The sequence below is a fragment of the Jaculus jaculus genome, chromosome 6 (assembly GCF_020740685.1).
Source record: "Jaculus jaculus isolate mJacJac1 chromosome 6, mJacJac1.mat.Y.cur, whole genome shotgun sequence".
Taxonomy (NCBI): domain Eukaryota; kingdom Metazoa; phylum Chordata; class Mammalia; order Rodentia; family Dipodidae; genus Jaculus; species Jaculus jaculus.
In genome coordinates this window covers 10,993,458-11,065,546 of record NC_059107.1, presented here as the reverse complement: position 1 = coordinate 11,065,546, position 72,089 = coordinate 10,993,458, and the positions used below count along the sequence as shown (strand labels likewise).

Here is a 72,089-nt window from a genome sequence, read left to right as displayed (position 1 = left end):
TTGTTAAATCCCACACAGCACATTTTCTTTTCCTAATATTGTATTTAGTTATCTGCAAGAGAGAGAAAGGAAGAAGAGAGATATACAGAGCAAATGGATGGTCCAGGGCTTCCAGCCACTGCAAATGAATTCCAGATGCATGTGCCACTTTGTGGTGTGGCTCTATGTGGGTAGTAGGGAATTGAACCCTGGTCATTAGGCTTCACAGGCAAGAGCCTCAACCACCTAGCAATCTCCCCAGCCCATTATATGTTTTATTTAAGAGAAAAATATACACACAAACTTTCTTTCTTTTTTTTTTATTTTGTTTTTTGTTGACATATAATAGTGAAAGTTAATCTCATAGCATCTATGTCTATAGTAATGGTCATCAGGACTTGGGAAATTCTGGAAGAGATGGGGAAAGATTGGTCAGTAGTAAAATCTCATAGTGAGAGAGAAGAGGTAAATTCTAGCATTTGTGGTTCAGAAAGGTGATTATGGCCAATAATAATAAAATGTGTATTTCAACAAAAATTACTAGAAATGAGAATTTTGAATATCCATACAGCAAAGAATTGATGAATGTTTAAAGTCATGGATATGTTGATTAGCCTGATTTGGTCAATGAATGGTATTTACATGTTCCTCATGCTTCATTCTGAAACCCCACTAAACTGCAAGTACAGATTCTGCTCAGTGGTACCCACGCCATTCATTCTAGCCGTGAGCAAGCATTGAGGCCAGTGTGAGAACACCCAGAGTCAAGCAGTACCATCTGTTCTTTGAGCCCATTGGACCCCAGATACTTCATCACAAGTCACAGGAAAGGAGTTTAGGACAGTGGGGAAGTTCAGCCTGCTCACCCTGGCCATAGAAGTCAGACATAGCTCTGGGCCCAGGATAACTAGGTAGGGTCTGACTTGCATGGCTTTTGGATGTAAATGGGGGTATGTGAAGGTGGACATGCATGAAGGGGAACTCCAGAGAAAGAGGCAGTGCTGACTTCAAGATACCAAATCCTCTTGCATCTCTCTGGGCTCTAGCTCAGCGGTCTGATTTTAAGTCTCAGTGAGCCAGTAAGAACCTCGTGGCTTCAGCAACGTGATCAGATAATTAACTAAGCACAGGTTTCTTTTGTATGTTTTCCCCAGAGCACTAAGGGGTGCCAGCAGCATTTGTTGCATCAAAACAAAGTTTTTTCAGCCTGGGGAAATGGCTGAGAGGTTAAGACATTTCTTTCTATCTGCCTCTCTCTCTCTCTCTCTCAAATAAATAAATAAATAAAATATTTTTAAAGTGTTGTCAGAGTTCTATAGGTGGGTTGGATCATGATCTATGCTTTCCTAGAAGGTACAGGGTGTGCATGTCTGGGTGTGTGTGTGTGTGACCAGCTTCTGTGTCTACATATATCTCTTTTTTGGTAGATGTTGAGTGTCCTTGGTATCTATCCCATTCACCCTTGTGCTGATATCAGGTTCAATAAGAGAGCAGCACTCTTGTTCATTTCCCCAGTTCCTCTGTGGTTTCAGTTGGGGCCAGGGTGGAGTGTGATGGGTCGTTTATCTCCTCAAGTCTAGTTCCCATCTCAAAAAGGGAAGCAGATTCTCCAATGGAGAGTGACGTCAGCACCGGTTAAATGGGATAACCATTATTAACTTAGAATTTAAGTGGTGTAGACCCTCTTATAGCCCAAGATTATTGGGAACTTGACAATGGAAAGCAGAATCATTATCTGGATATGATTCTGCCTTGTTTCTCAGTTTCAGATATGGTTTCCCTTCCACTAAGTGGATCTGTTAGCCAATCCAAGAGCATTTAGTTGCCCACCATGGCTGTGTGCCACTATTGCACTTGTGTGAGCATCATGTCAGGTTGTTTGCTTCTGAATCACTTAGACTTTGAATTGCTTGGACAGATGTTGGCCACTTTTCCCCAGGAGATCATGTAGCACCTTCCAGCACTAGATGGGCTAATTGTCTAGGGTCTGGCTCTCTTCCAGACTCCAACCAGGTCTTCAGAAGTGGGGTAAAACCAATGGTATTTTATTAGCCATAAATAACAATAAAATTATGAAACTTGCAAGAAAACTGATGGAACTAAAAAATACCATATTAGGTGAGGTAACCCAGGTTCAGAAAGACAAACATCATATGTTCTCTCTCACATAGCTTTTAACTTATATGCCATATATATATATGGAAACGAGTGTGTTCAGAGGTCAGGAAACTAGAAACGGGCCATGAGAATGGGGAAAGATGCCTTAAGGAAGGAGGTTGGGGAGGGCAACAGAACACCATTGTGTGAACATGGAAGGAGGAATAGTGGGTGGAAGGGTGCAATGGGAGGGACAGGAAGGAGGATAAAAGGTGTAACCAAAACTAAATATGTATGAAAATGGGACACCCACTGCTCTCGATGCTCACCTTTTAAAATTTATTTTATTTATTTATTTGTTTGAGTCAGACATAAAAAGGAACAAAAAAGGAGAAAGAGAATAGGCTCACCACTGCTTCCAGCCACTGCAAATGAACCCCAGACACGTGCACCACCTTGTGCATCTGGCTCACGTAAATACTAGGGAATCAAACCTGGATCCTTCGGCTTCGCAAGCAAACCTCTTTAAATACTAAGCCATCTCTTCAGCCCAGCTCACTCTTTTTGTGATGAATGAGATGTCACAATCCTGCATGGTGGTATGGAGTGTGGTGAATGATACAGATTTTCCCACAGGCTCCAAGTAACTTTCTACAGATATGTCTACTTTTCCAGTGGATGAGATTTTTCCATCTAATATTTCCAGACTGCCACTGGCCTCTACTGCAACTGTATTTATCAAGACTGTGGATGAGGTCCACTCATTGGAGAATTTGTTTCCCCTTTTAGAGACTCAATTTAACAAGGCAGCTAAATGAGAACTAGCTCCTTAAAACTGGACTTTAAGGCAATAAAAGTCATGTCCTTTTCAGAGAAGGAAATCATATACACAAAGCAGCACTGTAGGGTCAGGACACAGTAAGGAGACTAGAATCTACAGGCAAGGAAAGAGGCCTCAGAAAGACCAGCCCAGCCAGCACCATCATCTTGAACTTTCAGTCCTTACTCTTTTGAGGAGATTGTCTGTGAGCTGTTCAGTCTTCAATATTCTGCTAAGTCACCTGTAGCAAAATAATTCACAATTTCTATCACAGCTTGCCACACCCAGACAAAGAATAGAAAATAAAATGTGCACCTGTAAAACCTGCAGAGAAGGGCAGGTTTGAACAGAAAGGACCTCCTGAGACCTGGCTGTGGCTTTGGGAATGATACTCAGGGCTCTCCTATGAGCCTGATGGTTGGTTCCAGCTGCATACAGTATACAAGGTAGAAGGGAGACAGTTAGCAATTAAGCTAGCCAAGGGTTATTCCACTACACAAAGCTAGGAGAGAATTAACCACTGTACACAGATGGTCACTTTCTAGAAGACTCTAATATACCATCCAGTGAAGTAGTCCTTCTACTACACATGAAAGTGTATTATAGTCAGAAAAAGATATCAAAGATAATTATAAGCGGATATGTTTTATAAACCTAGATGTAAAAATCCTCAGTGAAGTTCCACCCAGACAATCTGGCAGCAAACTCAAAAGGACGTGTGCAAAGTTCAAGCGGGGTTATCCCACAAAAGCAGAGGTGGTTCAACATATCAAATCAGATGATGCCATTTGAGAAGGGGAACTTCCTCGGCATGACAAAGGCCACACAAGATAAACCACAGCTAACGTTATTCTCAATTGTGAAAGACTCACTGCTCCCCCTAAGATCAAGAACAAGACAAGGGTGCCAGTCAGCACGCCTGTTCATCACCGCAAGAAGTTATAGTCAGCGCGATGAAGCAACCAAGACAAATGCGTGGTTCCTAAATGGAAAAGAAAAAGCAAAACTATCTAAATCCACAGATAACATGACTGACGTGTAAAAAAAAGTTCCTGAAGAAGTTAAAAAGAAACTTGTTACCATCAATCAACTAAACTTTCACCCCAAATGACCAAAATATTTTTTTAAGTTGGAGGGTTCATGCTTCCAAATTTCAAAACTTAATATAAAACTATGGTTTATGAAGTATGGTAGGAATGTAAAAGGATTAGGGTACAGAGATGAACCACACATCAGTGTTAATTGGTATGTAACAAGATATCAATGGAGAAAGTGCAGTGACTTTGACAATGCTAAAACAATTAAGTGGGTTAATTTGTCATATTGTATGCCTTTCACCACAATAAAAATAAATGTGTCATATTAAGAAAAATGTTAGCCCTTCACTGAAGTCTAAAAAATGATAATATAGGGCTGGAGAGATGGTTCAGAGTTTAAAGGCACTTGCTTGCAAAAGTCCAATGGCTTGAGTTTGCTTTCCCCAGTATACACATAAAGCCAGAAGCTTTAAGTGGCACATGCGTTTGGAGTTTATTTACAGTGGTAAGAGGAACTGGCATGCCTATTCTCATTCTCTCTCTGTCTCTCTGTCCCCTTGCAAATAAATAATAAATGAAATACATTTAAAAATAAAAACTGATATGATTGACAGAAAGATTCTATAACATTCTTGGCTAAAATTAGGAAACATTTCAAATAATCATTCTCATGAAATTATACATTCTTATAAAGAGAGACAATCTAATGCTCTTAACAATGCTTGATAATTTAGAAACCTAAAATACATTACAGTGAAGTTTCAATTATCCAACAGGGAAAACATCCCCACAGCATTTTACCCCTCCAGTTTCATTCCCCTGATATGCACCATCACCCTCTCTCCAAAATACTCTGGGGAATAAAGTCAATTTCTTATGAACATGGGCTTTGTGTAGCACACTGTTCATTGAGGGTCCGCCTATTTTTCCTGTTCTGTAAACTGGGAGTCATTCTCCCTCCTGTGACTAATTTTATCTGGAAAAAAAAATAAATGCTTTTTCTAGTGTGAGCATATTTTGATTCAAAGACCAAAGAATGTGTCCTTTAGACACATACTCAACAGAATATAATGTATCTGCCACTACTGGCTTTGGAATTTCCAATATCTGTAAGGCTTTAAAACCCATTGACTAATCATTGTTTTTAGTGCTACAAGTATTAAATTAATGATTGTTACTAATGCTTGAAATTAACTGTTGCACATCTGACATTTCCACCCAGAATAGAGGGAAATGATGCTACTGGGTCACCATCAGTAAGTGACATTCTTGAATGTGTTTCTTTGGTTCTCATAGTGTCTTGGTTCCGGTTTAAGTATCACTTTCTGATAGTTTAAAGATGATGACATTCTGATAATTCCAAATATGTCTGGTGCACATAACTGGTTTTATCTCACTGTAGCTGGTTTAACACGTGGCCTGCAATCTGGGTACTGTTTGGGGCTACATGACTAAGTCAAGTAAAATATGGATTCACAACATTCGTGTAACTGTCACCATGCCCTTTTCCTTCATTGTAATCTCACAACACTTGGGACAAGGTCCTATGCTGAACAGTGAGTTTTTATTGTGATACTTGTAGTGAATCTTTGTGGGTGAATAAACCCTTTCCTTACCTGGATGCTTTTGTTCTAAGAACCAGGATGTCTTGGGGTACCTTCAGCGTGACTAAGCACCTCTGGGGCTTCTGGCATGTCACTGCACGCTTCTAGAAGTAGATTAACTCTTCAGAAAGGTCACTTTCTCCTCTCATCTCATGAGTGACCTCAGGGCCCCCATCTTTGGTGGCATTTGTACATTATCACTATCAGTCAGCACAGTTGCTGTTTCTCCGAAAAGGGAACTCTTACACCATATAAATGCCAACTTGGCCACTATGGGCTTGGGGTGAGTGCATGCCCTACGTGGAACAATCACCTTGACCTTGATGTGACTCAGTGGTAGATAAGCATCCCAACTCACCTCTTCTCCTCCATGTCTTCATTATGGAACTGTGCATGCCCCCAGGCTTCAGCTGATTGGATACTTCTTCTGAATGCTCTCTCAGACAGCTAGTACTTCCCACCTATGGTAGGAAAACCGTTGCTGGTCTCAACATTCTGCAAAGTAAAATCCACCATGAGGTAGCTTCCACCGGTGAGTTTCAGCAAATGCCTAGTGTTCTCTGAACCCCATTTCTAAATTGCTTTTGGATTGGCACATAAGTTTTGTGCACAATTATGGGGTACTATGTGATGCTCTGATTCACTGATGTGTTGGGGAGATATCAGTTCAGGAAAATATTGGCATGTCTGTCACCTTAAACTTTCATCATTTTTTGTGATGAGGACATTCAAACACCTCTCTTCAATTATCCTAAGATATACAATACTATGGCTAGATATATTCCTCTTTGGGCCCAAGAGCACCAGAGCTTAGCATTGTACCTATTGCCTCTGGTAACCACTATTCTGCTCTCCACTTCTATGAGATATGTTCTTTTAGGTTCCACTTACAAATGAAATGAAATAGATTTTTAAACGTTGTGGGTGTACATGTGTGTTTGCATTTCTTTGGTTTGATCAACTTCTAGTTTCACTTTGAGATTCTAAAAGTGGTAACAGTTGAGCCAGTTCTGTTTCCCAAACCTAGGTGAGATCTCATTGTAATAAACTGACTTATTTTCAAAAACATTAGTGTTTTTGCAAAGAAAGAAACCCCATAAGTTTTCAAAATTATCTTAAGCTGACCAGGAACATCCTGTCTCCACTCTGTGACCCTCTGGACTATGAGGTCACTCAGCGGCTGAGCTAGCATGTGCAGTGCCCTGGGTTCCATCCACCACTGGAAAGAAATAACCCCCTGTATGGTCTTCTGTGTAAGAGCCAAGGCTGTCTGAGCCCTCCGGCCTGCCTCTGCCGGTTCCTAGAGATCTTTCCTGTGATCTCATGCTAGGTTCTTCATGCCCTTCACTTTCCTGTATCAGTCACTCCAGCTGTCTCTGTCATTGCCGCATACCATTGCAACAGCCTATTTCAGTGCGTGTTCATTACCACTCATCTGTGAATGCTAAGTATTAAGATATGTATATAAGACACTGGACTAGGCACTGTAGACCCAGGGATAAACAATACACAGAAGAAATTGTACCTTCATGGCATTTATAGTCCATAAAGTAAGATAGATAACAATACGGTAAGTAAAAGTATTGTGATATGTGTGTAAAAAAAAAGTCACAGTGAAATCATCATTTTGCACAGTAAATATGTGCTAATAAGAAGAGAGTGATGTGTTTGCTACAATGTGCTCTGTACTAGGAATGAAAATAAACCAAGGTAAGTAGAGAAGACAGACGAAGGACTTTGATATTATAGCGCATGATGAGGAAGGTGGCTTGAATGTGTCTGTCTCAGGGAAAGCGCTGTGTATATGGTCGCAGCGTCTATAAGTCTTGAGGCGAGACAAAGGGGGTTGTGAGCAGCAGAGAGATGCAGTTATAGTGTCGTAATGCAACGGTGACGGCTTTGTTGAGACCCTCTGGGAGGGGGTGCACGGGGAAAGCACAGAGGCACTACAAAGACAGTTAGAATTAAGGTGATGCCTGGTGGCAGAATGGGGCGAGGTGCCAGAGGCGGATGAAAAATTATGACAGCAACGATGTCTTTATTGACAAAGCAGAAATTTTTAAAGTATTTTATTTATTTGACAGAGAAATATAGGGGAGAGATAGACGGAGGGAGAGAATCCGCAAGCCAGAGCCTCCAGCCACTGCAAACGAACTCCAGACCCGTGTGCCCCCTTGTGCATCTGGCTAACGTGGGTCCTGGGGAATCGAACTTGGGTCCTTTGGCTTTGCAGGCAAATGCCTTAACTACTAAGCCATTCCTCCAGCCCAACAAAGCAGAAATTTGCTGATAATTATGTGATTTGAGGGGACATGATTTTAATGCTTGTACCCTCTGTCCAAATCATGCAACACCAACTAAACATTTAACCTAAATCCACACATTGCCATTAAAAATATTTCCCTAGAAGAATCAGTGCTAAGGATTATGCAGAAAAGCCCTTTTTTTCCCAAGCCATGCATGTCCCTAAATCCTTTAAATACTCATTCCAAAACAGGCCACCAGGAGGCAGTGCAAAGCTAATCCACAGAGCATCTGGGATCATAGAGAAACAGTTCACTTTCTAGGTTAACCATTTCCTGTCTTACGTCCTGGGTCCTCTCTCCACAGGAGGCCTTTTTGTCCCACCCTCCAGTACATGTGATAATGGACATCACCAATGCCAGTGCTCCAAGGGTGTTTGTGCTCCTGGGCTTCTCTTCACGGCCCCAGCTGGAGCCCGTCCTGTTCGTAGTGGTCTTGGGGTTTTACCTGGTGTCTATCTTGGGCAATGGCATCATTGTCTTGGTCTCCTGTAAGGATGTGCGTCTGCACACACCCATGTACTTCTTTCTTGGCAATCTGTCCATCCTGGATGTTAGCTTCACCACAAGTATTGTCCCACAGCTTCTGGTCAATCTCTGGGGACCACAGAAAACCATAAGCTACGGAGGCTGCGTGGTCCAGTTCTACATCTCCCACTGGCTGGGGGCAACGGAGTGCGTGCTCCTGGCTGCCATGTCCTACGACCGCTACGCTGCCATCTGCAGACCGCTCCACTACACGATCATCATGCACCCACAGCTTTGCCTGGGCCTGGCTTCCATCTCATGGCTCGGGGGTCTCACGACCAGCATGGTGGGCTCCACACTCACCATGCTCTTACCACTGTGCGGGCACAATCACATCGACCACTTCTTCTGTGAGATGCCCCTCATCATGCAGCTGGCTTGCGTGGACACCAGCCTCAATGAGCTGGAGATGTACCTGGCCAGTTTCATCTTCGTTGTCTTGCCGCTGGGTCTCATCCTAGTCTCCTACGGACACATTGCCTGGGCCGTGTCGAAGATCAAGTCTGCAGAAGGCCGGAGGAAGGCTTTGAACACCTGCTCTTCGCACGTGGCGGTCGTGGCCCTCTTCTATGGGAGTATCATCTTCATGTATCTCCAGCCAGCCAAAAGCAGCTCTCATGAGCAGGGCAAGTTCATCGCGCTCTTCTACACCGTGGTCACCCCCATGCTGAACCCGCTGATCTACACGCTGCGGAACAAGGATGTGAAGGAGGCTCTCAGACACGTCCTAGCTGACAACTGCTGTGGCTTGGCAAGGAAACAGGAACGAATCTAGAGACCCTTGTCATTTTTTTGAGGAGGAAGGATGACTTTACACATCTCAGAATTGATTCTGGGAATTTAGATTATTGGGAATGCCATTTCTAGTCTAGCACCAATGGAGCTCTGGTGGGTCAAAATATGAAAAGAATGTTCCTACATACTTTTGCAAAGAAGAAAAAAAATATTTTTCATCACCTATCAAAGTCTTGTTACACTGCTTTCATTGTGAATTATCACACATGTTATATATAATGCCATATTGTCTTGTTTATATTGTTTGTTATACATAGCTATTCATGTTACATCATTTTATTAACGGTTTATAGCATTTTGCTATTGAGGGTGTGTCATCTGTGTGAAGCATCTTTTCTATTTTCCCATACTTGTAATGAGTCAGTAAGGTAGGTACTGATAACCTTATAAAGTTTAAAAAAATATATCATGTATTTGCGTGTGTGTGTGTGTGTGTGTGTGTGTGTGTGTACAATGGTCTCTTGTCGCTGCAAACCATCCAGCTTTATGTGGGGGCCTAGAGAGCTGAGCAGGCCAATAGGCTTTACAAGCACATATCTTTAACCACTGTGCCATCTTCCCAGCTCCCTTGGAAAGTTTTATCCTGAAACCTAAGTCTAGGTCTTTCTACCCACGGAGGTGCTTACAAGGAGCATTATCTCCTTGTGTTCTTATGGTTCTGACTTCCTATGGTTCACCATGAAATACGTTTTGGAATAGATGCTGTGTTTTGCAACAGTACTCAGCATTCCCTCTGTTCCTCACAGCTCTCGTCACTGAAACAGGACTTTCTTTGCTAAAATGTTAGTCTTGCTGGCCTTCTGCTTTGTCATTTGATATTAATCCAATGGTTATGGGATTTGTGCTTTAGGATTTTTTTCTGTTGTTGTTATTTCAAAAAATATATGTACTGCGTTTAGCTGATATTTATGGGAACAGTGAGTTCTTATAACTGTGCTTGCTATTCATTAAAAGAAATCATATCTTCTAAAGCACATTTCTTGAAGAGCTGTATTATACTATGCTTGGAGCCCTCTGCTGGAAAAGTTGAGTCAAGTCTCAAATGATGTCTTTTAGATATTATCCTCTCATATTACAAATGGACATCATGGTAACATCTGTGATGGTTTGCATCAGATGTCCTTATAAACTTATGTGTTCTGAATACTTGGTGCCCAGCAAGTGACAATTTGGGAAGTGAAGCCTACTAGAGGAACTGTGTTGCTGAGGGTGGGCTTTGGGGTGTCACAGCCAGCTTCTCCTTGCCAGAGCTCACTCACTCTCTTGCTGTCATTTTCCACTTGCTGTGGCAGAGGTGATGCCAGTCTCTATGTTCATACCACGCTTTCCCCGCCATCCAAAAGCTTCCCCTGGAGACTGTAAGCCAAAGTGAAACATTTCCCCACCAGCTGCTTTTGGTCAGGTGTTTCATCCCAGCCACAAGAAGGTAACTGTAACAACATCCCTTTGCGAATGTCAAGTATCTCACACCTGCTTTTATGATATGCAGTAGTGACCACACTTTGTCAGACTTATTTTTTTTTATTTTATTTATTTGAGAGCGACAGACATAGAGAGAAAGACAGATAGAGGGAGAGAGAGAGAATGGGTGCGCCAGGGCTTCCAGCCTCTGCAAACAAACTCCAGACGCGTGCGCCCCCTTGTGCATCTGGCTAACGTGGGACCTGGGGAACCAAACCTCGAACCGGGGTCCTTAGGCTTCACAGGCAAGCGCTTAACCGCTAGGCCATCTCTCCAGCCCCAGACTTATTTTTAATGACATTTCTCTGAAATGTTTTCTTTCCAAATGTTGATTGGGAAGTTTATAATAATAACAAATAGGATGGCAAGTACAACAACATTAACAGAGCTTCGCTGATTTTTAAAACTATTCATTTATTTAAGAGGAAGAGAGAAAGGGGGGAGAGAGAGAATGAGAGTAAAGTGTATCTCTAGGGTCTCTTGCCACTGCAAACAAACTCCAGATGCATGAACCATTTTGTGCGTCTGGCTTAATGTGGGTACTGAGAAATTGAACCCTGGCCATTAGGATGTGAAAGCAAGTGCTTTTAACCACTTGGCAATCTCTCCAGCCCATTTATTTTATTTTATTTTACTTTATTTTATCTAGGGAGAGGCAAAGAAGAGACAGGTAGATGGAATGGGCATGCCAGGACCCTTAGCCACTGCAAACAAACTCTAAGATGCATGTGCCACCTTGTGCATCTCAGCCCATTTTTAAAATTTATTTGCAAGGAGAGAGTGAGAAGAGAATGAGAGCGGGGAAGTTGGCATACATGACCTCTTGATTTTCCGGAAAATTTAGCTGTGCTGTCAACTTTGGGAAAAGTGTATCTCAGTCTATCATGTTGAGTTGGCATATTGGCCTAGAAATGCTAAACTTAATTACTTTTCTATTTGTAAAGGGGTAACACGCTATATGAAATGTGTAGGTTTCTGTATGTGGGTTTGACTAAGTATTCTCTTTGAAAAGAGAGAGAGATGACTGTTTGATTTTTATTCCAGGTCCTGCTGAGATTTCCTGAAGCCATGCAGATACTGGGGGTCAGCATCCATGAGGTGTCTTCTCAACTCTTTTCAAACACTTTATGCTAATGAGTCAACTCTTGATGGGCCCCTTAGGAAGGTGTGCTTCCCAAAAGAAACTAGTTATGGGATGGATAAACTTCCTGAAAGGCAAGAGAAGCTGGAGAGGGTCCCTCACTGAACTCAATGAGACAATAAGCCTGCCTGTGGGGTGGAACCTGAGGACCCACCCCAAATGGTGGAGCATCAGTGCTGTTGTTTGATGCATCTGGGCGCCCTGAGGCTCATGTATCCCAAGACACCCAGGGTCAAAGGTTCCTGTACTCAGATGTCTCCCAGACCTAGTCACACCCGTGTAAAGTGTGAGAACCAATTGTCCTGGGCTTAGAGAAGGGGGTCCACCCACCCACACACCTGCTTCTGGCACACATGGGGGAGAGAATGCTGGTTGAGTGAGACTGGGCAGCAGGGAGGCTGTGGGGTGTAGATTAAAAGAAGGAGGAACCACTTGTGCTCCAGGCAGCATGCAGAGATCAATTTAAGATTTTCCTCTTGGGAGATTTCTCCCTAACCTACCTAATAAAGCTGACACCCTCTCAGTTTCAATTAATTTTGCTGGGTTTTTCACTTGGTAGCCCCTACTTACTATTTTCTTTCTCCATTTCTCTTCTCCTCTCCTCTTCCTTCTTCCCCTCCCCACTCTCTCCATCACTAGGTAGCCTGGCTGGCGGGGAACTTCCTCTGTGCAGGAGGTTAGCCTAAACCTTGTCACAGGGCTCCTGCCTCGGCGTCCTGTCTGTTTTTTATTTAAAATATTTTTCTTCGGTATTAGGTATGCTTAAATCCACTTTATTAGTCAGGGTTTTCTAGAGAAACAAAATATATATTATTGTAAGATAGACACATGTTACTGATAGAGAAACGGGGGAGGTGTTTGTTTGTTTTGGGAATGGAGGTGTTGAATCAGGGCCTCACTCTAGCCCTGGCTAATCTAGAATTCATTCTGTAGCCCAGGCTGACTTTAAACTCATGGCAGTCCTCCTACCTTTGCCTCTCAAGTGCTGGAATTAAAGATATAATCCAACATGCCCAACCTGAAATAGAAATATTAAGAAATTGATGCCATTTGGGGCTTGATTTACCAAAGTCCAATTCCCCAGTACCCGCATAACACCACATTCACAAGGTGGTACATGTGTGTGGAGTTTGTTTGCAGTGGCTAAAGGCCCTGGCATGCCCTTTCTCCCTCGCTCTCTCCTCATCTCCTCTTTCTCTGTCCTCTGCTTGCAAACAAATAATTTTTAAAAAGAAAAAGGTTATTGGCAGGAGGGAGGAAGGGAATTGCACTTAAAAAAATCCCAGAATGATACCTCAAACCCTATATGCTAAATGTAAGATTAAAAACAAAAGATAAGCTGGGCATGGTGGCGCATGCCTTTAATCCCAGCACTCAGGAGGCTGAGGTAGGAGGATCGCTGTGAGTTCTAGGCCACCCTGAGACTACATAGTGAATTCCAGGTCAACCTGGGCTAGAGTGAGACACTACCTCGAAAAACCAAAAAAAAAGATACAAGTCTGGAGAGAGAGATAGCTTAGCACTTAAGGCACTTGCCTGTGAAGGCTAAGGACCCATATTGTACTCTCCAGATCCCACATTAGCCAGACACACAAAGGAGAGGCAAGCGCAAGGTCATACATGACCACTAGGTGGCGTAAGTATCTGGAGTTTGATTTCAGTGGCAAAGGCCCTGGTATGCCAATTCTCTCTCTCTCTCTCTCTATCTATCTATCTAAAATAATATTAAAAATATTAAAAAGATACAGTCACAAGAATTCATAAAAAATATACTTCATCCATCTAGAAAAAGAAGAAAATGCCCTCCTACTTCCAGAATCATGTCCCTCTTATTTTACTGTTTTGTAGCTTGTGCTTAGGGTTTTCAGCCTATTCCATCTACAGTATGAATATGCATGAGTGTGTTACACAATATTTTCCCAATTATAGCCAATAGCCCCCAAAATAATTTCATTACTTGTACTTTCATTATTAGCTAGAAGTGATAACTTTATCATTTTCAAAATTTCATGAATACAAATTCATGTGAAAAATATCACTTCTATCACATTGAGGAATATTACTTTTTACAATGACCTCCATTTGTTGATTTTATTTCATTTTCTCACATGTGTAAGACATCTATGATAACTACTGATACAATGTAGTTTATCATGCAGCAGAACAAAGCATCAATAATTACTCTGCTTTTCAAATGTAGATGGTTTAGACTATTACCAGCAAAGTCCCAAGTTCCTTTCTAGCCAGCAGATAAACTGTACTCTACTCAAACTATGACTACTATTGAAGATGTTCTTATTGTTTTAATATTTTATTTATTTATTTTACAGAGAGAGAGAGAGAGAAAGACTATGGGCAAACCAGAGCCTCCAGCCACTGTAAACAAACTCCAGACCCATACATCACCTTGTGCATCTGGCTTAATGGGTATTGGGGAATCAAACCTGAGTTCTTAGGCTTTGCAGACAAGCATCTTAACCACTAAGCCATCTCTACAGCCCACTATTCTTGTTTTACTATTAGGAGAATTTATATTTTGCAGGACTGGGAGCTCTGTGTAGATAATGATCAAGGGAAGTGGAATTCTGTCACTAAGTCAGCTGGGTCCTGGTTGCTCTCTTAGTGACTAAACATCCCTAGTCAAAGAACCCCTGCCCGGAGCCCTGTTGGTTTTGCGTGTACAGTGGGTCAGTGACCTCATACAGCTGCTTTGGACTACTGTGAGGAAAAGCTAAGATGCACTTGATACAGCGTATAGCACACTAAAAACTCAAAAGGAATTGTTCTCTCTATAAAGAAAGGTCTTTTATTCCTCTAGAAAGGAGCTTTAGTTTTCTTTATAGGCCATGACTTCACTTACAGAATAAACTCTGCTAAAACATCCACTGTGACTCAAAGGAGACAAGTTTGAGAGGGTGCCTACCAGGATGGAGACACCAGAACAAACATCAAAATTATACATGAGCAAAGCCATGACAAAAATGTGCTAGCTTACCAAGAGACACAAGAGCAAGAACGCCTGACAGTTGATGGCATGGATTCACTAATTGGCAAATGGCCCTCTACTGGCAGTATAATGAAGTGAGATGTAACCATGTTCAGTGAACAATGCCTAAGAAAATCAATGTAAAAGGAGGAAGGATTCATTTTGGCACATGACTTCAGAGGTTTCTGTCCATGGCTGCTGGGCCCCTCTGCTTCCGGGCCTGCGGCAAAGGCACGCATTACTGCAGAAGCATGGGGCAGAGGGAACCGACTACTTCTTGCTGGTCAGGAAACAACACAAAGACAGAAATGGCCAGAATGTCCCCCAGTGACCTCACTTTCTCCTACTAAGCCCCTCTTCATCTGGGGGCCAAGTCTTAAAGAGTCCTTAGAGGACTTTCAATATCTACGCCCTGACAGCTTCTCTTAGTCCCTGGAAAAGGCCACATGGTCCTTGCTTAGGCCATAAAACAACAACAATATCACATATTATCTCATTGACTCTGGGGTCTCATTACCACTGCCTGTGCGTTCCTTAAAAGTGATGAGATCTGAGCTACAGAAAAAAAAAAGAAAGGGAAAACAGAAGGGGAGGAAAAGAAATATGATATCCTCATATAGAAAAATATTAATCATTGTCAATAATGTCATTATTTTCACCATGAATACAGACATTCTTATCATCATCACAAAAATAGAAATCATTCAAACATGTTTATGACATTAGGAAAAGACCAGAAGGTGATAAAGTTATATGGAATAATATCAGTATTTATACTTGGTTAAAATTCTATTTGAAAGAGTTCACAACCTGCAATCATATTTAATGATGAACTATAATAAGACACAATTAGCACAAAGTCATTGAGATAGAAAAGAATTATAATAGTGGTTTCTCTTCTTTACAAAGCAAGGGGGTGTATTTATGTGGTGGTTTGATTCAGGTGTTCCCCATAAACATAGGAGCTCTGGATGCTAGGATCCCAGCTGATGGAGATTTGGGAATTAATGCCTCCTGGAGGCAGTGTGTTGTTGTGGGTAGGCTGATGGGCATTATAACCAGCTTCCTCTTGCCAATGTTTGGCACACTCTCCTGTTCCTGTTGTCCACCTGATATTGTCGAGGGGGTGATGTCCACCCTCTGCTCATGCCATCATTTTCTCCTGCCATTATGGAGCTTCCCCTTGAGTTTGTAAGCCAAAATAAACCTTCCTCCCCTCCACAAGCTGCTCTTGGTCCAGTGATTTCTGCCAGCAATGCAAACATGACTGCAACAATTTAGAAAATAGCTAAAGAGAGCAGTAGAATTTTTGCATGGGTGCTGGTTCTATCCTCAGCAATGCAAAAAACAGTTAATTAATTAATTAATATAAGTTCAAAAATACAAATTTCAATAACTTTTGGAAACATTGAAGAGCATTTTAGTCAGATTTACCTAGAAATAGAGTGAGTAAACAGAGAAAGAAAAACTGGAGAGATTTTGAGCTCCTTCATTCAGTTTTGGGAACTAGCAAGTCTGAAATCCACAGGGTAGGCCAGAGACCAGGGCAGTTCTGCAGCTGCGCGCAAAAGCAGATCCCACAATTGCTCTTGATTTGGCTAACTGATCCACTCAGTGGTACTAGACCCTTAGCTGGAGCTGGGAAACAAGTCAGAACCATACCCAAACACAAGCCCACTCTACAATATCAAGCTACCATCAATCACAGGGTATAAGAGGGCCTACACCTATCAAACTGTCTATCAAAAAAGTAAGTGTTATCTCAATTTTCTGGGTGCTAACTCACTCTCCATTGGAGAATCTGCTTCTCTTTTCCAGATAGATGCAGATCCTAAGAAGAGAGCTGCCCCAACATACCTCAGAAGGGGCCCAACTGAAACTAAGGACAACTGGCGAAATAAGCAAGGGTGATGTTTTCCTGTGAACTGGATACCAGCACAAAGGGGAAGGAGATCAATGCAGAGAAAAATCAACTCCTACAAATCAGAGAGCCAGAGCCTCAGAGGCCCCCAACACCTCAGCACTGAAGCAGACCAAAAATGAACCCAACATGGCTCAGGGAAATCTTGCGGAAGAGGGGGCGGAAAGAATGTCAGAGTTACATGTTGGGTCATGATTTTCAGAGACATTTATCATACTAATAACTGGGGGCTAACTCCACAATGCACGACCCATTTTCAATAATAAGGAGGGTCTAATGGGAGGGGGTAGATCACAGATGAGCCTAAACAATGGTACCAAACTGCCTGTATTTACTGAAAAGAAAACTAATAAATTAAATTTAAAAAAAAAAAAAAAAAAGCAGATCCCAGGGTCTCTCTCTTCCTTGTGAGACTTCAGTTTCCACCTAAGGCTTCTAACTGGTTAGAAGGACCCCACCCACTTCACAGAAAGTCCTTTGCTTGACATGGATGCAGATTTCAATGGCAATCTCATGCAAAGAGACAGGTTACAACAGCACACAGATTGTGTTTACAAGGCATCCTGTGCATAGGAAATCAGCCATCTCAGAGACTAAGTAGTATGTGCAAATAGTCAAGCTTTTGTTTATTATAAAGGTAGTTAAGCACTTGAAAGGGATATTGGATTTGATTACTACACAGTGTATGCATTGTGGAAATAGCACGTTGAACCCATTAATATGAGCAATTCGTGTATGTATGTAAAATGTTAAAAAGGAAAAAAAGCAAAGAAATTTTATTAATACTTACAACATAATAAAGTATTCTTATTACTGTAAATTGTAAGAAAAATATGAAATAAACTATGGCTTGCTATTAAATACTGTCATTCCTACCTTAGAATTGTCAAAAGATGAAAAAGATGTGAGTGGAAGCCAGGCATAGTGGTGCACGCCTTTAATCCCAGCACTAGGGAGGCAGAGGTAGGAGGATCACTGTGAGTTCAAGGCCACCCTGAGACTACATAGTGAATTCCAGGTCAGTCTGGGCTAGAGTGAGACCCTGCCTTGAAAAACAAACAAACAATAACAACAACAAAAAAAAAGAGTGGAAAATACTTTGGTTTTGCTTACAATTAGCATCATCATCACATCATTGACATCATTAATCTCTGTATTGACAGGGGATTCGTTTATAGGGAGGTTACCCTGCATAAGCAACTGTGATCTTGTGTCCACACCTGTGTCCAGCGTGGGAGGGGAGGAGAGGGGTGACTGAGTAAAGGAAAGGGGCAGGGGAAAGGAAAGAAGAAATCAAAGATGGTACCTGCTTATGATTCCAGTAACTCAGGAAGCTGAAGCAAGAGGTATGCTTGCAAGTTTAAGCCCAGCCTAGACTAACAGTGAACATGGTTTAAAAATAAATAAATAAAAAGAAAAAAAAGAACAAAAGAAAGAAAAGGTCATATTTGACATGTACACAAGGGATTCACCATGAAACTGTCAGTTCCATTTCACTTTGAAGTGCTTGCTGCATTTGTTAAGTTGATTTCATTACCTGTTCAGGGCCCATGACCAGATCTTTAAAGCAAACATCAAGGTCCTAGGGAAGCAGCAAAGTGCCCGGCTTGAGAAGGGTGGGAGGGAGCAGGCAAGAGGCAGCATGCAGAGGTGACTGTGCCGTTGCTACAGGGTGTGCGGGCAGGGCTGGAAAAGTCATAACAAAAAGAGTTCGGAAAGGACCAGTGTCCTCCGTGTACCCCCAATATACACACACACTCAGACACACACACATGTGCACATGCATGCGTGCTGTGCCCAGCCACGTCCTGCCAAATGTCTCCTTCCTCTTCTCTCTGACCTGCTGTTGAAGGTACAGCTCACCAGAGTCAGTCACAGGTTAACTGAAAATTAATGATTATCTCTAGAAACATCTAGCGCCAAGAGGAAGCCACATGCCTCTTTCCAGCAGCACATTATTGTTTCTAATTAACCCTTGAAGGACACACGGGCTCTGCTACCCACATGCAGCAATGATCACGGCTGATCTGTGTGGCCCAGGAGAAAGAAGGACCCGTGTCCTCACCACCGCCACGGCACCTGCTCCCTGCCTTGAGCATCCCAGAGGGGTCAGAACAGATGAGCCTGTGCCTCCACCTATCCGTGCCCTCCAGCGTCCGGGAGGCTGCGATCCTTGCCCAGAGCCTTCCACACGGCTGCCTTCACATCTTTGTTCCTTAGCGTGTAGATGAAGGGGTTCAGCGTGGGAGTCACCAAGCAGTAGAAGAGGGTGAGAAACTTGCCCTGGTCCTGGCTTGCCACATTCCCAGGCTGCATGTACATGTAGATGATGGTGCTATAGAAAAGGGAGACCACCACCATGTGCGAGGAGCAGGTGTTGAAGGCCTTGCGCCGGCCTGCCGCGGACTGGATCCTCAGCACTGCCGCCGCGATGTAGCCGTAAGAGACCAGAATCATCGTGAGAGGCACAAGGACGATGGGGATGGCCAAGAAGAAAGCCAGCCCTTCCACCCGGCTGGTGTCCACGCAGGAGATGCGGATGATGGCCGGCATCTCGCATACAAAGTGGTTGATGCGGCGGTGACCACACCTCCCCAGGGACATTGTCAGCGGGGACATCAGGATGGAATTGGCAATGCCACTGAGCCAGGCAAAGGCTGCTAACTGGAGGCATAGCTGGGGGTGCATGATGCTCAGGTAGTGCAGCGGCTTGCAGACAGCCACAAAGCGGTCATAGGCCATGACTGAGAGGAGAATGCACTCGATGCCTCCCACAGACAAGAAGGCAAAGAGCTGGATGACACACCCCACAAAACTGATGGTCTTGTGTGGGCCCCAGAGGTTGGCCAGCAACTGGGGGATACTGCTGGTTGTGTAGCAGAGGTCTAGAAGGGACAAGTTGCTCAGGAAGAAGTACATGGGTGTGTGCAGGCGCGGGTCCATCAGGGAGAGGAAGATGATGGTGGAGTTGCCGGTGACAGCCAGAAAGTAAAAGATCATGCTCACACCAAAAAGAGCCATCTCCAGCCGGGGCCGGTCAGAAAACCCCAGCAGGATGAAGTTTCCAGAGCTTTCATTGCTCCTCTCCATTAGCCTTGGTCTCACACATCTGTTCAGAGAAAATAAAAATGCCAATATTAACAGAAACTGTCTTACACCATCTGTCTCCCTAGCAGGGACACATCTCACCAACTACATTTTAAGGAGTTCAAATTTACCTAATGACTATCTGCAATGTGTAGGGAAATGTACAAAGAACTCATCTGCCATGGATGGAAGCTATAATTAAGTTTTTTCCCAAAATCAAACTCTAACCCGACTGATTGAGTTAACGGTTAGAATGGACTTTCAGAGCCTTGATGGCTATTTTCAGAAATATGATGACAGTTTTCATACTCTCTCAACATTGAGGCACTTTCTCTGCAACTTGATAAAAATCACCAAAAGTTTGTGAAAAAAATCATTTTGATTAATAATATTGGCTCTCACAATTCCATGCCACACATCTATATTTCAATGATCGCAAATCAACTGCCAACAATATGTTGGCATTTGTCCCGCCAGTCTTGTGTAGTGAATTGCAAATTTAGATCTAAGTGAGGCACAGCACCTACTTATAGATTAGTCACATTACCTGTGTGCTTTCAGGAAGCTAATAACCCAGTAGGAAGACCCATATTGTTTTGGCTTAGGTCAATGACTTGGTTTAACCTCTTTGAGTGATATTGCCCAAGAGACCAAAAGCACCTTTGATTGTGAAGTTATGGAGATATTTTTCCCCTTACCCTGTACACATACAAAATAAGCAAAAAATTGAGGGGTGTTCTTTCATACATTTCAAGTCAACATAATGCCATGCCCACTGTCAATCAAGAATAACAATGAAAGAAGCTGGGCATGGTGGTGCACGTCTTTAATCCCAGCACTCAAGAGGCAGAGGTAGGAGGATCACCATGAGTTCAAGGCCACTAAGACTATGATGAATTCCAGGTCAACCTAGACTAGAGTGAGACCCTACCTCAAAAAAACAACAAAAAAAAAGAAGATGAATGAATGAATGAATGAAGGGGGCCTGGAGGAATGGCTTAGCGGTTAATGTATTTGCCTGCAAAGCAAAAAGACCCAGGTTCAATTCCCCAGGACCCATGTTAGCCAGATGCACAAGGTAGCACATGTGTCTGGAGTTTGTTTGCAGTGGCCAGAGGTCCTGGCATGCCCATTCTCTCTCTCTCTCTCCCTCCCTCCCTCCCTCCCTCTCTTACCCTCTTTCTCTCTGTCAAATAAAACTAAAATATTTTTTTAATTTTTTTGTTCATTCCTATTTATTTATTTGAGAGTGACAGAGAGAGAGAAAGAGGCCGAGAGAGAGAGAGAGAGAGAGAGAGAGAGAGAGAGAGAATGTGCATGCCAGGGCTTCCAGCCACTGCAAATGAACTCCAGATGCAAATGCCCCCTTGTGCATCTGGCTAACATGGGTCCTGAGGAACCTAGCCTCAAACTTGGGTCCTTAGGCTTCACAGGCAAGCGCTTAACTGCTAAGCCATCTCTCCAGCCCAAATAAAATATTTTTAAAAAAGAATAACAATGAAGTTATTGTATAGGAATAATTATATAATTGGTATGCATTCTAATCTGTACCAATTCAGTAAGAATAAACGAAATATTTTCTTTATCAAGTGTATACCAAGCAAATATTTAGGTTGTGAGCTTAGAAATTGTCCAGGATTAACAAAAATAATATTGTCTCTGTGTCAACAGTTACTGCTGGGTGCATGAATATAAATTCCTACCATCGTTTATTCTTGTACCGACAGGCCAGAGGCAGACACAGTAAGTAGAGTGTCTATGTACGGCTTCTCACAGCTCTACTCTCCAGATGTAAACTTTGCCAATCTCTGGTTTAATTAGAGAAGCTATAGACCCCAAACTCACCAGAAAGAGCCATATATAATAGACAATTAGATCTGGAGTTTAAATATTAAGTGGAAAACTTGAAGGTTTTGCCTCTTCCCTATAACTGACGGCTGTCCCCACAATGCACGACCCACAATCCCCATGGGGATAACCAGCATCCCCAATGAGGAGGGTCCCTTTGGATGGGGGGCAGGGATGAGGGTGAGGATGGTACCAACAAGTGCTATTTACATACTGAGTATGCCCACAACTAATTTTTAAAAATCACTTATAGGATGACTTAGAAACTGAGTTCATTATGAGGGTAGTACATTTACAGATCTCACCAGGAGGAAATGTGCCTTGAGGCAAACAGGTTAGTATGAGACACAGTTTGGGGTTGCAACAAGGACATGAAACCTCTCTGATTGAAGTCAGTCAGTACTCAGTACATGTGCTTACTGACTCTGTCACAGGCCTGGTGTCCTAAAGATGCTGAGACAAAGGCTGAGGGTTCAGCACGGTCCTGCTGATGGTGTGAAATTTAGGAAAGAGATCATAAGACATTAGTAACTCTGACGTACATTTTCAGAAATATGCAAGGAAGAAGTGGCCCCGGGATTGGAGAGATGGCTTAGCTGCTAAGGAGTTTGCCTGTGAAGCCAAAGGACCCCGGTTCTATTCCACAGAACCCACGTTAGCCAGATGCACGAGGTGGCGCGTGTGTCTGGAGTTCGTTTGCAGTGGCTGGAGGCCCTGGTGCACCCATTCTCTCTCTCTCTCTCTCTCTCTCTCTCTCTCTCTCTCTCTCTCTCTCTCTCTCCCTCCCTCCTTCTTTCTGTCAAATAAATAAAGTAAAAACTATTCAAAAAAATAAGCGTTCCCAAACTCTTGGCACAAATGCCTCTTGCACCTGGTCAGAGGAGAAATTCCTGTAGCTTTGGACTTTTGAGATGCCTTGGATAATCTAACACTCACTGCATAATAACCCCCTCCTAACTTACCATTCCCACCTTCCACCTAATGGGCTTGGTCTCCTCTGGGCTTCCGATCCCCTCCACAGCAAATGGAACTCAGCTTATCACCGGCAACTGTGGTTTTTTGTTCATCTGAACGAGAGCGCTGCCAAAGCAGCTGACAAAGGGGAAGCCTGGGTCCGAGCCGTTGCAGCTGCGGGGACCTGTGGGGGTACAGAGCCCTGAGCAGTTTCTCTTCCACCCTGAAACAGTGCATGTCGTAAGCTTGAGCCAGTGTAAGAGCGCCTCAGGCACAAACCTCGCGCAGGGAAATTCCGGTTGTTTAAGCGTTTTGCCAAGACATCGGGCTTCTCCGACTCTGCTTTCACTGTTGACCGCTCCCCCTTGGCAGCCTTGCCTTCTGGGCTGTGCTGCCCCCTAGGGCAGAGTCTTGCTCTGTTAGAAAAGGCAGCAGTTTTTCCCCAGGGAAGGCATTGGAAGCAGTGTTGGAGAACAACCACAGACCTGAATGGGAACTAAAGACACTAAGGGATAAAGGGACAAATCTTATTTATGCAAGAGAGAGAGAGAACTGGCAAGTCAGGGCCTTCAGCTGGGCTGCAGTCCAACTCCAGCTGCACGTGTCCCTTGTGTGCATGTGTGACATTGTGCACTTGCATCGCTGTGTGTCTGGTTCATGTGAGGCCTGGAGATTCAAACATGAGTCCTTAGGCCTGGCAGGCAAAAGCCTTAAAGGCTAAGCCATCTCTCCAGTCCCCAGGACAAGCCTTTTGGACACATTATTCTTTCATTGGAAATTACCAAAAGATGCCTAGGCTATTTTCTTGGCCAAAGAGATGTCTTAGTCTATAGCTCTCCCAGGATGAAACTGGATGTACATGACAGAACACTTTGTGCATCATCTAAAACATTCTGGGAACAATTGCAATATAAATATATTGATGGGTTTAATTTATTGCATTTGTCCAAAACACATATTCCAATAATCATTATAATAGCATCTAGCATATTCAACTTCAATATTTGCAAGTATAACTCAATTGTTATGAAAGGGTAGGCATGTCTCTTACTTGGCCCATTTTCTGCCAATATAATAAAATAGCTGGAAATGGGGCACTCTATTACAAACAGAAGTTGTTTAGCTTATAGTTCTTTCAAATTTGGGAAGATCAGGATCATGGAGCCACATCTGGGGAGTGCCTTATTGCTGTGTCATTCCATAGCAAGAGGGAGAAAGAGAGAGGAGAGGTGAGAGAGAGGCCAGACTCATCCTTTTATTCAGAATGCATTCCACAATAAGTTACTAGTGTCCATGGTAACAGTAGCATTACTGCATGCATGTGGGCAGAACCTTCCTGACCTGGTCACCTCTTCCCAGCCCCAGTCCTCAACCCTGCTGCGCTGGGACTAAGGGCTTAACACGTGGACTTTAGGGAGTCCAGTCACACTGGAGCAGTAGCTTTGAGGGACAACAAAACTTAAGTAAGAATGATTTCTGAAAAGGAAAATAGTGGTCTATGGAATGGGAAACGATTTAGTTAATATAGCAAATATCTGGAGAACAGCCCAGCGTGGTGGCACACGCCTTTAATCCCAGCACTCAAGAGGCAGAGGTAGGAGGATCACCGTGAGTTCGAGGCCACCCTGAGACTCCATAGTGAATCCCAGGTCAGCCTGGACCAGAGTGAGACCCTACCCCGAAAAAAAATAAAAAAAAATCTGGAGAACAAGGATGAGCCTGGTCAAACAGTCGCTTGATTGAACACACTGGCATTGGATTTGATATCACTTGCCAAGCATAACTTTAAAATGAGGAGAAAAGGAACATTAGTTCCATCTGAAACACTGACCTGAAAGTAAGGACTCAGACAGTCAGGACCTGTGAGCACACCATGGTCACATGAACAGTGACCTTCCTCACACTAGAAATACCATCCTCCAGCTATGTCCCCTGGCCCCCATCACGGTGTATCCTTCACACACTAAACTGAGGTGGTGGGGAGTTTTAAAGCTTTCAGAATTATGAGGTAATCACCGTTAAGTCCCTATAGAGGTCTTCATAAGAGCATGAATTGTTTATGCTATTGAGTTGCCTGGATCCCCGGATCTCCTCCCATTCCCTGGAGATGTAAGGAATATCTCAGGAGGAAGCATTCTCAAGACATCTTGTGAGTGTACTACAAGGCGAGTAGACTAAATCATAAGTTCAGTTTAGGCATATCTCTCAAGTAATGCAAATTTGGAGATGAGAGGAAGGAAATAATTTCTTCTAAGACTATTAGTTGGTTGACTATAATAGGTTGATTGAGTACTTTTCTGGGAGTTGAAAAGTAATCGGATTTGTGCTTTGCCCATCCTTGAAAATGCCACACTGCAAATTACAAACTGTTTAATGTCATGGACTTTAATCCCAACTCAATGCTCCACATCTTCCTCACACCTAAGATACAAAAGTCCATGGGACAGAAATGATTTCTTGAAGATACACTCTTGCCTATAACCACCTAGCCCACAGCAATAATCAGAAAGAAGTTTGGAAAAATAAATGTTGTTTTGTAAACTTGGTCCATATCATTGAAATTATGAGGGAAATACAAGCACATTGTGGGCAAGACAATAGTGAGAGAGGATAGTGTTGTTTCTTTTTTTTAGTGTTTGTTTTTAATTGGGTGTTGAAGAAGGTAGTAAAAATTGACAAAGGAGGTCAAGTCGATAGAAGACATAGAGTTATTTCTGGGAAAAGAAAAATAAGTTTGTAAGCAATGTAAATAGGTTTTAAAATTCTCTGGATTTCAAAGGGCTACAATAAGATATTTGTGGACTTTTAATAATTTATTTAATTAACAAGTAATGACTTTGTATATTTATGGAATACAGTGTGATGTCTTGAGAGAGAGAGAGAGAGAGTGTGTGTGTGTGTGTGTGTGTGTGTGTGTGTGTGTGTGGAGAGAGAGAGAGAGAGACTAAAGAATCAGGGAATCAGTATATGGCCAAAAAATCATGAACAAAATTTGTTAACAATTACAAAGAATAATATATTTTACTTCTACTTCCCTTTTAGATTATATGAATTATCCATGTTTAAGAAGTCAGCATTTGGAAGTTAAAGAAAAAGCTCAGTCTGAAGTTCTTTTCACACCTAAAAGAGAATAAAGCACTAAGACCAGTCCAGAAAAATCCTGTGTCGGCAGGGGAGGTTCCTGAAGAAATTCCACAGATGGCCCAGGACGGAAATAGCAGGAGCCGTTTCTTCGTACCGGTGCCTGGCTGGTGCTCTGAAGCGCCTCAGCAGCACCGTGGGAGCAGAGCCTCTGCAGGCTTCCCGGATTCCTGCTTTGCCCGTTTGCATCATAAGAACAGGCTGTATGAACTTGGCCAAACTCCTCCGCCTTTCCATATCTTACCTCACTTGTAATCTGAAAGGGCTAGAATTCATAATGTCCAAAAAATCTCTCATATTCTGAAAGTCTTGAAGAACCACCCTTGAGGGTGGCTTAGCTGGGATGACACACCTGTCAGACCTACCTACAGATCGTGTGAAGGAGATTGACTCCATGTCCTGATGTGAAAGCAGACCGAAGCCTCATAGCGCAGTCATATGTACTGAATCATATTTGAGCCTCACTCAGGGACTACTCTGTGAATATATGTGGGGTCTGCTTCATTCCATTACTTTTAAATATTTTTATTTATTTGAGAAGAATAGAGAGAGGGGGGCAGACAAAAAAAGAATGAGTATGGGCATGCCATGGCTTCCTGCCATTGCAAACTAACTCCAGATGCATGTGCCACTTTGTGCATCTTGAATTATGTAGGTACTGAGGAACCAAGCCCGGGCCATCAGGCTTTGCAATCAGGGATCTTCTACTGCTGAGCCATGTTCCCAGCCCTCATTCCATGATCTAATAAACCAGATGGAGAATGAGGAAGAACTTCATAGCATGTGATGACACTAGCAAACTGAAAAAGCATGAGGAAAGTTTTAAGCAAGAAGATATAAATTAAATGGCAGAAGTCAATAACTTTGACAAAAGAAAAATGAGAACAAACAGAATCTAGTTATCAGAAAAAGTTACCAGTACTAAGTAAGACCAGTGGAGAAAAGGCAGACATTCTCACCATCAGGAATGAAAATGGTTTTACCAATTCAGAACACATAGATATGAACATCAAAAAAAAAAATTTAACTATACAACATGCATAAATTCAAAACTTTTGGCAAATAGGGCAATTTCTCCCATCCACTAGCAAGGCATGACCCTGCTTAGCTTCTGAGATCAGCCAAGTTGAGGGTGGAATGGTCATAGACAAACAGGCCAACGTCTCAATTCTCACAAGCTACCACAGTTCATCTAACAGGAAATGTATGCCTTAGTAGTCCTATAAATATTTGTATAGTTCTCAATGTAAGTATTTTGCTAAAAATCTCTAAGCCCAGAATATATCACTGGCAAATTCTATAAAATAGTGAAAGATAAGCAATACCAGTTCTACATGAGATTTTAGACAATATAGTGGAACACATACTGACTCGTTTTGAGACGTGTTACGTAGACATTAAAAATAGCACACGGAGGCCCACTCCATGGGAGGGAACACATCCCTGATACTGAAAACCTACAACAGGGGTAGTCATGAGCCCTAGGGGTGTAATATCGGCTGTTGTCTGGCTAAATGTATATACTACACTCATCAAACTGCCCAGTAAGCACTTCTCTTAATGCTTATACCTATATATTAATGCTACTCTCACTTTTGGTCAGAGAACCTTCTCTTTTCAGATGGCAGGGACCTTGACATGACTCAGAAGGCACCAAGGTGCTGAGAAGAAGTGACGGAGGAGTGCTCAGCACTGAAATATCTCAATCACACCTTCCATGGTCCAGGGTCCATGGTAGAAGAGGTGGTGGAAAGAATGTCAGAGCCAAAGGAAGGGTAGGACTCCTTACAATGTGCTTCCCCAGTCACAAAATGGCCTGGATATCCATAACCTCACAGTGTCTGACACTACTACCTATACAATACCATCAGAACAGGAAGAAAATATTATAACATCAAAATAAAAGAGAGACTGATTGAGAGGGGGAGGGGATATGATGGAGTGGAATTTCAAAGGGGGAAGTGGGGGAGGGAGGGAATTATCATGGGATATTGTTTAGAATTATGGAAGTTGTCAATAAAAAATATAATAATAACAATAACACATGGAGGAGGTGGAGGGATGGCTTACTGGTTAAGACCCTTGCCTGTGAAGCCTAAGAATCCCGGTTTGATTCCCCAGGACCCATGTAAACCAGAGGCACAGGTGGCACGTGCATGTGGAGTTCGTTTGCAGTGGCTGGAGGCCCTGGCATGCCCATTCACACTCTCTGTCTGCCTCTCTCTTTCTTTTCTTTGTCTGTCTGTCTGTCTATCTATCTATCTATTTATCTGTCTATCTATCTATCTATCTATCTATCTATCTATCTATCTAACTCTCTCTCAAATAAATAAATAAAAATAAAAATAAATTTTAAGCAGCGGGGCATGGTGGCACATGCCTTTAAATCCAGCACTTGGGAGGCAGAGGTAGGAGGATCACCATGAGTTCAAGGCCACCCTGAGACTACATAGTTAATTCCAGGTCAGCCTGGACCAGAGTGAGACCCTACCTCGAAAAACCAAATAAATAAATAAAATTTTTAAATAACACATAGATATAACATAAAGGAAACTCACAAGAAAATTCTCTTGTTAATATTTATTAAAGATCCTCAGCAAACAGCATCAGTCAACCAAGTATGATAGTGTACATCTGAAATCCCAGCACTTGAGAGACTGAGGCAGGAGGATGGCAAATCTGAGGCCAGCCTGGAGCATATTGCAACACCCTGTCTCAAAAATATAAGAGAAAGCCGGGTGTGGTGGCACACGCCTTTAATCCCAGCACTTGGGAGGCAGAGGTAGGAGGATCTCCGTGAATTCAAGGCCACCCTGCGACTCCATAGTGAATTCCAGGTCAGCCTGGGCTAGAGTGAGACCCTACCCCAAAAAACCAAAAAAAAAAAAGAAAATAAATAATAAGAGAAGAGAAAACCAACAAGCACAAGCACCCCAGTAGCATACATCAGCAACATGTGCAAAAGATGAAAGCCAAGAGCAAGTCGCATTTCTCCCAGGGAAGCAACCTTACTTTGGCATCTCAAGCCCAGCCAATGTATGCAGCATGTTATTAGTGAATGGACAAAAAGGACAGGTTTGTCACCACAGATACAGAAAAGCACCTAAGCCCCGACCCCTCCATGCTACAGTCATTCAGCAAATGAAGGATTAAAAGGAACTTCCTCTCCAGCAGGGCTCCACCTGCTAAAGACTAAGTAAGAAGCTTAATTTTAAAAAAATCCTACGGTTATGGGAGACATACATTTATACATTCGAGCCACCACAGATAGCAAACCCATATACAAAAGCTAATCGTGTATCTACATGTTATTAACCAGAATATTAAAAGTGAAGCTCAGGCTGCTCTTACGCCAGTCTGAGAACTTCGTCCAGCAGGTGGCAGTAGACACAAATTGCTAAAAATAAAATACTTGGATAAAGATTGAATAAAATATAAAAAGAATCTATATGTTAAAAACTAAAAAAATACAAACAAAAGAATTTTTTAATGGGGCTAGAGAGATGACTCAGCAGTTAAGGCACTTGCCTGCAAAGCCTAACTACCTGGGTTTCATTCCCCAATACCCATGTAAAGCCAGATGCCAAAGTGGCACATGCATCTGGAGTTTGTTTGCAGTGGCCAGAGGCACTAATATGCCCATTCTTTCTCATCTTCAGTCTCTCTCTCTCTCTCTCTCTCTCTCTCTCTCTCCTTGCAAATAAATACATAAATAAAAAAATTTTAAAGTGACAAATTAACATGAAGCCATACTGTAAATGCAGACCAACATTATAAATAAAGATGTTGATTTGACCTGGTTGACCTGTTAATTTACTATAATTTTCATCAAAATCCCAGAAAGACTGGGAGATATGGACAAGTTGTTATTTTTATGATAAAGAAAATAAAACCTTAGAAGAAATTTTATTCTTATGTCTTTTAGAGACACAGGAAAAAAGAGAATTGGTGCACCAGGGCCTCAGCCACTGCAATGGAACTCCAGATGTTTGCACCACGTAGTGGGCATGTGTGAGCTTGCGCTTGCCTCACCTTTTGTGTGTCTGGCTTATGTGGGATCCGGAGAGAGCTAGAACATGGGTTCTTAGGCTTTGCAGGAAAGGGCCTTAACCACTAAGCCATTTCTCCAGCTCTACAAGAAATTTTAAAAGTGGTATAAAATTGAAAGAATCACAGTACTTAACTTTCATACTATGAGCCTAGCATGTATGAGGCCTCAGGTTCAACCCCCAGTGTCTAACATGATGCCCTACCTATCCAGACTTCAAATAAAGAGAGATTGCTCAGTGTTAGGGCACTTCCCTACAAAGCCTAACAACCCAGGTTAGTTCCCCAGTTCCCACATAAAGCCAGATGCACAAAGTGGCACATACATCTGGAGTTTGTTTGCAGCAGCTGTACACCCCGGTGCTCCCATTCTCTCTATCTCTCCTCTCTATGTCTCTCTGCTTGGAAAAAAAAAAAAAAAACAACTTTAAAACAAGGCTGGGAAATAGAGGAGGTCATTGGAGGAGGGTTAGCTGAAACTAATGATGGTATGAATAAATCAAATTGAAATGCACTTTTTGTTAGCTAATTAAACATAAGGATAATATATATAGTGGGTCAAAATGCTCCTAAAAGCCATAAGAAAAATCCAGTGCTAGGGGAAGGATACCTCCCAGTGAGGTCAGGGAAATCCCTGGGTCCCCAAAACAGAACTGACTATTGCTAATGCTCTTTGTTTCCCACCAGAATAAAAGTAAGACCTTATTGCTAAAGACACTGTATGCTTTGGTTTCAGAACACTGAGAAGTCAAGCTGGAAATGAGTTGTGCAGGATCCTGGGCAGGGTGCAAGGAAGTAATCAACCAGCAGAGAACTTGGCATGCTACGCAATGGATCAGACCGGGCAAGATGTCCCCATTGGTGCAATAGTGAAAAGACTTATGAGGGCAAACAGCTGCTCTCTGATGGAATTTGAGGGCCGTTCCACAAGAGGGAAATCGTGTCTGGTACTGAAAACCCAGTCAAAAACCATGTCTGGGAAGGTCATAAGTCCTAGGGCGCAGGAAGGCTAATACTGCTGTTTGGATAAATGGATAGGCTATGTCCACTAAATTGCCTTTTAAGTATTTGTGTTCGTGCCCGTATATCGATGCTACTCTCGCTTTTTGTCATAGAATCTTCTTTTCGCAGATATTCATAACTACTACGGAGGCCCAAAACTTGTCCTTCTTTTTCTCTCACGTGCTCTCTCTCTAAAATGAAAGAAAAGTGTAAAACAAGTTGTCAGTGCAGAGAAGTGTGACACTGGAGTACTACAGCAAACATCCCAGTCACAGCACGAAACCCTGGAAGAAGTGGTGGAAAGAATGTAAGTACACGAGCTAAGGACGGGGAGGAGTGCTTTGTCACACGTCTTAGGACATGAAGTGGATGAAACATTCAAGACCTCACAGCACTGTGCTCATCAACTTATCATTAAAGATGATGGAGGAGCGCTGGAGAGATGGCTTAGCAGTTAAGCGCTTGCCTGTGAAGCGTAAGGATCCCGGTTCAAGGCTCAGTTCCCCAGAACCCACGTTAGCCAGATGCACAAGGGGGCGCACGTATCTGGAATTCATTTGCAGTGGCTAGAAGCCCTGGCACACCCATTCTCTCTTTCTCTCTATCTGCCTCTTTTTCTTTCTCTGTCACTTTCAAATAAATAAATAAAAAAAAACAAAAAATATTTTTTAAAGATGATGGAGGAGGGCAAAAATAAGAGAGAGAGAAAGAGAGATATCAAAATATAAGACAGCCTATTTGGAGAGGGGGGTTCCCCGGAAAGAGTGGTGGTGGTACAAAGAAAGTAATGGGAAGGGATTATGATCAAAATACATTATGTTCCTGTATGAAAATTGTCAATAACACAAGTTTGAAGCCAGACACGGTGGCACACACCTCTAATCCCAGCACTTGAGAGGCAGAGGTAGGAGGATTGCCATGAGTTCAAGGCCACCCTGAGACTACATAGTGAATTCCAGGTCAGACTGAGCTAGATTGAGACTCTACTTTGAAAAGGAAAAGTTAAAAACAAATAAGACAAGTATGTTGGTTAAAACCTAGAATCCCAACACTTAAGAGACAGAGACAGGAGAGTTGTTGTAAATTCAAGGCCAGCCTGGGCTACATAAAGAGGTCTTGTCCAAATAAATAAATAAATAAATCTTTTGATACTGTGTTTAGGCCAAAAACCTGGGGCTGGAGAGATGGCTTCGTTGTTAAGGCGCTCACCTGTGAAACCTAAGGATGCAGGTTCGACTCCCCAGAACCCATGTAAGCCAGACACACAAGGTGACACAGATGCAAAAGGTGGCACATGGGCACTAGGTGGCACGCATGTCTGGAGTTCAGTTTCAGTGGCTAGAGGCCCTGGCATGCCAATTCTCTCTCTCTCTCTCTCTCTCTCTCCCTTTCTCTCTCTCTCTTTCTCTCTCTCTCACTCTCTCATAAAAATAAAAATCTTGAAACCAATGTGGTTTAAAAAATTGAGAAATTTGACTTATTTCAAATTAACTTGTTTTGCTGATAAGCAGTTAAAAGAATGAGAAGCTAAATTAAAAGCTGAGGGCTGGAGAGATGGCGTAGTGGTTAAGCGCTCGCCTGTGAAGCCTAAGGACCCCGGTTCGAGGCTCGGTTCCCCAGGTCCCACGTTAGCCAGATGCACAAGGGGGCGCAAGCGTCTGGAGTTCGTTTGCAGAGGCTGGAAGCCCTGGCGCGCCCATTCTCTCTCTCTCTCTCTATCTGTCTTTCTCTCTGTCTCTGTCGCTCTCAAATAAATAAAATATTTTTAAAAAAATTTAAAAAAAAAGCTGAGGTTGCTCTGGAGACATACAAAGTACCTGAGCTCCCCAGTCCTAACACCTCAATAAGCAAAACAATAGGGATAGCTGGGTCTATGGTAATAGTAATGGGGTGTTAACACTCCCTGATAGAAGAAATGGGGCTCATCAGACCCTCATGTGAGGTACTAGCCTCCACTCCTTTCTGGCCCAGGCTGCACCAGGTCTTGGGATTGCTAGAGTTCATAGGAGATGGGGAAAGGTGGCGGGAGGCGGGCCTCCGCTAATTGAGCTTTCCCAAGAAATTACTCAAACTCAAACTCAGATAGGAGTTTGACATGTTGCAGCTGTTTTTGGGTCACCAGTGTAACCCCTCACCCTGTAAGTAACCCCAGTAAACCCAGGATTTCGCCAAGTGCACGTCTATGGAATCATTCTTTGGTCTGTTGGTGCCCTATGCCCTATATGAGGTGAATATACATTCCGTTATATTTCCACAGGAAAAGAAATATAATATGCAGATGATCAAATTTTATTCATGCAGACATTTGAGTGAATCTCAAATACATGGAGTTACAAAGGCAGTTTTAAAATCAACCATGGTACTTGATGCAGATATTTATTGATAATTTTCCAAAGGGAAAAACTCTAGTGATGAAGATAAATCAATGACTTGCAGAATTTTGGGGGGAAGGGTAATAAAGAGACAGCAACAAAAAGTATTTTGGAGTCAAAGAACTACTTTGTAGTCTACCTTAGTGATAATTATATAATCTATATGTAGCTATAAAATTCATAGAATTGTCCTTCCTGAAAAGTTAGTTTTATTTTATGACATTTAAATATAAAAACATAAAACAATTTAGAGGAAGCATTTTTACATATATGCATCTTACAACATATATTTGTATATATATATGTATATGTATGTGTGTGTATATATATGTATGTATATATATACATACTACATATATATACACACACATACATATACATATATAGACTCTGTTCTTATTTGGAAAATGAGTAAAAGAAAATAAATTGGCCGGGCGTGGTGGCGCACGCCTTTAATCCCAGCACTCAGGAGGCAGAGGTAGGAGGATCACCGTGAGTTCGAGGCCACCCTGAGACTACATAGTTAATTCCAGGTCAGCCTGAGCTAGAGTGAGACTCTACCTTGAAAAACAAAACAAAAAAAAAAAAAAGAAAGAAAGAAAATAAATTGGAAACTCATTTCTTTAGAAATTCCAAGATAATCCAGATGCAGAAGATAGGAAGAAACAGCTAGGAAATTTAAGACTGGCTATGTCGGGACACACTTGTCAGCCTGGATTGTTTCCATTCTCCTCTTTGTTTTGTGTGAAGTTATGACAAAAGCACAGGAGTGGCAGAAACAGTTCAGTTAGTTAACTCGAGTAATAAAGCTGATTTAAACTGCACAGTTCACTGACTTAGTTGCCAGCCATGGGGCTTTTAACCAATTACATAGTTTGATCTCTGTCAGAGGACTAGTAAAGCCAGAGAGACCCAGCACTGTTGTGGCTGAGCAGTCTGCCAGCTCCCCACGGGGACTGTTAGCATCCTCACAGGCCTTAGGACACATCCAGGTAAGTATGACAAAGGCACCGCCAAGAAATTGTCACCTCAGAGGCCAGTGCCAGACTTAAACACATCAAACTTTTAATGACTCAATTCCAGAATGGAGTCTGTGAACAAAAGCTTAATGAGCCCTTTGGTGCCTGGTGGGTTTGTCTCAGAGGACACAGCAAATGCCAGATCATTATTTTAGTAGAGAATCTTTTCCCTTTGTCTTAAAATAATGATTGTTGGGATTCTTCCTTCTGATTTGAGAGACGCTTTGCTAATTGCCAACTCCTATGGTTAGAAGTAAACTCTTCCCCTCCCTTGAGTTATTTCTTCTGTGTACAAAAGGGCAAACCAGACTCTGGGGATGGAGGCTGCTCTCTCTTGATTGAACGTGTTCACTTCAAACCAACCTCCACATGCCTGTCATTCTGTTCTTCTGCCTGCCTGAAACTTTTAATTTATATTCCAGTTTTCTTGATGAAATTCTTACTAACAATTCTCATTCATCTTTGAGTTTTTAAATGTTTTTCCTCCGGTTCTTTCAGACAAACTTCAAGTTACAGCAAAAGATCTGGCTAAAACATACTCAGTGGATGCTACATTCTTTCCTAAATACATTTTTTTTTCTCCTCTTGTTGAGTGAAATTAAGTCTAAGTTCCTCCAAAGTATTCACATACATAGTTCTCAAAAGTGATACTTCTTAAAACACAAATGACCAACAAATTTACATTTCTCAATAGTAATCAAACACATCAAAACAAAAAGTCGGGATGGTGCCATTTTTCTATACTCCCAGCATTTAGAAAGCTGAGACAGGAAGATCAGAAGTTCCAGGCCACCTGGGCGACATAGTAAGACCCTGTTTTAAATAACAGTCAAATAAAATAGTGCCAACATATAATCCAACAATCCCACTATGGGTATATTCCCAAAGGAATGGAAATCAGCATATGAAACATGTGTTTAATTCCTACCTTCATTACAGCATTGACCACCCTTGCCAAGATAAGGAGTCATTATAAAAGGCCTAGCAACAGGTGCACACTAAGGAGTTCTATTTAACCTTTTAAAATGAAGGAAATCATAGCTGGGTGTGGTGGCACACGTCTTTAATCCAGCACTCAGGAGGCAGAGGCAGCAGGATCACTGAGAGTTCAAGGCCACCCTAATGAATTCCATACTGAATTCCAGGTCAACCTGAGCTAGAGTGAGACCCTACCTCAAAATAAATAAATAAATAAATAAGGAAGTTTTCATTTGAAACAGCATAGACAAACCTATTCAGTGATGACAAATATTGCACAATCTGTAATGTCTCCTGGGCCCTGGAAGATATGATAGAAATGACTCTTCTCAGTGGGCTATCTTTTATTGTTACAATGATGGACTTTAGTTCCCCCCTGTTTTCACTGTCATCTGTAAAAATAAATAAATGAATTAAATAAAATAAACAGATTCTCCAACCAAGAGTGATAGCATCATGAATCAAAGGGGATATGCATAACTATTTAAGAGACTGTTTGATGAGCATAGCTACCCTTAGCCAAAGACCAGTGGGAGCTTCTCTCTGGAGTGAAAGACCCCTATCTATAGGATGTTGACTTGGTTTTCAGTGCCAGGTAGCTTTCCCACTGAGTATGCCTCATATCCAACCAAAGAGCCGTTGACTGTCTACATGAGCTGTGCACCGCTATTGCACAGGTGTGCACATTTTGTCCAGGTGGTCGATTTCATAGCTCGTAGGATCCCCTGCTTGCTCATGCTCTTAGGGGCCATGATCCCCAGCAGCTCATCCAGCACTTTCTAGCACTGCGAGGGCTAGCCAGCAGGGAGCTGGCTTCTTTCTAAGTTTGAGCATGAGCTCTCAATGTCCTGTGTCTACAGCCTGTGATCCTCAGCAGCAGGGTCTTACCATTTACCCCTGGCAGGTAACCAAGTGCTTCGGCAATTGGCCTGTCTTTTCTTACTGAACTTCTCTATGCCTTCTTTCTAAGAGTTTTCTTTTTTAAAGATCTGATTAACTAATAAAGGTGAAGTATTTCCATGAAGTCCATAGTAAACAGGAAACAAATGCTAGGCATTTCTATTAGCAGAAATGAGTACCATTAAGTATCAATTTTGAGTAAAATTCCCATCATTTGCTCTACATGCTGGCCAAGGCAATTACAATCATTTTGCTTCCCCCTGAAGAGTCTACAAGGGGAAGTGATCAGAAGTTGGAAAGAACAGTATAACTGATGTACTGCATCTCTTGTCAATAAGCAGTACTTTACTGTTCTGGCATGATAACTAGGCTCTTATAAAACTGGTTAAAGTGTGTAATCAACGTGATTGGTTGGTGAGCTCGAGAAACTGACTCAGGACAACAAATGGAGTGACAGAATATGGGGGGGGGTAGAAGAGAATAAGGGAAGACAGGGGAAAGGGAGGGATAAAGTGGGTCCTGGGGAATCAAACCAGGGTACTTTGGCTTTGCAGGCAAATGCCTTACCCACTAAGCAATCCCTCTAGCCTCTTAAATACTTTTTATAGAATATCAGTGTTTCACTCTATGATTTAGTTCTGAGGTTAAATCTTTTCTCACTATTCCATTAGTGCAAAACAATATTATTGTTAGTAATAAACCCAATATTATAATAATACAACTTTAGCCTGATGCACAAGGGGGCACACGTATCCAGAGTTTGTTTGCAGCAGCTGGAGGCCCTGGCACGCCCATTCTATTTTAAAAGAATAAAGTTTATTTTAGAATAAGAAGGGAAGAAAGGGAAAGATAGCAGACTCCTCGGAGAGAAGGGAGCTTTCAGAGCTCTGAAAACACAGTTTCCATGGGAACTGAACTTGCATTGAATGGGAAGATCCACCCTTCCGGAGCGTGTGATTGGTCCACTTGAACGAAGTGAGATGCGCTGATTGGTTTACATTGTTTCCAGCACTACTCAGGTCTCAGGAAGCTGTCAGGCCTGCGCACCAAGGATGCAGACCGTGGGGAAAATGCTTCAAGGCCAGGAAGAAGTTACTGCCTTTCTCCATCTTAATTTATCAAGGGTTCTTTCCTAATCTCCCTATCCAAAAAAAAGTTGTCTCCTGAAGTGTTTCATTTTTTTTTTTATGCACATGGAAAATTGAAATTTTTTTGAGGGGGGGGTAAAAGGGTGACTTGAAAGTAGTACATAGGAAACGAGGGGAGGGTAAGAACACAGGTCGGGAGATGGTAGAGAGTATGATAGGAAAGAGTGAATATGATACAAGCACGAGAAAAACTGTCACAGAAACACCCTTAAATGTAGAGTTAATATATATCAAAAATTATAGGTTTGAAAAGAAAGTGTATTGTCATTAATGCAAATGAACCACCGTGTTCCTTCTATGTATTTCACCTTTGGGGTTGCACCCTTTTTCTCCAGGAGTTTCTTAAGGCTACCCACAAACTTGCAATTCTCCTGTCTCAGCCTCCCACATCTCTGAGGTTTCAGGTATGAGGCTGTTCCTGGGCACATTGGACTTACATAACCCTGCTGCCTTAATTTCTTTGTATATTTTTTTATTAAGAACATACTTTGGTTGGGTACATCATGTGTTGGTACCATCTTTTCCCTCCTCTCCGTTCCCATTCCGCAGGGGGCCCTTCTCAGTGGGGTTGCTGATATTCCCCATGGGGTTGTGGGTTATGTGTTATGAAAGCAGCAGAAGCCAGTGACTGGGGGAGGTGATGTCTCTGGGCATGATGTGCCAACCTGTGGCTCTTACAATCTTTCTACCCTCTCTTCCCCAAAATTCCCTGAGCCTTCGTGGGTACATTTTAAGTCTGCTTCAGTGATGAGTGTTAGGCCTTGAGAGGCATGGACTAGTGGAACTTCCTGAGCCTAGCTAAAGTTTGGCGACCTGGCTCTGGCCAGCTAGGACTCAGCAGGGTGCCAAATTGCCTTTGGCCTGCTACCTATGCAAAAAAATTAGAGTTCCTGCGCACGCTTAGAACCAATCATTTCAAAAGTCGCAATATGCTATTGGCCCTTACACCTCATCCTTTCCTGAGATCCCCGCCTTCGTTCTCAGCTATAAAAACACCTGCCAGTTACAATAAGGTGAGATCCTGCTTCAATAAGTCTCCCGACTCTGTGTTTCTCTCGGGTGACTAGGAGGGGGTCTGGGTCGTCAACACTCACCATCCCGCTCAGCCCCAGGGAGAGACGGGCCGGACGGGAGAGCCTACAGCCCTACCCGCTGGAGGACCGAGCAGCTGAGCTCTTAGGAGCCTCTGGATCTCTGCTTTGGTAGGTGTTGGGTATCCTCAGGGTCTGTCTCCTTCACCCTGGGGCTGATTATCAGGCTCACTATGGAAGCAGCGCTGTTTCTCGTCTCCCCACGTCCTCTGCAGTTTTGCCTGGGCCTTGACTGAGATGCAAGGGGTGTTTATCTACCCAGGATTTGTAAAGAAAATTGAGAGATGGAAAACAGCAAAGTAAAATGGATTTATATGCAGTTTTACCAAATCAGGGAATAAGTCTCATTTCCTCATCACTGTGTCTGTGGCCCTCTTACAATTTCTAAACAGCCAGGAGACAAAAGTGAGATTAACAGGTCCTTTCCCACCCACCCGCCCCCCATGTTTCCTCTTTTCTCTGTTACAGAGTTAATTCAAGTCCACTTAAGGGTTCTTAAATATACCCCCAGTTTTGGAAGAGAAAAGAATTGGGCTCTGTGGGATACAAGCTTTTCACACATTTGAGAACTGGTAGAGTTCTTTCTAGGTCCATTCTGATAGATGTAAAAAAACAAAAAAGCATTAAAATTCAGCTTCAGGGCTGGAGAGATGGCTTAGCAGTTAAGTGCTTGCCTGTGAAGCCTAAGGACCCCGGTTCGAGGCTCAATTCCCCAGGACCCACGTTAGCCAGATGCACAAGGGGGTGCACGTGTCTGAAATTCGTTTGCAGTGGCTGGAGGCCCTGGCGAGCCCATTCTCTCTCTCTCTGCCTCTTTCTCTCTCTGTCTGCCACTGTCAAAATAAATAAATAGGGCTGGAGAGATGGCTTAGCGGTTAAGCGCTTGCCTGTGAAGCCTAAGGACCCCAGTTCGAGGCTCGGTTCCCCAGGTCCCACGTTAGCCAGATGCACAAGGGGGTGCACGCGTCTGGAGTTCGTTTGCAGAGGCTGGAAGCCCTGGAGCGCCCATTCTCTCTCTCTCCCTCTATCTGTCTTTCTCTCTGTGTCTGTCTCTCTCAAATAAATAAATTTTTTAAAAAAATTTAAAAAAAAGAAAAAAAAACATAAGCAAATTTTTTTTTTAAATCCAGCTTCACTCCCAACTCCTACATTGTTGTTGAACACAAATTTGTGAAGAAAAGAGACTGATGGACATCTGAAGAGAAGGACTTGAGTGTGTCTCTGAGCTATCTCCTCTCCTGCTAGGTCTTTAGCATGAGAACAAGGCTCATATAGAATATCTCTGTTCCATCTGGGGCTTCAGCATAGGATAATGGTTAGGCCACCACATCTATTCTGAAGTAAACTCTAACTATTACACTAAAAATAATGAATAAAGAAAGAAATATGAACTTGGAGCTGGAAGGATGGCTTAGCATTTAAGGCGTTTGCCTGCAAAGACAAAGGACCCTGATTTGATTCTCCAGGACCTACGTTCGCCAGGTGCACAAGGTGGCACACACGCCTGGAGTTCATCTGCAGTGGCTGGAGGCCCTGGCACAACCATTCTCTCTCTCCCCCTCTTTCTCTGTCAAATAAATAATTAAAAATAAAATACTTTTTTTAAACAGAAATATGGACATGGTGGCCAGCGGCTCTGTTTCAATCCTGTTGTATAAGTACTTCATTGTGTCAGCGTCCTTTCTTACACTTACCTGGGACTATTATCCAGAGAAACAATTATAATGAGGAAAAGCAAATATAAGTAGCAGAAATCCCTCTAGAAATTTCCTTTCTACACACTTAGCCTCTGAATTAATTGTCTCAATGCACCATCTCAGGTCTCAGTACACTCAAGACAATAAACCTCAGGAGGCCCTCCTACGTCAAAATTCTGATTATCTTTCCTGGAGGGATACTGGGTAGCCTCGCTACCTTTGTCCATGATGTGTAAAGCAGTGTTTCTCAGACCTATGTGCAAATATTCCCATTGCTGCCTCCCACTCTACACTGCTTTCTTCTTCACCCTAAAAGCAGGTGAGTGTGAGGCCATGTAAAGCGTATTGGTTAACATCTCTTCCCCTCTAGAAAATTCCAGAAATCATAAGGAAGATTTTCTCATCCAATGACTATATATCCAGTGGCTGTACTATGTGTGAGGTTCAGAATTTAGAAAACCCTGGAGACAATTTCTCTTTTGGCCCACAGTATTTAATGCCAATCACGATGCTGGCAGGACTCAGAGCAAAGAGGGAAAGAGAGAGGGATCTGAGTATTCCAGGGAGAGGAAAAGAGGGTTTTTAAGGTCTTGGGGGAAGTAAGGGGCAGGGAAGGTTAGTGCACTGAGTAGTGGAGTGTAAGGCCAAGCCGCATGGTTTGTTCTGAGGCTGTCTGTTTCATGTGGAGATGAGAAATCATGCTGGAGTCATGTCTGCTATCTCAAGCTTTCTAAGGTGAGGTTGTGATCTCTCAGTGTTAGCTCCAGTGGAGGGGCTGTTTCCTCCCATCCAAGGTGAGTAATATCTTACTGTAATAAAAATTGTTGCTTCTAGGGTTCCAGCCTAGGATCTGGGTTAACTTTCAGAGACAGAGTAGAAACAACTCTTTGAAACCTCAATTTCTCTATGTCTGGGTTTGGGTGGAGGGGTAGATCAGAGTGTGACCCAATACAATGGTGATACAGGAATTTGAAGTGTCTTGAAAGCAATGAAGCCTTTCTTGGCCACTAATTGAGGCTTTGCAGGCAAATGCCTTAGCCACTTAGCTATCTTCCCAGCCAAAGATCTATTTTTATTTTAGTTATTCATGAGAGAGACAGATAGAGAGAAAGAGAGAATGGGCATGCCAGGGACTCTAGCCACTACATACAAACTCCAGACACATGTGCTCCCTTGTGCATCTGGCTTACATGGGTCCTGGGGAGTCGAACCCAGGTCCTTAGGCTTCACAGGTCAATGCCGTAACCACTAAGCCATTTCCCAAGTCCCACAAAGATCTATTTTCAATATAGGCATTTAAGGCTATAATCTTCCCTTTTAGAACTGACTTGGTAATAGACCATGTTTTGGTATGTTGTCTTCATGAATTCCAGAAAATTTTTGGTTTACTTCTTTTTTATTTTTATTCTTACATTGGTTTTTCAAGGTAGGGTTTCACTCCAGCCCAGGCTGACCTGAAATTCACTATGGAGTCTCAGGGCGACCTCGAACTCACGGTGATCCTCCTACCTCTGCCTCCAGAGTGCTGGGATTAAAGGTGTGCATCACTACGCCTGGCTGGTTTACTTCTTGATTTCTGCAATGACCAATTCATTATTCAATGGTGTGTTGTCCACTATCCAAAAGTTCGTGTACCCCTCAAAAAGAAAACCCAGTAAAAATAAATAAATAAATAAAAAGGTTATGTCCTTGTCTCTCTGAAATGTAATAAGGGCTCAGACACACAAAATCAAAGGTGGAGGTTGTTGTGCAGGGTTGATGGCTGTAATCCTTCTGTTAAAGTTAATTGCCAGAGTGATATTTAAAAATGGGACTGTGTGGTACAAGTGGGGTTCTCTTTCCCTTCAGATTTGTTCCTAAAACAGGCCATCACAACCTTTTCCTTTTAAAAAAAATTGTTCATTTTTATGTATTTGAGAGCAACAGACAGAGAGAGAAAGAGGCAGGTAGAGAGAGAGAGAGAGAATGGGCACGCCAGGGCTTCCAGCCACTGCAAACCAACTCCAGATGCATGTGCCCCCTTGTGCATCTAGTTAATGTGGGTCCTGGGGAACTGAGCCTTGAACCAGGGTCCTTAGGCTTCACAGGCAAGCGCTTACCATCTCTCCAGCCCAACCTTTTCCTTTGATAAAGAACTTCATGAGCTCAGAGATTAAAAAAAAAAAAAAAAAAGGGATGGGAAAGGTGAGCGTAGGGGATTGAGACTGGATTGCTCATAATTTAACTTTAACTCTCACATAAGCGCTAAAACGTTATCTCTTTCCTGTTTGTTTTTCACACCTCCTTTAACGTAGATATAGTTTTTAGAGTTCTTATAACTTAATTTTTAAATTACTGATTTTATCCCTTTTCCTTCTCCTCATCTTTGAATTGTCAGAGGTGGCAAGAGAAGAAAGAGCTAATTGCTAGCAAAGTACCAAACTAAATGGCAAGAAACTGAAGCCTCTGGCTGGAGAGACGGCTTAGTGGATAAGGTGCTTGCCTGCAAAGCCTAAGAACTCCTGTTGGAGTTAGGAGCAGTTCCTTTTGCACTGGTGGCTCCTCTGGCAGTGCTCATCTCCTGTAGCTTAATCATTCAGGCCGTCATAAAGCTTCCTTCAGCTGAAGGAAGGCTCAAGGCATTCAATACCTGTAGCTCCCACTTGCTGGTTGGTGCCATGTTCTATGGCCCATGTGTCTACATGTACCTCCAAACACCAGCCAGCACTACGCAGGCCAAGTTTCTCTCTCTATTCTACTGTGTCATCACCCTGCTGCTCAATCCTCTGATCCACACCCTCAGAAACAAGATGTTAAGGCAGCATGGAGGAGGAGTCTGCCATCCCTAGGTGTGAGGAAATACCTTAGCTTCAGATGACCTCTGCCTGTGTCCTTGAACAGCTGCATGCACATATCAGCCTATATGACAGGTTTTCTTTTCCAAATGAGTCCCCATGAGTTCAAGGCCATCCTGAGACTACCAAGTGAATTCCAGCATGAATTCCAGCAGGTCAGCCTGGGCTAGAATGGGACCCTACCTCCAAAAAAAAAAAAAAAAAAAAAAAGGAGGTTTGATATGTTTAGGGCTAAAGAGATGGCTTAGCAATAAAGGTGTTTGCTTGCAAAGCCAAAGGACCCAGGTTTGATTCCCCAGGACCCATGTTAGCCAGATGCACAAGGGGGCACACACGTCTGGAGTTCATTTACAGTGGCTGGAGGCCCTGGTGTGTCCATTGTCTCTCACTCTCCCTCTTTCTCTGTCAAATAAATAAATAATTTTTTAAAAAAAAATTTAAATCTAACCCAAATTAAATATAACCCCAAATGTACAAGTCTCAACATAGCAACATAAGCAACATGAAAAACTTAAGCACAATGACTCCTCCAAAACTTGATGGTCTTACAATAATTATCTCAAATGAGAGTGAATTAGATATAATCCAAAGTCATTGAATTTAAAAGAATGGTTATACATAGGCTCAAAGAAATCACAGAAACACAAACTTCTGAATGCATTTCAATAGAACACAAATAGCTCAATGAAATGAGGAAGTCTATACAGGAAATGAAACTATAATTCAATAAAGACATAAAAATATTGAAAAAACTGATATTTTGGAAATAAAAATGTAAGTAAAGTAAAAGGCTCTAGGTGAAGCCTCAACAATAAAATGGATCAAGGGAAGGACAGGCTGTCAAGGCCTGAAGACAAGGTATAAATGGAACATTCAGACAAAGATGAATTAATAAGACTGAATAAATGGGACATTCAAGCTAGTCAGGGAGCTATAAAAAACAAATCTTGCCAGGCATTGTGGCACACACCTTTGATCACAGCACTTGGGAGGCAGAGGTACGAGGATCACCATGAGTTTGAGACCACCCTGAGACTAAATACTGAATTCTAGGTCAACCTTGGCTAGAGAGAGACCTGACCTTGGAAAACAAAAACAAAACAACACACACAAAAAGAACAAATCTAGCTGGGCGTGGTGGCACATGCCTTTAATCCCAGCACTCAGATGAAGACATAGGAGAATCCCTGTGAGTTCAAGGCCATCCTGAGAGTACACAGTGAATTCCAGGTCAGCCTGAGCTAGAGTGAGACCCTGCCTCAGAAAAAAAAAAAAAAAGACCAAATCTATAAATCAGGGGTAGAGAAGAAAAAAAATAATACCATGCTAAAGGCGTAGAAAACATTATCAATCAAATCATAACATAACATTCCCAAAATCTAGGTACATAGATGCCAGCATAGGTATAAGAACTATTTACAACATCAGATAAGAAAAGTCAAGAATTTCCTCCCCTCAAAACAATAAATATATACAACAAGGAAAATCTGAAAGACACCAACTGAAATATAAGGCAAATCCACCAGAATAAGAGATTTATCAATACAAACTTCAAAAGCCAAGGGGTCTTGAAATGGTGCAGTTCAAGCTCTGACACAGCAACTATCAGCACAGAATATTACACCCAGGTGCTGTGGTGCCAGACCCTCACAATCACACCAAAAGTCCACTCGGAAAATGTTTCATGCTATTGAGAGGAAAGCAAGCATTTGTCCTTGTAGGATCTTAATAGGGTGTTCTGTTTTAAAAGTAGGCCACAGGCATAGAGAACGTATTCAATAAAATTATTGAGGAAGATTTTCCAAATCTCTCAAAAGAGAGGCCCATCCAGTTGCAAGAAGCCCACAGAACACCAAATAGACAGGACCAAAGAAGAAACTATCCAAGACACACCACAGTTAAAACTCTTTAGCAATGAAACAAAGAAGAAAACAAACACCTGAAGGGATTCCAAGAGAACACAGGAAACCAGCTTAATGAAATAAGGAGGTCATGACAAGACATGAGTAAGGACATAGAAACACTGAAGAAAACCAGGCAGAAGTACTAGCACTGAAAAACAGTCATGCAAATAAAAACTTCTGTGGAAAGTCTCACCAATAGAATGGATGAAGGAGAGGACAGAATATCTAAACTAGAAGACCAGGTAGCAGATCTAATATAGTCCAACAAAGAGAAAGACAAGCTAGTAGGAAGGTATGAATGGGAATTTCAAGATATCCAAGACACTGAGGCTGCACTATAATGTCAGGGAAACAGTCTCTGAAAGGAAGACCTCAGAGGTCAATTCATGAATCTATGAATGTGAACCATAAGTTTCAAGAGAGAACAGAGGGTATTGGAAATGCCAGGATCACTGGACATCTTCTAAAGAATTCTACATTTATGAAGTGAGGCCATCCTGAAAGAGAGAGAGAGAGAGAAAATGTGTGCTCTAGGTAGCAGTACTGGTGGTAAGAGACTCCCCACACCCTTTAGAGTCCCTAATAACATTGAAAACGAAATATGTCTGTGCATAGTAGGTATGCTTAAATGCAGCTGCATAATATCATCTTTCTCGGTATATCTGGGACAAGGTCGCATTTACACCCTATGAAGGCGTGGAATACAGAATGTTATATGAGCTCATCTGAACCCAAGATCCTACTGTGTTCATCTCCTGACTGTTGGAATTACAGTGTGTAGCACTGTGTCTTCCCACAAATTTTCATTTTTGGTTCTTCTAAAAGCAAGCTTTGTCATTCATCTCTGAAATAGGATATTAGTATTTAAATCATAGCAGGAGCTGTGACTCTAAACATGGAAAAACTCCATACTTAATAAATGTGGAGAGTCAGCATTCTATAGGAAGTAATATAGGTCAATAAATTACTTTATAGTTTCAAGCATGGTAACTGCTCTGATACAGATAATGGAATTTAGTGACAACTTGGATGTGTTCATGTCGATGCTATTTTAACTTTTATCTTCCCTGTTAGATAACTGATGATATTATATGTATTCACACCATTATATGCCAGGTTAATTAAAGCCTCTTTTCTTGGACTGAAGAGATGGCTTAGTGGTTAAGGTGATTGCCTTAAATCTCTCCTTTCTGACTAGGCTTCTGCATGAGAATGAAAATACTTAGTAGCAGAGGCCAGTAAGTTACAAAGGAGACATAAAGGGAAAAGAAGGGAAGGGAGGAGGGTACTTAATAGGTTGATATTGTATATATATAAGTACAATGATTGTGGTGGGGAGGTAATATGATGGAGAATGGAATTTCAAAGGGGAAAGTGTGGGACTGGGGAGGGAGGGAATTACCATGGGATTTTTTTTTATAATCATGGAAAATGCTAATAAAAAATTTACAAAAAAATCTCTCCTTTCTCTACAGCTAGTATTCAAGGCATGAGCTAAATAATGTTCGAAAGATGGTGTGGGACTACAGAATAGGGGAACATAATAATCCTTTTGTGAATAAAATCTGTATTATGATTCAAGGAAAGAGTGAGAAAAATAGAAAATGGCAGATGTATTTCATACTTGAGCTGAGGCTTAACTAGAAAAGTCAATCACTACTCTACTACCAGTGGGCTGGCATCAGATCACAACCAGCTCCCTGCCCCAGACGGAATGGTCATGGTAGCTTTATTGGCATTCCAGAACAGAGCCAGGCAGCTTTACCTGCGTGAAGGTTCCTTTGCAGATGGTGATGAAAAAAATGTTTGAAGACTGCATCAAGTATAAGTTTTTCAAAGTGAAAAAAGTAAATTTCAAGTAAACCTGTGATTGCAAATACAGTATTTCATCAAAGCATCAAAAATTGTGAGCTCGAGATGGCTTAGCAGTTAAGGCATTTGCGTGCAAAGCCTAAGGACCTGAGTTTAATACCCCATTGCCCATGTAAAGCCAGATGCACAGATGGTACATGCGTCTGGAGTGCATCTGCAGTAGTAAGAGGCCCTGGTGCACCCATTCTCTCTCTACCCCCCTCTCTATTTCTCTCTTTCTCTCAAATAATTAAATAAATAAATGTAATATTTTTAAAAGTTTCCCTTATAGCAAGAAAATAAAAATCTACCTAACAAAAAATTTCCCAATATGCCACAGAATAGATGTGTTTTTGTTTAAATAACATGGCGTTCCATGTGATGTGATTTTTTTTTTATTATTATTATTTGAAAGAGAGAGAATGAGTGCACCAGGGACTCTAGCCACTGTAAACTGCAAAGACATCAGACTGCCCAGGTCACATTCTCTGATGACAAATGTATGAATACAAGGAAGCCAAAGACTCTACCTCTATCTTATTGTAAGAACATTTTCTGATCTTTGACCTCCCTGCAGTTAACTCAGGTATATTCCCCAGGGGAAAATGATCGTAGGCATAATAAATTAAAGTGAGAAGAAATCTCTCTAGAATTCTTCTTTTAAACGTAAACTATGGACTCATTATCTACATGTAATAGCTTCAAGTCTCAGTGGACAAGAGGCACCAACTTCTAAAGGTCAGCCAATCTCACCACATCTGTCTCCTAGCGGGGTTCTGATTAGTCTGCCTCCTGCTTCTCAACCCCAGACTCCATGAAAAGACGCTGCATCTCTTTCCTTGGGACTCAACTTTCCCATTGCTGGCTCCTTATTCTACTCCTTTTTCTTCTTCATCAGCAAGGTGAGAGTGTGGGCGCTTAAATAAAACTCTCATGTTATATTACCTTCTTTCTCCTCTAGTGAATGCTACAGAGGATTACAAAGGACACTCTCTGAATCACTGAGTGCAAGGCTACTTTGGGAAATAGGATGTAGAAAATAAAGGACCTAAAAAAAGTGTCTAGCAGACAAAGTCCTGGAAACTAATTTTGTCCTTTTGTGCATAGCCTCTGTGCTTTTAATGTTCAAAACCTGATTAGGACTGATTAAAGTGTTATATTTCCATTCTCTAATAGCAAAGAAAATGTCAATTTTCAAAAAACAATATGAAGCTCTATAAAAGACGCAGGTTGTATACTCAGGACACATTAAGACCTTGGCATTTATAATTAGGCTATATATTCTATAAAACTTATAAGCCAATAAACTAAAATTCTATCATCTCATATATCATGGTAGGAAAGAAATGTGGATTCAGGAAGGAAAAAAAAAGCAACCCAAATGTGGAGTATTAGGTAGCATTTAAAGAAGGAGAAATAAGTTTTGATTACATGTGTAAGAAATATCTATAAGTCAGGCTGGAGAGATGGCTTAGCGGTTAAGCACTTGCCTGTGAAGTCTGAGGACCCCAAGGGGGCACACATGTCTGGAGTTCATTTGCAGTGGCTGGAGGCCCTGGTGTGCCCATTCTCTCTCTCCCCCCACTTTCTCTGTTGCTCTCAAATAAATAAAAATAAGCAAAAATTTTTTTAAAAGAAATATCTGTAAGGAATCTATACGTCAATAACTGTGCTGGGGTTTTATAGATGTAGAGAAGGGAGATGCTCAGAGAAGGAATTAGGTTGATGGTATGGAAGCTTATTACATACTACACTTGATTTTAGCCAAAATGCCAAGGAGCAATGAAAACTTCTTACATAATGCAAGAAAATCCAGAAACTACTTTTTCATTCATGCATTTACTAAATAATTACAACAGGTCAAATCCAAGGGTCAAGGTAGCAAGAAAACTTCATCATAGACTAAATTCCCGAAGCCCTTAGAAGAGCAAGGGGTGCCTGACAGTAACTGAACTGGTCGAAGAACACAGTAAGATATGGGAGCAAGGAAGACAGACCAGGGGAAGTTTAACAGAGACAACGATGCATGGCCCAGGGCTCACAGAGGACAGGAGTCCCCCAAGCTGATAGGGACATGAGGGAGAAGCTAGTGTGTGCGCAGCAGCCAGCTGGAAGTCTGGTTTTGATTTGAGATTGAACCAGTAGTTGAGAGGATAAGTCTGATGGGAGAGGACATGACACAGAAGCCAGATCAGAGATAAGCCTGGGTGGCACATGCTGGTGCTCTGGGGGTCACCGTGATCCATACAACACTAGAGTGATGAATGAGGACTGCATTTCAGAAGGCAACTCAAGTGGCTTAGCATGAAGAATGGTTAAGTTTGTGTAAGCAGGATCATGCCGATGACAGGTAACATCTAACATGTCAGACATGATGCAACAAGAGGAGACATACTTGGAAATTTAGCATTTTGCACACTCCTGAAATTCATGAAGAATTTTGTATTTTGCTGTCTCCTAAAACTGATGGTTTTGCTATGGTCAGTCAGTTTCGATGTTTCAGAATATATGATACATAATTTAATTACATCTGTGAAACTATAATGATATATATGTGTCATATATATCAAATATATATAATTTATTTCAAGACACTATGTATTTTAAACATAAGAGATACAAAGTTTACTCCTGGACACCTTTAAAAAAATAATGAAAAATGACTACAATGTGGCTTTTGTATGAGAAAAGGCATTTTGAAGAAAGGAATTCATATGAGTTACTTGCTTAGGCACCAGAAGTCACTACATGGGAGAAGGGCCCAGGGACTGAAAGAAGGAGGGAGGGAGGAAAGGGGAGAAAAAGAAAGAGAGAAGGAGGGAGAGGGAGAAAGAAAGAGATTTGTAAATGCTCTGCTCAGATCTCTCCCTAGATTTTAAGAAATGAGATACCCATTACATTTTGAGGAATGAAAGACCTGTTTCAGGTCCAGTTTCATTCTGGAACTCACAAGAAATTTAGCTTTAGAAGAAAAAGATGCCTGGTGAGGAAACTATGAGGAAGAGTCTGAGGGTATGCGTATATCAGCAATACAAATTTCAACCCTATCTTGACAATGAAATCCCAGGTGACCTTCACCTAACATCACTTAAAGGACTCCTCGGGTAGTATTTCCTTTAAATACATTCTAGAAAGAGATGTGCCAAATGCAAGGACTGCATGATTCTTTCGATATGACATAAGAGCAGCATATTTAATGAATGAACTTGCAGACAGAGGGGAGATTCAACAATCCAAAAATGGTAGGAAAGAAGCAGACTGATCCACACAAACAGATTCTGAGTGGGCCTCATAAGGCTCTCGGAAAATCTGCACATGTGAATTTCAGCTCTAACCCCACGTGAAAGTTAACTACAAGTCACTATGTGGAGCCATCTAGATATGGGAGAAGTACTCAAAAGAATTATGGAGAATATCTCACAAATTGAACAAGAATTTTGTGCTTGTTCCCAAGTAGATATTTAAATATACAAAGCTTGCTTATTCTTAAAATCTGTCTCTCCCTTCCAGGCACATATAATACAGGTGGTAATGGATGGACAAAATGTAAGTTTTCCCAATACATTTGTTCTATTGGGATTCTCAGATCATCCTTGGCTAGAGATCCCTCTCTTTGGAGTGGTCCAGGCTGCCTACATCTTTGCCCTGATGGGAAACAGCTCCATCATCTTTCTCTCCATGGTGGAGCCCAGACTCCAGACACCCATGTACTTCTTCCTAGACAACCTCTCCATGCTCGACCTCTGTGTCACCTCCACCATTGTGCCCCAGTTGCTCACAAACCTCTTGGGCCCAGAGAAGACCATCTCTGCCTGGGGCTGCATCACACAGGTCTATATTTTCAGCTGGGCAGGCAGCACAGAATGTGTAGTGCTGGCAGTGATGGCCTTTGATCGCTACGCGGCCATCTGCCAGCCCCTCCGCTACGCTGCCCTCATGCATCCCTGGGCATGCGTGTGGCTGGCAGTTGCATGCTGGTCCAGTGGCCTGGCCAACTCTCTGGTGCAAGTCACACTCGCCATTCAGCTTCCCTTCTGTGGGAAACGCACTCTAGACCACTTCTTCTGTGAGATTCCTGCTCTGATCAAGCTGGCATGTGCTGACACCACTGCTAATGAATTGTACTTGGCCTTAGGAGATGTTCCTTTTGCATTGATGGCTCCCCTGGTGGTATTAATTTCCTACAGCCTCATTGCTAGGGCTGTGCTGAAGTTACCTTCAGCTGAAGGAAGGATCAAGGCTTTCAACACCTGCAGCTCCCACTTGCTGGTTGTCATCCTGTTCTATGGCCCATGCATCTACATTTATATCCAACCTCCAGCCAACAGCACCCAGGCCAAGTTCATGTCCTTCTTCTACTGCGTCATCACACCAGTGCTCAACCCTCTCATCTACACGCTGAGGAACAAGGATGTTAAGGCCGCATGGAGGAGGATCCTGCCATCTCTGGGTATGGGGAAATATTTCAGATCCAGATGACCTCGTTCTGTATTTTTGAGCTTCCACATGCACACATCAGCTAATGCTTCCAAGTCTCCTTTTTACAAATGAATGTCCATTAGCTCTTGGAACAAAGTCTCCCTTCCTCAATTTCAATTACTCTGGTTACTATAGAAATGCTTTTGGCAGAAACTGTGACCCCAGTAATCTCAAGTATGCCATCGTGGTTCATCTACAACCTTCCCAAATATCTTGCTTCCTACAAAGAAATCAGGCACATGGTCTGCACATTGACCAAATAGTGATGATCCTGGCTTAAAAAAAAATAGTAACATAATTCTCTATCTGATCTCTTCAATATTTTGCTAAAAACTTTGGAACATCTCTGAATATGATATTTTAAGCATATAGTCATGAAATTTATCAAGAAACCTTGTCAAATAAAAAGAAAACTTACCTGTCTCAAAGAATCCCATATTTCTTCCCTCAGATATCTTGACACCTTAGAATTTATTACATGACTATCATTTCCATATCTGCTTGATTGCTCCTTGTATTATCATTTCAAGCTCACAAATTTATCCAATTTTCTCTATTAATTTTTTTATCAATTTAATATGTTTTAGATATGTGCCGTGTATTTTTGATTTGTTATCTGGTTCCACTTAATTTCTTTATTTCTCCTTACAAGTTTTGTTAGACATAGGTTGAAATGGGGTCTTACCCCACAGCTGAAGCTTGCCTTGAACTCAAGACCACCTCCTGCTTCTTGAGTGCTGAGATTATAGGCATGACCTACAGTGTCCAGCTACTCTCTACTTTTAAATTTGGGAGGTTGACCTTTTCTTTCCTTAGAGATGAATAAATGTGTTGTTTAAAACAAGAAGGACATATCTGACATTGAGCAACTATTGAAGAACAGTTTTATCTAAGAGATGATGATAGTGGTGGTGGTGCAAGGTGTGATTGTGTGTGTGTGTGTGTGTGTGTGTGTGTGTGTGTGTGTGTTACTTACCTCAGTTGTCAACTTGACAGAATTTATATTCAATATGGAAACACATACCTGGGCATATCTGTGAGGTATTTTCTAGATTAGGATTTCTGAGTTGGGAAGGCATCCCTTTAATATAGGAGGCACCAGTCCATACTCTATGGTTATGGGCTACATTAAAAGAAACACTCAATGCTTCCTGACTGGATGTAATGTGACCAGTTGCTTCATGATCCTGCCACTGTGCCTTCTACATCATGATAGACTGCAGCCTCAAACTGCAAGATGAAATAAACCCTTCCTTCTTTAGGGGAATAGTCAAGTACTTTGTTTGAGCAAGAGAAAGGTAACTAGTAAAGAAAACTGGTCCTGAGAAGTGGGGTTATTGCAGTGACAAATATGTCCATTTTGTTCATAGGCTTTTGAAACTGTGGAAGTTTCAAAACAAATTTGTAGAAGAATTTGGAATTTTAATATATTTTTTTAAAACCCTGTAATACTGTAAGCAATGCTTAGAATACAAGAATATTGGAAAATAGACAGTGGAGTCCCAGATCACATGGTTTCAGATGGGAACAAGGACTCAAAAGAAATTGGGCTACAGAAAGTTCATGATATATGCTGGAAAAGAAACTAACTGTATACTACCACACATCCATATTGAGAACTTCACTGGGGCTGAATTTAAAGTAATAGACTAGTTTGTCTTGCAGAAGAAATATCAAGATAGGACAGCCTTTCAGGTTGATGCCCAAAAAGCAGCTATAATTGCTAAAGAGATCCTTGCCATTGAAGAGAAGCTTGTGCTATACCTGGACAATAGGAAATGTATCTTCAGGGTAAGATCCCCACCCAATGGAGGTTCCATCTTGTAAAAATCTAAATTCATTTGAATGAAGGTGCCTAAACAGAAAGAGTTGCCTAATCAAACACAACCACCATGTGAAATGTATCAGAATAGTGAGTCTGGAAGGAATACAAAGGCCCCTTATAACTGTGGTGTAAGGGTGGCATACTACATCCCAAGCTGGCACACACACACACACACACACACACACACACACACACACAGTGTGTTTTTGAAAAGATGAAGAATCAAAGATTGACGTCTTCTTTTTTTAATTTTTATTAACATTTTCCATGATTATAAAAGAAACCCATGGTAATAACTTCTCTCCACCCCCCCACACACACTTTCCCCTTTGACATTCCATTCTCCATCATATTACCTCCCCATCTCAATCATTGTACTTACATATGTACAATACCAACCTATTAAGTACCCTTCTCCCTTTCTTTCTCTTCCCTTTATATCTCCTTTTTAACTTACTGGCCTCTGCTACTAAGTATTTTCCTTCTCACGCAGAAGCCCAATCATCTGTAGCTAGGATCCACATATGAGGGAGAACATGTGGTGCTTGGCGTTCTGGGCCTGGGTTGCCTCACTTAATTTAATCCTTTCATATATATATATATATTCCTTTCCAGATCCATCCATTTTTCTGCAAATTCCGTAACTTCATTTTTCTTTACCACTGAGTAGAACTCCATTGTATAAATGTGCCACATCTTCATTATCCACTCATCAGTTGAGGGACATCTAGGCTGGTTCCATTTCCCAGCTATTATAAATTGAGCAGCAATAAACATGGTTGAGCACGTACTTCTAAGGAAATGAGAAGAGTCTTTAGGATATATGCCTAGGAGTGCTATAGCTGGGTCATATGGTAGATCAATCTTTAGCTGTTTTAGGAACCTCCACACTGATTTTCCACAATGGCTGGACCAGATTGCATTCCCACCAGCAGTGTAGAAGGGTTCCTCTTTTTCCACATTCCCGACAACATTTTTGATCATTTGTTTTCATGATGGTGGCCAAAGATTGAAGTCATTATGGAGTACTGTGTCATCATTCCAGAATGCTACCAAGGCCAGGCAATGTGTGACAGAGTTAGACTTTCTGCAAAGCAATCCAAAGAGGCCACTGCATGAGATTATAAGGTTAACCATAAGTTGCAATGGAGAACTCAGAATAATAGAAATGTCAAGATCATGGGGCACCCACTAAGGGAAGCTAAATATATGCAGTGAAGCTGATCCGAGAGAGAGGCTAGGTATGATTCAGACAGGAGGGAAGGGCGGCCATTTGGAGCCAAGCTGACCACCATAAGTCCCATGAGCCAGTCACTGAGCTGCAAAATTTGTAGTTTACCCTGATAGGTTTCAGTATTACTTTAATCAGATCATTACTTGCAATGCCTCCATTTTTCATGTTGGATTCGATATGTTTATTCTGTGACATTGTAGCTCACAGTGCCTCAGAAAGTACTATAATATTTACCCTAGAACATATTTGGAACTTTCACAGACTATGGTTATTTTTGAAGTTGAACTTGAATTGAATGAATTTTGCATCATGAAATACCCATGATCCCATAAAGGGTGGACATTTATGTGTTAATAGTGATATATTTGAGTAGTGAGTTTAAAAACTTGTGATGGCTTATCTCTGTGGACAACTTGACATGATTTGAAGGATTTTATTGATTAGGTTAAGGCAGGAAGCCCATCTACTCAAAGGTAGATTGCATCTTTGGTGGTATGAATTAGATGTCCCCATAAACTCATGGGTTCTGGAGGCATTTCTCCACCTGGTTGCAATTTGGAAATTGGAGCCTTGCTGGAGGAGGTGTATTGTTGGGGTGAGCTTAGGGGTTCTTGGCCAAGCTCAACCTTGCCAATATTTTACACACTCTCATGCTGCAGTGTTCCACTTGCCATGGCAGAGATGATGTCCACCCTCTGTCCATGCCAGCATTTCCCCTGCTATCATGAAACTTCCCCTCAACTCTGTAGCCCAAAATAAACCCTTGCCTCCCATCAGCTTCTTTCTAAGTATCTACCAATATTTATCCTTTCAAACAACCATCTCTGTTTCATTGGTTCTTTCGAATGTTTTTTTTTTCCTTTGGTTTCTATTTCATTAATATATACCTTATCTTTTTTAATTTTTATTTATTTATTTTTTTGTTTGTCTGTTTGTTTGTTTGTTTATATGAGAGAACAAGAGAGAAAGAGACAGAGAAAATGAGCACACTAGGGCCTCCAGCCAGTGCAAACAAACTACAGACATATGTGCCACCATATGCATTTGGCTTACGTGGGTCCTGGGGAATTGATCCGAGGTCCTTTGGCTTTGTAGGCAAACACCTTAACTGCTAAGCCATCTCTCCAGCCCATCTGTCCTAATCTTTATTATTTCTTCCCATCTACTGATTTTTGGTTTGCCTTGTTCTTCTTTCTCTAAGGCCTTAAGATAAAGCATTAAATTGTTTACTTGTGAACTCTCTAACTTCTTAATATAGGCACTTAGAACTATGAATTTCTCTATTAGGACTGCCTTCATTGTGTCCCAAAGGTTTTCTTATGTTGTATTCTCATCATCATTTGATTCTATGAATTTATTGATTTCCATTTTGATTTCTTCAATGACCCATTCATCATTCAATAGTGTATTGTTTAGTCTCCGTGAATTTGGGTATGCTCTGGAATTTTTTCTGTTGCTGATTTGTAGTTTAATCCCATTGTGGTCAGATAGAGTACCAGGGGTTATTTCAAATTTTTCTATATTTGTTAGGATTTGCTTTGTGTCCTAATATATGGTCTATTTCAGAGAATGTTCCATGTGCTGCCGAGAAAAAAATATATATTCTGCAGCATTTGGATGAAATGTTCTGTAGATATTTATTAGGTCCATTTGTTCCATGACATAATTTAATCTAGATGTCTCTTTATTAATTTTTTGCTGGGATGACCTGCCCATTGATGAGAGTGGGGTACTGAAGTCACCTACTACAATTGTATTTGATGTTATCTGTGACCTTAAGTTTAGTAGCGTATGTTTGATTAAATTGGGAGCCCCCATGTTGGTTGCATAAGTGTTTAGGATTGTAGTGTCCTCTTGTTGGATTGTTCCTTTCATCAGTATAAAGTAACTTTCTTTATCTTTCCTCACTAATATTGGTTTGAAGTCTATCTTGTCAGATATTGGGATAGCAACCCCTGCTTGTTTTGTTTCCTAGGCCCATTTGCTTAAAATACCATTTTCCATTTTTTCACCCTAAAACAGTGTCTATCTTTTACTGAGAGATGAGCTTCATGGAGGCAACAAATGGCAGGATCCTGCCTTTTAATCCAATCTGCAAGCCTGTGTCTTCTGGTTGGGGCATTGAGGCCATTGATATTAAGAGTTATTATTGAAAGGTATCTATTTATTCTCTCCATTTTTCTTGGTTTGTAGTGTTTCCTATTTACCCTTTACTCACTTGTTTTAACTGTTATTTGAGTATGGTTTACTTTTTTCTATTTCCTCATGTGTGTGTTTTGCTTTCTTTTCAGCATGAAGGATTAATTCAAGTATTTTCTGTTTCTTAGTTGTCATAAATTGCTTAGCCTGTTTGTGTTGTAGAATGTCCTTTATTTCTCCATCAATTTGGATAGATAACTTGGCAGGATAAAGTAATCTTGGTTGACAGTGATTATCTTTCAGAACTTGGGATACATCATTACAAGCCCTTATGGCTTTTTAAAAAAAATTTTGTTGTTGTTCATTTTTATTTATTTAGCTGAGAGCAACAGAGAGAGAAAGGCAGATAGAGAGAGAGAATGGGCATGACAGGGCCTCCAGCCACTGCAAACGAACTCCAGATGCGTGTGCCCGCTTGTGCATCTGGCTAACGTGGATCCTGAGGAATCGAGCCTCGAACCAGGGTCCTTAGGCTTCACAGGCAAGCACTTAACCACTAAGCCATCTCTCCAGCCCACCCCCTTATGGCTTTGAAAGTTTATCTTGAGTAGTCTGCAGTTATTCTGACGGGCTTGCCTTTGAAGGTGACTAGCGTTTTCTCTGTAACTGCTTTTAATGTTATTTTCTTTGGTTTGCATGTTTAGTAGTTTAATTATAACATGGCAAGGATAGATTCTTTCCAGGTTGTGTCTCTTTGATGTTCTAAACACTTCTTATATCTGCATTGACATTTCCCTCCCAATTTGGGGAAAACTGTCTTCTTTGATTTTGTTGAAAACACCTACTAAGCCTCTGGGTTGAAACTCTTCTTCTACTATACCCTGAATTCTTATGTTTGATCTTTTCATAGTGTCCAAGATATCTTGAAATTCCTATTTATACCATCCTATCATCTTATCTTTCTCTTTGTTGGACTGTATTAGATCTGCTACCTGATCTTCTAGTTTACATATTCTGTTCTGTCCTTCATCCATTCTACTGGTGAGACATGCCACAGAGTTTTTTGTTTGACTGACTGTAATTTTCAGAGCTAGAATTTCTGCCTAGTTTTTCTTCAGCATTACTATTTCCTTACTCATGTCTTGTAATGAACTCCTTATTTCATTAAGTTGGTTTCCTGTGTTCTCTTGGAATTCATTGAGGAGTTTGTTTTTTCTATTATTCCTTTGTTTTCTTCCTTAACTCCTTTGATAAAATCCTTTTTTTAAACCTTTTTCAGGCATTTCATCTAAGAAAAAGTCTCATTGAGGGCCACTTCCGGTGGATTTATGATTTTTGGTGGGATTATATTGTCTTGAATCTTTGTGTTTCTTGTATAATAATGTTGTGACTTGCCTACTGAGTTGATTTGATGCTTGGGTTTTCTAATAATCTGCAGTGCCTTTAGATTTGGAAATCCAACTTTATGTACATTCAGAGTAGGAGCTTAAGGTATCAAGTGTACCTATTATACTCCAATCCAACCACAGCATTAATTCTAGGTGTTGAGTTTGCTAAAATACAGCTGAATTGTATCATCTTTCTTTGTATATTTGTAACTAGCTCACATTTGCATGCTATGAAGGCATGGAACACAGGATATCATACAAGCTAGTCTGAAACCCAGGATCCTACTGTGTTCATCTCCTGACTGTTGGCATTACAGTGTGTGGCACTGTGTCTTAGCACAAATTTTCATTTTTGACACTTCTAAAGCAAGCTTTGTCATTCCTTTCTGAAATATGTTGTTAGTATTTTAATCACAGCAGAAACTGTGACTCTAAACATGGAAAAACCCTATATTTAAACAATGTGGATAGTCAGCATTCTAAAGGAACTAATTTATATCAATAAATTCTTTTGTAGATTCAAGCATGGTAACTGCTCTTATACAGATAATGTAATTTAGTGATAACTTAGTTTCATTCATAACTATACTATTTTAACTTTTATCTTCCATGTTAGACAACTGATAATCTCATATGTACTCACACCTTTATATGTGAATTAAAACCTCTCCTTCCATGGGCTGGGGAGATATCTTAGTGGTTAAAGTGATTGCCTAAAACCCATTCTTTCTGTACAGCTAAAATTGAAGGCATGAGCTAAAGAATGTTGGAAAGATGGTGTAGGACTACAGAACATGGGAACATAATAATCTCTTGTGTCAATAAAATCTACATTATGTTTCAAGGAAAGAGTGAGAAAATACAAGATGGCAGATGCATTTCATATTTGAACACAGGCTCAACTAGAAAAGTCCATCTCCATTATACTTCCAGTGGGCTGGCATCAGATCACAAGACGGTATGGCAGCCTTATTGGTGTACCAAAACAGAGCCAGGCAGCTTTACCTTCTTGAAGATTTCTTTACAGGTGGTGTTGAAAAAAATATTGGGAGAATATATCAATTATGAGTTTTTCAGTGTGACAAAGTGTGTTTCAAGTAAAATTGAATTAGTTAATACAGTATTTAATCAAAATAACAAAGGATTATGGGCTGAAGAGATGGCACAGCAGTTAAGGTACTTGCCTGCAAAGCCAAAGGACCTGTGTTTAATTCCTCATTATACACCTAAAGGCAGATGCAAAGGTGGTACATGCTTCTGGATTTCATTTTTAGTAGTTAGAGGCCCTGGTGCACCCATTCTCTCTCTACCCCCTGTCTATCTGCCTCTTTATTTCTCTCTCTCTCTCTTTCTGTCTCTCAAATAACTAAATAAGTAAAATATTTTTTTAAAGTTTCCCTTATAGCAAGAAAATGAAAATCTACCTAACAAAGAATTTCCCAAGATACCAAACATTAGATGTCTTTTTGTATAAAGAAACATGGGCTCCCATATGATGAAACAAGAAATTTCTATCTTCTTTCTTTTATTTTCTAATTAAGGAGTGAAAAGGAGAGAGAGAGGAAGAATGGGTGCACCTGGGCCTCCAGCCACTGCAAACTGCAGCAGACATCAGACTGCCCAGGTCACATTCTCTGATGACAAATCTATGAATACAAGGAAGCCAAAGACTCTACTTCCATCTTATTGTAAGAACATTTCCTGTTTTTTGATCACCCTGCAGTTAGCTCAGGTGTATTCCCCAGGGAAAAATGACTGTAGGCATAAAAAATCAAAATATGGAGAAATCTCTCTAGAATGCTTCTCTCAAACTTAAACTATGGACTAATTATCTACATGTAATAGCTCCAAGTCTCAGTGGACAAGAGACACCAACTTCAAAAGGTCAGCCAATCTCACCACATTCTGTCTCCTAGCTGGGTTCTGATTAGTCTGCCTCCTGCTTCTAAACCTCAGAATCCATGAAAAGACCCTGCATTTCTTTGCTTAGGACTCAACTTTCCCATTGCTGGCTCCTTAGTCTACTCCACTTTCTTCTTCACCAAGGTAAGAGTGTGGGTGCTTAAATAAAGCTGTCATGTTATATTGTTTTCTTTCTCCTCTGGTGAATGCCACAAAGGACACTCTCTGATGCACTGAGTGTAAGGCTACTATAGGATATAGGATGTAGAAAATAAAGGACCTAAAAAGAAAGTGTCTAGCAGAGTCCTGGATCCTGACTTCATCCTTTTGTGCATGGCCTGTGATTTTAATGTTCAAAAACTTGGGCTGGAGAGATGGCTTAGTGGTTAAGCGCTTGCCTGTGAAGCCTAAGGCCCCTGGTTCGAGGCTCGGTTCCCCAGGTCCAACGTTAGCCAAATGCACAAGGGGGCGCACGCGTCTGGAGTTCGTTTGCAGAGACTGGAGGCCCTGGTGCGCCCATTCTCTCTCTCTCCCTCAATCTGTCTTTCTCTCTGTGTCTGTCGCTCTCAAATAAATAAATAAATAATTTTAAAAAAAAAACTGATTAGGACAGATTGAAACGATATATTTCTATTGGCTATTCACAAACAAGATGTCAATTTTCAAAAATGAATGATGACAATCTATAAAATAGGTGAGTAGTCTTCTCAGGACACATTAAGACCCTTGGCATTTATTATTAAGCTATATATTCTATAAAATTTTTAAGCCAAAAAACTATAATTCTACCAACTCATATATCCTGAGAAGAAAGACACGTGGATTCGGAAAAAAAAAAAAGTAACCCAAATGTGGAGTGCTAGGTAGCATTTGGAAAAGAAAGAAGTTGGATTATATGTGTAGGAAATATCTGTAAGTAAATCTGTACATCAGTGACTGTTCTGGGGTTTTGCAGATGGAGAGGAGATCATCATAGCATGAGCGTTAGTGTGAGGTGCTCAGAGAAGGAATTAAGTTGATGGTATGGAAGCTTATTACACCAGCAATCCCAGAGTCTATATTTCCATTGATGCACTTCTTAACAGATGTAAGTAAGATCATCATAGCCTCAACATTCATGTGAGATGCTCAGAGAAGGAATTAGGTTGATGGTATGGAAGCTTATTACATGCTACACTTAATTTTAGCCAAAATGCCAAGGAGCAATGGAAACTTCTTAGATAATACAAGAAAATCCAGAAACTACCTTTTCATTCATGCATTTACTAAATAATTGCAACAGGTCAAATCCAAGGGTCAAGGTAGCATGAAAACTTCATCATAGACCAAATTCCCAAAGTTCTCAGAGGAGCAAGGGGCGCCTGACAGTAACTGAACTGGTCGAAGAACACAGTAAGATATGGGAGCAAGGAAGACAGACCAGGGGAAGTTTAACGGAGACAACAATGCATGGCCCAGGGCTCACAGAGGACAGGAGTCCCCCAAGCTGATAGGGACATGAGGGAGAAGCTAGTGTGTGCGCAGCAGCCAGCTGGAAGTCTGGTTTTGATTTGAGATTGAACCAGCAGTTGAGAGGATAAGTCTGATGGGAGAGGACATGACACAGAAGCCAGATCAGAGATAAGCCTGGGTGGCACATGCTGGTGTTCTGAGGGTCGCCGTGATCCATACAACACTAGAGTGATGAATGAGGACTGCATTTCAGAAGGCAACTCAAGTGGCTTAGCATGAAGAATGGTTAAGTTTGGGTGTCTATGTAAGCAGGATCATGCAGATGACAGGTAACATCTAACATGTCAGACATGATGCAATAAGAGGAGACATACTCAGAAATTTAGCATTTTGCACACTTCTGAAATTTATGAAAAATGTTTGTATTTTGTTATTTCCTAAAATTGGTGGCTTTACTATACTCAGGCAGTGTCAATCTTTCACAACATATAATACATAATTTAATTATTTTTGCTAAACCATAATAATATATATGTGCCATATATGTCATATATATTAAATTTATTGCAAAGCATGGTTATTTAATAGATATGAGATACAAAGTTTACTCCTTATAGCTTTTTAAAAAAATGATGAAAAATGACTGGAATGTGGCTTTTGTGTGAAAGAAGGCATTTTGAAGAGAGGAATTTATATGAGTTACTTGCTTAGACACTAGAAGTCACCAAGTGTGAGAAGGTCCCAGGGACTGAAAGAAGAAGGAAGGGATGGAAGGGGAGAAAGAGAAAGAGAGAGATTTGTAAATGCTCTGCTCTGATCTCTCCCTAGATTTTTTTTAAAAATATTTTGTTCATTTTTTATTTATTTTGAGAGTGACAGACAGAGAGAAAGACAGATAGAGGGAGAGAGAGAATGGGCGCGCCAGGGCTTCCAGCCTCTGCAAACGAACTCCAGACGCGTGCGCCCCCTTGTGCATCTGGCTAACGTGGGACCTGGGGAACCGAGCCTCGAACCGGGGGCCTTAGGCTTCACAGGCAAGCACTTAACCGCTAAGCCATCTCTCCAGCCCATGATCTCTCCCTAGATTTTAAGAAATGAGATACCCATTATATTTTGAGGAATGAAAGACCTGTTTCAGGTCCTGTTTCAATCTGGAACCCACCAGAAATTTAGCTTTAGAAGAACAAGATGCCTAGTGAGGAAAGTATGAGGAAGAGTCTGAGGTGCATGTGTATATCAGCAATACAAATCTCAACCCTAGCTTGACAATGAAATCCCAGGTGACCTTCACCCAACATCACTTAAAGGACTCCTCAGGTAGTATTTCCTTTAAATATATTCTGGAAAGAGATGTGCCAAATGCAAGGACTGAGTGATTCTTTTCATATGAAATGGAGTAGTATATTTAGTGAACAAACATGCAGACAGAGGGGAGATTCTACAAACCGGAAATGATGGTGGAGAGAAGCAGACTGCTCCACACAAAGAGATTATGAGTGAGCCTAACAGGGCTCTCTAAAAATCTGCACATGTGAATTTCAGCTCTAAACCCACATGAAAATTAACTACAAGTCACTGTGTGGAGCCATCTAGATATGGGAGAAGTAAGTACTCAAAAGAATTATGGAGAATATCTCACAAATCGAACAAGAATTTTGTGCTTGTTCCCAAGTAGATATTTAAATATACAAAGCTTGCTTAGTCTTAAAATCTGTCTCTCCCTTCCAGGCACATATAATACAGGTGGTAATGGATGGACAAAATGTAAGTTTTCCCAATACATTTGTTCTATTGGGATTCTCAGATCATCCTTGGCTAGAGATCCCTCTCTTTGGAGTGGTCCAGGCTGCCTACATCTTTGCCCTGATGGGAAACAGCTCCATCATCTTTCTCTCCATGGTGGAGCCCAGACTCCAGACACCCATGTACTTCTTCCTAGACAACCTCTCCATGCTCGACCTCTGTGTCACCTCCACCATTGTGCCCCAGTTGCTCACAAACCTCTTGGGCCCAGAGAAGACAATCTCTGCCTGGGGCTGCGTCACACAGGTCTATATTTTCAGCTGGGCAGGCAGCACAGAATGTGTAGTGCTGGCAGTGATGGCCTTTGATCGCTACGCGGCCATCTGCCAGCCCCTCCGCTACGCTGCCCTCATGCATCCCTGGGCATGCGTGTGGCTGGCAGTTGCATGCTGGTCCAGTGGCCTGGCCAACTCCTTGATTCAAGTCACACTCACCATCCTGCTTCCTCTCTGTAGGGGAAATACACTGGACCACTTCTTCTGTGAGATTCCTGCTCTGATCAAGCTGGCATGTGCTGACACCACTGCTAACGAACTGTCCTTGGCCTTAGGAGCTGTGCCTTTTGCATTGGTGGCTCCCCTGGTGGTGTTAATTTCCTATAGCTTCATTGCTAGGGCTGTGCTGAAGTTACCTTCAGCTGAGGGAAGGATCAAGGCTTTCAACACCTGCAGCTCCCACTTGCTGGTTGTCATCCTGTTCTATGGCCCATGCATCTACATTTATATCCAACCTCCAGCCAACAGCACCCAGGCCAAGTTCATGTCCTTCTTCTACTGCGTCATCACACCAGTGCTCAACCCTCTCATCTACACGCTGAGGAACAAGGATGTGAAGGCTGCATGGAGGAGGATCCTGCCATCTCTGGGTATGGGGAAATATTTCAGATCCACATGACCTTGTTCTTTATTTTTTTTAATTGTTTATTTTTATTTATTTATTTATTTGAGAGAGACAGACAGAGAGGGAAAGAGGGAGGGAGAGAGAATGAGCGAGCCAGGGCCTCCAGCCACTGCAAACAAACACCAGATGCTTGCACCCCCTTGTGCATCTGGCTAATGTGGGTTCTGGGAAATGGAGCCTTGAACCATGGTCCTTGGGCTTTACTGGCAAACACTGAACAGCTAGGCCATCTCTCCAGCCATCATTCTGTATTTTTGAACTTTTCCATGCACACATCACTTAATGTTTCCAAGTCTCCTTTTACAAATGAGTGTTCATGAGCTCTTGGAACTAAGTTTCCTTTCCTCAATTTCAATTACTCTGATTACTATAGAAACCCTTTTGGCAGATACTGTGACCCCAGTAGTCTCAAGTACTGCCATTGTGATTTTTCTACATCCTTCCCAAATATCTTGCTTCCTACAAAAGAAATCAGAAACATGGTCTATATTTTGGCAGAATGCTAATTAGCCTTATTTTAAAAATAGTTTCATATTTCTCTACCTGATCCCTTGAATGTTTTGCTGAAAACTTTGGAACATCACTTAATATGATATTTTAAGTATATGTTCACTGGATTTATCAAGAAACCTAATCAAATAAAAAAAAAAAAACCTTGCCTGTCTTAAAGAATCCCATGTATCTTCCCTCATACATCTTGTCACCTTAGAATTTATCATATGACTATCATTTCTATATCCACTTGTTTGCCCACTGTATTATCATTTCAAGCTCACAAATGTATCCTATCTTCTCTATTAATTTTTGAATTATTTAAAATGTTTTTAGATGTGTTCCATTTATTTTTGATTCATTATCTGGTTCCACTTAGGTTCTCTATTTGACCTTACACTTCTTTTTATGAGTCTTACTCCATAGCTCAAGCTTGCCTTGAACTCAAGACAACCTCCTGCTTCTTAAATTTTGAAGGGACAGGCATGACCTACAGTGTCCAGCTACTTAGCACTAACCTTATTGAAAAACATTTTTATCTAAGATGCGAAGACATGATGATAGTGGTAGTGGTTGAGGGTGTGTGTGTGAGAGAGAGAGAGAGTGAGAAAGTGTGTATGTGTGTTACATTACCTCAATTGTCAATATGACAGAATTTATATTCAATATGGAAACACATACCAGGGCATAGCTATGAGGTATTTTCTAGATTGTTTTCTGAGCTGGGAAGGCATACCTTTAATATGGGAAGCACCAATCTATACTCTATGGTCATGGACTACATTAAAGGGAACACTCAGTGCTTCCTGACTGGATGTAATATAACCAATTGTTTCATGCTCCTGCCACTGTGCCTTCTACATCATGACAGACTGTAACCTCAAACTGCCCTTCCTTCCTTAGGTTGGCTTGTCAAGTATTTTGTTTGAGCAAGAGAAATATAACTAGTAAAGAAAACTGGTCCTGAGAAGTGGCGTTATTGCAGTGACAAATGTGAACATTTCGTTCACAGGCTTTTGAAACTGTGGAAGTTTCAAAACAAAATTATGGAAGAATTTGGATCTTTGCTATATTAAGAAAAAAGCCTGTAATACTGTATGCAATGCTTGGAATAAGACCATGCTGAAAATATATACAGTGATGTCTCAGATCACATGGTTTCAGATAGGAACAAGGACTGTAAAGAAATTGGGCTGCAGAAAGTTCATGGTATATGCTGGAAAAGAAACTAACTGTATTCTGACACACATCCATATTGAGAACTTTGCTGGGGCTGAATTTAAAAGTAATAGACTAGTTTGTCTTGCAGAAGAAATATCAAGATAGGACAGCCTTTCAGGACGATGCTCAAAAAGCAGCTATAATTGTTTAAAGAGATCCTCGCCATGGAAGAGAAACTTGTGCTATACTTGGACAATAGGAAATGTATCTTGAGGGCAAGATCCCTGCCCATTGGAGGCTCCATCTTGTAAAAATCTAAATTCATTTGAAAGAAGGTGCCTAAACAGAAAGTTACCTAGTCAAACACAGCCACCATGTGAAGTGTATCAGAAGAGAGAGTCTGGAAGGAATACAAAGGCCCCTTATATCTGTGGTCTAAGGGAGGCATACTACATCCCAGGCTGGCACACACACACACACACACACACACACACACACACACACACACACACACACAGAGTGTACTTTCGGAAAGATGAAGAATCAAAGATTGAAGTCTTCATGGAGTCATGTGTCATCCAGAGTGCTACTGAGGCCGGGCAATGTGTGACAGGGTCAGACTTTCTGCAAGGCGATTCAGAGAGGCTACTGCATGGAACTATAATGTTAACCATAGTTGAAATGGAGAAACCAGAATAATAGAAATGTCAGGATCATGGGGCACCCACTAAGGGAAGCTAAACATATGCAGTGAAGCTGACCCGAGAGAGAGGTTAGGTGTGCTTCAGACAGCAGAGCTGGAGGGAAGGGTGGCCATTTGGAGCCGAGATGACCACCATGAGCCCCGTGAGCCAGTCACTGAGCTGCAAGATTTGTAGTTTACCCTGCTAGGTTTCGGTATTACTTTTGTCTGATCATTACTTGCAATGCCCCCATTTTTCATGTTGGATTCAATATGTTTACTCTGTGATATTGTAGCTCACAGTGCCTCAGAGGGGACTATAAGACTTACCCTTTCTAACTAACATATTTGGAACTTTCACAGACTATGATTATTTTTGAAGTTGAACTTGAACTGAATGCATTTGGCATCATGAAATACCCGTGATCCCATAAACGGTGGACATTTATGTGTTAATAGTGATATATCTGAGTAGTGAGTTGAAAAACTTGTGATGGTTTATCTCCGTGGACAACTTGACATGATTTGAGGGATTTTATACATTAGGTTAAGACAGGAAGACCATCCACCCAAAGGTGGATTGCATCTTTGATGGTACAAATTTGGTGTCCCCCATAAACTCATGGGTTCTGAAGTCATGGTCCCCATCTGGTGACAGTCTGGAAATTGTTGCTGGAGGAGGTGTGTTGTTGGGGGTGGGCTTAGTGATCTCTTGGCCAAGCTCACCCTTGCCAGTTTTTGACACACTCTTTTTTTTTTTATTTGAGAGTGACAGACACAGAGAGAAAGACAGATAGAGGGAGAGAGAGAGAATGGGCGCGCCAGGGCTTCCAGCCTCTGCAAACGAACTCCAGACGCGTGCGCCCCCTTGTGCATCTGGCTAACGTGGGACCTGGGGAACCGAGCCTCGAACCGGGGTTCTTAGGCTTCACAGGCAAGCGCTTAACCGCTGAGCCATCTCTCCAGTCCTGACACACTCTTATACTGCAGTGCTCTACCTACCATGACAGAGGTGATGTCCACCCTCTGCCCATGCCATCATTTCCCCTGCTATCATGGAACTTCCCCTCAACTCTGTCAGCCAAAATAAACCCTTGCCTCCCATCAGCTTCTTTTGGTTAGGTGCTTTATACCAGTAATGGGAAGGTGACTGCAACAGCAAAATTCCCCAGGCTAGGGTCCTGGGCTGTGTTAAAAGGATAGGTGTATCTGAGCACCAGCATTCATCTTTCTGTGTTTTCTGACTGCCAGTGCCATGTGACCAGCTTCTTCATGCTTCTTCCACCAGTCTTCACCACACCATTATGGCCCGTATCCCCTCAAATTGTAAGCAAAAAATAAATCCTTCTTTCCTCAGTTCACTCTCGTCAGCTATTTGTCACAAGCAACAGGAAAGCACAACGTGCTCCTCTGCTTGTCCTTTTGCACGTGGCTTGTTCTGCTTAGCACAATGGTCTCCACTTCCACGTGTCAGTGGGACACACCAAACAAAAACTTTCATTCTTGCATTCACTCCGTAATCCTAAAGCCATATGGGCAGAGGGTTCCATAGACAGAGCGCTGACAGTGCTACTAGTGGAGGCTGAAGACAATGGGAGCATTTACCCCTCAGAACAAGCAATGTCTCCTCAAGAAAGAACCTCTGGAAGGAGTTCCATTGGTACTGCAGACATTTTCCTAAGGCGCACTAATTTGAACTTGTGCATTATCCTATAATATTCCATTCTGCTGTTGAGAAACTGCATACAGATGACTATAAATTGGATCTTCTAGTTGCTTTCTTTTTCATCCTACTTGAAAACAAGGCTCGGTTATGATTGTTTTTCAATGTCAAGAAATAATACAATTAGCTACCTCTCAATATTTCTGGACCATATGGCATGGGCAAATCAAAATTTTCCCTATAATGTACAGTAAATAATATTTTAGCCAAATACTTGAGAGCAGTGCAATTGAAGGCTTTGCCTTATATGTTGGTGTGCCAACAGCAAGCCATGGCTATGAAAGCTGGTTATTGCAGACCACTTTGTAGCTAAATCAGCTGTCATGCTGTGCACACAAAGTACCATCCTAGAATGCACAAGCTTTCAGTTTAGTAGAATTTCTTCTCTATTTTATGGAAATCTTGGAGAAGCAGTGGTGTTTGTTCTTCCATGAAGGTCTGGGAAAATTCTCCAGTGAATCCATCTGGGTCTTGACTTATTTTTAGTTGGGAGAGTTTCCATCACTGCTTGGATCTCAGTACTTGTAATAGGTATAGTTATTTGGTTTATCTCATCTTGGTTTAATTTTGGTAGGTCATATGAATCAAGGAAATCATCCATTTATTTCAGATTTTCAAACTTAGAGGCATATATATTTTTAAATTATGTCCTTATGATTTCCTGAATTTCTTTGTTATCTGTTGTATTGGTGCCTTTTTCATCTCTAATTTTATTAATTTTTGTCTCCTCTCTTTCTTCTGGTCAGATTGGCTAAGGGTTTATCAATCTTATTTATCCTTTCAAACAACCAACTCTGTTTCATTGATTCTTTGAATTGTTTTTTAGTTTCAATTTCAATAATTGCAAACAAATTCCAGACATATGTGACACCTTGAGCATTTGGCTTACGTGGGTCCTGGGGAATTGAACCGAGGTCCTTTGGCTATGCAGGCAAATACCTTAACTGCTAAGCCATCTCTCCAGCCCATCTGTCCTCATCTTTACTATCTTTTCCCATCTACTGATTTTTTTTTGTTTTTTATTTTTATTTATTTGAGAGTGACAGAGAGAGAAAGAGGAAGAGAGAGAGAGAATGGGTATGCCAGGGCTTCCAGCCACTGCAAACGAACACCAGATGCGTGTGCATCTGGCTAACGTGGATCGAGCCTCGAACCGGGGTCGTTAGGCTTCACAGGCAAGCGCTTAACCGCTTAGCCATCCCTCCAGCTCCATCTACTGATTTTTGGTTTGCCTTGTTCTTCTTTTTCTAGGGCAAGATGAAGCATTAAATTGTTTACTTGTGAACTCTCTAACTTCTTAATATAGGCACTTAGAGCTTTGAATTTCTCTCTTAGAACTGCCTTCATTTTGTCCCAAAGGTTTTCTTATGTTATTCTCATCATCATTTGATTCTATGAATTTATTGATTTCCTTTTTGATTTCCTCAATGACCCATTCATCATTCAATAGTGCACTGTTTAGTCTCCATGAATTTGGGTATGCTCTGGAATTTTTTCTGTTGCTGATTTGTAGTTTAATCCCACTGTGGTCAGATAGAGTACCAGGGGTTATTTCAATTTTCCTGTATTTGTTAGGATTTGCTTTGTGTCCTAATATATGGTCTATTTCAGAGAATGTCCCATGTGCTGCTGAGAAAAAAAATGTATATTCTGCAACATTTGGATGGAATGTTCTGTAGATATCTGTTAGGTCCATTTGTTCCATGACATAATTTAATCTAGAGGTCTTTCTATTGATTTTTTGTTGGGATGACCTGTCCATTGATGAGAGTGGGGTACTGAAGTCACCTACTACAATTGTATTTGATGTTATCTGTGACCTTAAGTTTAGTAGCGTATGTTTGATTAAATTGGGAGCTCCCATGTTAGTTGCATAAGTGTTTAGGATTGTAGTGTCCTCTTGTTGGATTGTTCCTTTCATCAGTATAAAGTAACTTTCTTTATCTTTCCTCACTAATGTTGGTTTCAAGTCTATCCTGTCAGATATTGGGATAGCAACCCCTGCGTGTTTTGTTTCCTAGGCCCATTTGCTTAAAATACCATTTTCCATTTTTTCACCCTAAAACAGTGTCTATCTTTTACTGAGAGATGAGCTTCATGGAGGCAACAAATGGCAGGATCCTGCCTTTTAATCCAGTCTGCAAGCCTGTGTCTTCTGGTTGGGGCATTGAAGCCATTGATTTTAGGAGTTATTATTGAAAGGTATGTATTTATTCTCCCCATTCTTCTTGGTTGGTAGTGTTTCCTATTTACCCTTTACTCACTTGTGTTAACTGTTATTTGAGTATGGTTTATTTTTTTTCTATTTCCTCATGTGTGTGTTTTGCTTTCTTTTCAGCATGAAGAATTCTTTCAAGTATTTTCTGTAGAGTTGGCTTAGTTGTTATAAATTGTTTTAGCCTTTTTTTGTTGTAGAATGTCCTTAATTTTCCACCAATTTAGATAGATAGCTTGGCAGGATAAAGTAATCTTAGTTGACAGTGATTATCTTTCAGAACTTGGGATGTATCATTACAAGCCCTTATGGCTTTGAAAGTTTGTGTTGGGTGGTCTGCAGTTATTCTGATGGGCTTGCCTTTGTAGGTGACTAGCTTTTTCTAACTGCATTCAATGTATTTTCTCTAGTTTGCATGTTTAGTAGTTTAATTATAACATGGCAAGGATAGATTCTTTCCAGGTTGTGTCTGTTTGGTGTTCTAAATACTTCCTATATCTGCATTGACATTTCTCTCCCAATTTAGGGAAAGCTTTCTTCTTTGATTTTGCTGAAAACACCTACTAAGACTCTGGGTTGAAATTCTTCTTTTTCTACTATAACCTGAATTCTTTCTTTTTTTTTTTTTTTTTTTTTTTTTTTGGTTTTTCAAGATAGGGTCTCACTCTGGTCCAGGCTAACCTGGAATTCACTATGTACTCTCAGGGTGGCCTCGAACTCATGGCAATCCTCCTACTTCTGCCTCCCGAGTGCTGAGATTAAAGGCATGCGCCACCATGCCTGGCTACCCTGAATTCTTATGTTGATCTTTTCATAGTGTTCCAGATATCTTGAAATTCCCATTTATACCTTACTATTATCTTGTCTTTCTCTATGTTGTACTGTATTAGATCTGCTATCTGGTCTTCTAGTTTAGATGTTCTGTTCTGTCTTTCATCTAGTCTACTGGTGAGACACTCCACAGAGTTTTTTTATTTGACTGACTTTGATTTTCAGAGATAGGATTTCTGTTTGTTTTTTTCTACAGGATTTCTATTTCATTATGCATGTCTTTTAAGGACCTCCTTCTTTATTAGGCTGGCATCCTGTGTTCCCTTGGAATTCTTTCCAGAGTTTGTTTTCTTCTTTAATTCCTTTGTTTTCTTCCTTGACTCCTTTGATTTCTTTGAGTATAGATAAAATCCCATTAGCATTTTAATCATAGCAGAAACTGTGAATCTAAACATGGAAGAACCACATATTTAAACAATGAGGAGAGTCAGGATTCTATAGGAAGTACTATAGGTCAATAAACTACTTTGTAGTTTCAAGCATGGTAACTGCTCTGATACAGATAATGGAATTTAGTGACAACTCGGATTTGTTCAAACCTATGCTATTTTGCATTTTATCTTCCCTATTAGATAACTGATAATCTTATATGTGAAATAAAACCTCTCTTTTCTTGGACTGGAAAGATGGCTTAGTGGTTAAGGTAATTGCCTAAAATCTCTCCTTTTTCTATAGTTAACATTCAAGGAATGTGCTAAAGAATGTTGGAAAGATGGTGTAGGACTACAGACATGGGAACATAATATCTTGTGTGAATAAAATCTGTATTATGTTTCAAGGAAAGAGTGAGAAAATACAAGATGGCAGATGCATTTCATATTTGAGCAGAGGCTCAACTAGAAAAGTCTATCTCCCCTTTACTTCCAATGGGCTGGCATCAGATCACAAGAGGGTATGGCAGCCTTATTGGTGTACCAAATCAGAGCCAGGCAGCTTTACCTTCTTGAAGATTTCTTTACAGGTGGTGATGAAAAAAATATTGGGAGAATATATCAATTATGAGTTTTTCAGTGTGACAAAGTGTGTTTCAAGTAAACTTGTATTAGTTAATATAGTATTTAATCAAAATATGAAAAATTTGTGGGGTGGAGAGATGGCTCAGCAGTTAAGGCACTTGCCTGCAAAGCCTAAGGACCTGAGTTTAATTCTCATTACACACCTAAAGCCAGATGCAAAGGTGGTACACGTGTCTGGAGTTTATTTTCAGTGGTTAGAGGCCCTGATGCACCTATTCTCTCTCTTCTCCCATCTATCTGCCTCTTTCTCTCTTTCTCTCTCTCTCACTCTTTCTCTCTCTTTCTGTCTCTCAACTAAATAA

General features: G+C 41.4%; 4 protein-coding genes across 4 annotated transcripts; 3 read left to right on the top strand and 1 right to left on the bottom strand.

Annotated features, from left to right (window-relative positions):
* Positions 1 to 8,183: 8,183 nt before the first annotated feature.
* Positions 8,184 to 9,143, top strand: LOC101611578 (olfactory receptor 2C3). Its single transcript, XM_012948593.2, has one exon. It carries the CDS (start codon positions 8,184 to 8,186, stop codon positions 9,141 to 9,143), a length of 960 nt encoding a protein of 319 aa, XP_012804047.2.
* A 9,665-nt stretch (positions 9,144 to 18,808) lies between these two features.
* On the bottom strand, positions 18,809 to 19,762 carry LOC101611292 (putative olfactory receptor 2W6). The gene has a single exon (XM_004657289.2). The coding sequence runs from the start codon at positions 19,760 to 19,762 to the stop codon at positions 18,809 to 18,811; it is 954 nt and encodes a 317-aa protein (XP_004657346.1).
* A 10,817-nt stretch (positions 19,763 to 30,579) lies between these two features.
* LOC123461445 (olfactory receptor 15-like) lies at positions 30,580 to 51,024 on the top strand. The gene is made up of 2 exons (XM_045151743.1): positions 30,580 to 30,696; positions 50,056 to 51,024. Exons 1-2 carry the CDS (start codon positions 30,580 to 30,582, stop codon positions 51,022 to 51,024), a joined length of 1,086 nt encoding a protein of 361 aa, XP_045007678.1.
* A 137-nt stretch (positions 51,025 to 51,161) lies between these two features.
* LOC101610999 (olfactory receptor 2G3-like) lies at positions 51,162 to 63,661 on the top strand. Its single transcript, XM_012948514.2, has 3 exons — positions 51,162 to 51,266; positions 52,690 to 52,815; positions 62,693 to 63,661. Exons 1-3 carry the CDS (start codon positions 51,162 to 51,164, stop codon positions 63,659 to 63,661), a joined length of 1,200 nt encoding a protein of 399 aa, XP_012803968.2.
* Positions 63,662 to 72,089: the final 8,428 nt, after the last annotated feature.

Bases quoted from the DNA above. Each gene is read 5' to 3' on its own strand.
- LOC101611578 (XM_012948593.2), top strand. From the start codon at position 8,184: ATGGACATCACCAATGCCAGTGCTCCAAGGGTGTTTGTGCTCCTGGGC.
- LOC101611292 (XM_004657289.2), bottom strand. From the start codon at position 19,762: ATGGAGAGGAGCAATGAAAGCTCTGGAAACTTCATCCTGCTGGGGTTT.
- LOC101610999 (XM_012948514.2), top strand. From the start codon at position 51,162: ATGCTTTTGGCAGAAACTGTGACCCCAGTAATCTCAAGTATGCCATCG. The intron at 51,267-52,689 runs GTCTGCACATTG...TTTGTCTTGCAG, and splicing joins ACAAAGAAATCAGGCACATG to AAGAAATATCAAGATAGGAC. The intron at 52,816-62,692 runs GTAAGATCCCCA...TCTCCCTTCCAG, and splicing joins ATAGGAAATGTATCTTCAGG to GCACATATAATACAGGTGGT.
- LOC123461445 (XM_045151743.1), top strand. From the start codon at position 30,580: ATGGATCAGACCGGGCAAGATGTCCCCATTGGTGCAATAGTGAAAAGA. The intron at 30,697-50,055 runs GTACTGAAAACC...TCTCCCTTCCAG, and splicing joins CAAGAGGGAAATCGTGTCTG to GCACATATAATACAGGTGGT.